Consider the following 72089-nt stretch of genomic DNA (forward strand, 5'->3'; position numbering starts at 1 on the left):
CAGAAATCCCAGCCAGCTTACGAACTGTTAAGAACCATGGGCACTGAAGTCCAAAACACCTGGAGGACCAAAGGTGGGAACCATTGCATTAGTTAATGTGATGTCCAAGTCCATTCATTATACCAGTGGTTCCCAACCATTGGGCCTCCAGTTGTTTTGGACTTCAACTCCCAGAAATCCCAGCCAGCTTACGAACTGTTAAGAACTATGGGAGCTGAAGTCCAAAATAGATGCATCGAAAGTCTCATCTGGTCTCTGTGTATCCTAGGACTTGGGCTTCTCATCTTCCACCCAAGTCACACCCAACACCTAATCATAATCAAAATAACAGTAGCAGTAATGATGATGATGATAAGAAGAATCCCTTTAGATGGATTTGGGAAGACAACAACCACTGCTTGTGCTAGAACCATTTTAATATAATTATACATCTGCCAGATCCAGAAAAAAAGGGAAAAAAAGGTTTAGGCATATATATCTCTTTTGTTTTGTTTCGTTTTGTTTCCATTTCACATCCGCAAGCATTAAAAACAACATTGAATTATTTTGTTTTTGTTTCCTTCTGTTTGGAGAGAAATTCACGGTCAGAGCAATTGACCAATGTCTTTAAATATATAACTTTACTGTTAAGTTTCCCCAATAGTAAATGTCTGTGTTACAGCTGAATTTAAAAAATCCTTTTTTTAAAATTTATGAATGGATTTGTATGTTACGTTTAAATCTCATTCATTCAGAGACAATTTTTTTTTGTCCTTTGTTGTAAAAAGTATTTTTTTTCAGTGCAGTTGACCTCTGGTGAAAGGCAATGTTGAAAAGAGAGAGGATATGAGAAAGAGAGAGACGCACGTGGTCATATGTAACTCAGTTGCTCAAATTTCAATGTTAATTATAACCTATTTAAAATCACAGCAGAACCCCCTGCTGGTTTAGGGTTCCTAGTTGCATACAATACAGGAGATCACAGTTTTAAAGTCTAGCACAGATTAAAAAATCACAGATGTACCATTTATATAAGACACACACTGATTGTCTCTTAAAAACTACATATTGACTCCTTATGGACATTATTTTTTCTTTTATTATTTTTTCCCTCTTAAATAAAGTAGTGCAGCTAAGACAATCAGTCCCACAAAGTCACATAAGCTCTGAGTTCTTTCTCTTCCAATTTATTTCAATTTTTCTTTCCTTTCCTGCTTTGTTTCACTTGTCCCGTTTTGTTTTCTCCTGCAGCCAGCTTTGCCGAAGGTTGTCCCCTGAAGCAACTGAAGGAGTTGGAGAGAAAGAGATATAGACATTGTCCGTGGAAGGGTTGGGGAGAGAAATCACTATGAAAATTAAAAAAGGGCCCAAAGCAAAACAAACTCAGGATGATATCAAACAGGAAACTGGAAACGTGGATGAGGGGGTTCCATAAACACACAAAAGAAAAACAAACAAACCCAAATCTAGACAATTTCTTTTGAAAAATAAAAAATAACGAAGGAAAGACCCTCCCATTCCTTCCCCCAAAACAAGGAGTCCCTGGCCTTTTGTGAGACTGGTCTTCCATTTCAAACCCATCAATTGCTACAACTAGGAAGAACAGAGCGGTCTGTATGGATCTGCTCTCTGGTCCATGTAAGGCGTCCTTTTCTTCTCGTCTTTCCTTCCAGAGCTTCTGAGCGAGAGATGAAATTTGGGGGTCAAAGGGTTGTGGCCATGGTCTTTCGTTTGTTTTTGTTCTTCTCGAGTTTATGTCTTTTGTGTCCTGTTGGCATTTCTCTTTGAGTTTAGGAACCAAAGACCTGACCACAACTGCCTGGCCTGTCTCAGTATCCTTGTCATCATTTATCATCATCAACGTGATCACTTAACACTATCATCAACAGCATCATCATCATCATCATCATCATTTATCACAAAGGGTTCCTCCTAAGCAGGGCCTTCACAAAACCTGGAACTTCCAGGAGGAGGTCTGGTCTTTATAATCCAAGCAGTCAGCGTTGAAGTTTAGCTTCCAGGAGGCGGTTTGGTCTTTATAATCCAAGCAATCGGTAGTTGAGTTAAAGCCCAAACTGGAAGCTCCGTAGCCCTGGGTGGAGAGGGAGGCTGGAGACTGGTTGAGATGGCTGGCCACGGCGGCGTTGGTGCCCATGGGGCTCAGGGCGGCCCCCGGCCCGGGCAGCTGGTGGTGCATAGGGGTGAGATAAGATCCACAGTCCATGCCTCCAAAGTAGGAGGTCGAGCCAGCATAGCCTTGGCTGTAGCCGGAAGCCTGAGTGTAGGTCATGGGGTAGGACCTCTGCATGCATGAGGAGGAGGTGGACAGGGGGTCGGAGAGCGGCGAGATGGATGCTGGGCTCCAGATGGAGACAGGAGCACTGCTGCTGCTGCTAGAAATGGTTGGGATGGAGGTGCTGGCCGGCGGCGTGAATTGCCCACTGGTCCCACTCTCTGAGCTCACCTCTCGGGTCGGAGAACTTTTCTTCTTGGCCGGCCTCACCTTGTTCTGGCCACCGTTCTGCTGCTGTTGCTGCTGCTGGCGGCACTTGGCTCGGCGGTTTTTGAACCACACCTGGGAAACCAAGAGAAGGAGAAGAAGGTGGAAGAGGAGAAGACGGAAGTTGGTTAGTCATATCACTTGATTGTGTCAAAGACTAGTAGCTAACAGCCATTGTCGCATGTTTTCCTCAACTTGGATCTTACCACATACGTTAAGCTACAACCCTCATGATCAACATCCACCCCAGATGTCCATGGAGACAAACCAAGATGAATGAAAGAACTACTAGACAAGTGAATCTCTACTGAGAAATGTTGTTATTGCTGCTGGAGGCCTTCAAGTCCACTCTGAGTTATGATGATTCTATGTTAAGGTTTTCTTTTTTTCAGAGAAGGTTTGATGTTGCCTTCCTTTGAGCTGAAAGACCATGATTTGCTCAAGCTCACTAAGGGACTTTCATGGCTGAGCATGGATCTTGGCCTTCAAGAGTCTCAATCCAACACTCCAACAATTAGACCTCTCTTCTCCAAATTTATAGGTTGATTGTTAATTATTTGAAAGCATGGTTGCTTGCAACAAAGTTCTTAGTTCTTTCGGAAAGCTGCTTTGAATGGCAACTCTAATACCAAATCTGATCCACATTGCTCACTCTATGTATGGAAATATATCCCAGGTATTTGTGGACTCTTAAAAAGATCTCCACTCATTGCAGCTATCTTAGATTCATTGAATCAGTTGACATAAACATAAAGGTAGATCCCATGAATACAGTTGATCCAACTCTAGTTGAGACTAGCAACAGAATTTAGGCCTTTAACCTATTTTCACAAACCAATGAATTCCAATTACAAAATAAGAGATTCCTTCTAACATTAGGAAGAATGTATTTGCTGAAGATCTGTTTGTCAACTGAATAGAATGTCTTGAAGGGGATGAACTCTCCATCCTTGAAGGTCTTTGAACAGACATCATTCAGGTGTCCTTGAGTTGTCCAGTCTTGCATGAAAAGAGGTTGTGCTAGATGGCTCTTACATTCTTATCCAACTTTCGGATTCTATGATATCTTTTTGGTTAGTCTATGTTTTTGGTTAGTCTATGTTTTTGGATGCTCCTAATCTGATTTGAAATGTTTGCTCCAGGCCAAATAGAGGGGTAGTTCTAACTATATAGAAGCCCATGTGGTATTGTAGAATCATGGGGGTCCATGCGACCTTAACAGGCTAACACAGATCTAGTTGAGGGAACTCTGAATCTGTAAGAGGAGATATTTTGTTGACTGGTGACTAGGACTGGAATGACTGATCTCTGGAAGCGAAGTGAAGGGGCTGAACTCATGGTAACCAGCAAATACATAAAAGACTTTGAGTTTCAAGATGTTCAACTCCAATATTTCCATTCCTTCCTCAGGTCAATAAAGTAGAAGACAGTAGAAAAAGGAGGAAGAACCACACTACAGGTGGACAGATAGGTTTGCCTTAGGGTCACTATAAGTTGGAAATGACTTGAACACACACAACAACAAGACTCAATCAAGAAGCCACAGCCCTGACCTTACAGGATCTTAGCCGAGATGTTGTGTTTTGGAGGTCTCTTATTAATTAGATCATCATATGTCAAAGCTGAGTTGATGGCAACTAATGACAACAATTCACCATCATCTCATCCTGGGTAGCCTTCTACCCTGGTCTTCTTTGCAATAGGATCTCCATTCAAGGCAATTGTGCCTCAACTTGGTGGCATCAGAGACCATTGCGGTCATGGCATCTATTCAACCTGGGGGATTACTCCCAATGATTTCACAGAAGAACTTAGCAAACCCAACTGCTTAATAAGGCTGCTTTGGGGAAAGAGAGTGGGGGAGAGAAAGCTTCTCCCAAGTCAGGGATCTTGCCAGCTTAGGTACCCCAAGGACCTCCACTTAAGTCCTATTGAAGTCAAGCCCTTAATTAAAAAGAACAGAAAAGGGAAGTTAACAATTAAGGGAGCCACTGGGTGGGAAGAAAGCAGGCATGTTCTTTCCCATGGTTTCCTCTTCTTTCCCCGTTCTAGTCCCATGTTACAGGATCAGATCTTTCAAAGAAGCTCAGTGATGCAGGAAGGCAAGTCTATCTTTCAGACTAGAAAACTTGGTTGTGTCCACACTGTGTGTTTACAACAGTTTCCTACCAGTGGGGTTTGTAGTTTGACACGGTACACTGAATTTTCTAGTGATGTCATTAGAGCTTTCTGGCAGATAAATCTGAGGACCTTAAAAGCTATAAATCTAGGATTCTAGGGGATGGCTCTTTGGCAGGAGTAGTAGTATCAAAGTGCTATAACTCTATAACATCTACATAAAGTCACCAGGTTCAAACCCGGGAGCGGCGTGAGCAGCCGCTGTTAGCTCCAGCTCCTGCCAACCTAGCAGTTTGAAAACATGCCAATGTGAGTAGATCAATAGGTACCGCTCCGGCGGGAAGGTATTATTTATTTATTTATTTACAGTATTTATATTCCGCCCTTCTCACCCCGAAGGGGACTCAGGGCGGATCACATTATAACACACATAGGGCAAACATTCAATGCCCATAAACACATCAAACAGAGACTGAGAGACACACGCAGAGGCAAGTTAACCTTCTTCTGAGGGGATGTTCGATTCTGGCCACAGGGGGGAGCAGCTGCTTCATCATCCACACTGACGGCACTTCCTCATTCCAGGTCGTAAATTAGTTAATCTTGCCTCCCCACTTTATAAGTGGTACCTTATCTCCTACTTGATAGATGCAACTATCTTTCGGGTTGCTAGGTCAGCAACGAGCAGGGGCTATTTTTTATTTTTTATTGACGGGTGCTCACCCCGCCACGGGCTGGCCTCGAACTCATGACCTCATGGTCAGAGTGATTTAAGGCAGCTGCTCAACAGCTGCGCCACAGCCCGGCCCCAAGGTAATGGCGCTCCATGCAGTCATGCTGGCCACATGACCTTGGAGGTGTCTACGGACAACGCCGGCTCTTCGGCTTAGAAATGGAGATGAGCACCAACCCCCAGAGCCAGACATGACTGGACTTAACGTCAGGGGGAACCTTTACCCTTTTAAAGTCACCAGATCCCATCTGATCCTGGAAGCTAAGCAGGATCAGCTCTGATTACTACTTGGATTGAAGACCACCAATAAATTGCATATGCTGTAAACTATATTTCAGAGAAAGGAACTTGCCAAGCCACCTCTGAGTATTTCTCGCCAAAGAAGGCCTTATACATTCCATGGGGTCGCCATAAATAGAAGACTTGAAGATACAGACATAGCAAAAACAAAACCAACCAACCAACCAAAAACCAAAATGCCATTTATTGTGTCAGAAGCGACTTGACAACATACTGCAAGTTGCTTCTGGTGTGAAAGAATTGGCTGTCTACAGAAATGTTGCTCAGGGAAAGTCCGGATGTGTTACCATCCTTCTGGGAGGGTTCTTTTATGTCCCCGCAAGCTAGAGCTGACAGACGGGAGCTCACCCCATCTCACGGATTCAAACCAGCAACCCAACCTTTAGGTCAGCAGTCCAGCCGGCGTAAGGGTTTAACCCATTTTAAAGATAAAAATTAAAAGAGAACCTGAGTATTTTTTTACTTGGAATGTTAGACATTGAACATGATAAAAATAAAGAGATCCTGTTCAACTACTTGGTCACTGCCACAAGAATAACATATGCCAGGCTTTAGAGACGAAAAGAGATCCCAAATAAGGAGGAATGGTTAAATAAAGTCATGGAGGTGATGAACATGGATAAACTTACGTATTGGTTATCTCCAAGCCAAGGTTTACCAAAGAAAAAAACCAACTGGGACGTGGTAAAGAACTACTTAAAACAAATGAAATTTGACCCTATCTGCTGAACAGATACAATCTTAGAGACCAATGAGGACAAAGGGGATGTGGTGATTTACCAATTTCTACAAACTCCTAATTAAAAAAAAATCTATGATGAGCCAGTTAAAGTTAGATGGAAGTCAACAATTTTTTTCCATTTCATATTTTTTTTCTTTTTACCATATATTTTTTATATTTTTTTCTCTCTTTCATTTTTTTCTCGTCTTCTCTTATTTCCTATTTTCTATAAAAAATTAGTGTTCTCCCACTTTCGATGTGAAAATTTTATTACAGTAGAGTCTCACTTATCCAAGCTAAACGAGCCAGCAGAAGCTTGGATAAGCGAATATCTTGGATAATAAGGAGGGATTAAGAAAAAGCCTATTAAACATCAAATTAGGTTATGATTTTACAAATTAAGTACCAAAACATCATGTTATACAACAATTTTGACAGAAAAAGTAATTCAATACACAGTCATGATATGTTGTAATTACTGTATTTACGAATTTAGCACCAAAATAACACAATATATTGCAAACATTGACTACAAAAATGGCTTGGAAAATCCAGAAGCTTGGATAAGCAAGGCTTGGATAAGTGAGACTCTACTGTATTATTATTATTATTATTATTACATGTATTATTTTACGCTATTATTATTAAAAGGATACATAAGCACATTTACATTGAAGAAGATGAGAATAATGATTTGATCAGAGTTGGACAGTCTTATCTTAAATTTGAGCTTTATGTAAACATTCAAAAACATTTAACCTACTGATGCTTCAATTAATGTAATTTTATTGGTAACTATTTTTATTTCTGAAATTTACCACTCTCGGCTTATACTTGAGTCAATGTTTTCCCAGTTTTTTTGTGGTAAAATTAGGTGCCTCGGCTTATATTCGGGTCAGCTTATACTCGAGTATATACGGTAAGTGAGATGTCCTCAAGAACAATGTGCTTTCAGAGTAGGATCGCAGTCTCAGTTTGCCTTCAAGTGACATAGCGTTCCCGAGTCTCTAGTTTTCTCTTCTCACACAGCCTTTATGTTTTCTCCAGGCCAAAAATGGGGGGAATGTGGCCTTCCAGATGTTGATGGACTGCACCTCCCAGCATCCCTTACCCTTGGCCAGGGCTGAGGGGAGCTGCAATCCAACCAACATCTGGCGAGGGACGGGTCCCCAGCCTCCGCCTGAGCTTTCATGCCATCTGTGATGAAAGAGTCGAAACTAGGTCAACACATGCGGCTGAATGAGATGGTTGAATTTGGGAGAGAGATAAGAGCATATTGTGCCTCTTTGGATTATGCGGGGTCTGCGTGTTTGTGTTTTACTTTTTTTTTATTCAGTTCAAATCAAACAAAACTCTCTGCAAATTTATTTCAAGCAAATAGACTTGAACGAAGTAGAACGGTGCTAAAATAGGACTCTACGGAGAGCAAAAAAGCAAATCTATATGAAATGACTAATGCTCAGGACAGTTTTTTCTCCCTCCCCTTTCTTCTCTGGTGTCCTTCCTTCCCCATTCTCTCCATCCCAACTTTTCTTTGCCAGTGCCATGAAATCCCTACTAAACTAGCATCAGATAGCATCTGAAAACATCACTTGGAGAAGGTTTCCGCTTGGGTACCAACCCAATGTATCCAGACTAGGAAGGCTAGGATTTCATGATGGAGGACAAGAGTGTTTTTTTGATGCAAGATGAAGAAGCATCATTTGCACATTTTTCAAAGCAAGCTGCTGCTTTTGCAGCATCTCTTATCCAGGCCCTAAAATGGTGCCCACATATTGCTTCAGAGCAACATCTCTCTCTTTTTTTTTTTTTTTGTAGCATTTGGCAAAATTTTATTTTGCTATAGCCCAGGCTTTAAAAAAAATCAATAAATCAAACAAACATGAATTTTTCCTTTATTCCCCCAAATTCCAGCATTGCATAGAGTGAGAAACTAAAAATCATTTACAACCAGAACTCTTCGATTTTGCCTGTCCACACTCCCCTGTGGTGCATCTACACTGTAGAATTAACGCAATTTGACACCACTTTGATTATTATTTGATATACAACAAGAGCCCCTGGTAGTGCGGCAGATCAAACCACTGAGCTGTTGAACTTAGTAAAGGTAAAGGTTTCCCCTGACGTTAAGTCCAGTCGTGTCTGACTCTGGGGGTTGGTGCTCATCTCCATTTCTAAGCCGAGGAGCCGGCATTGTCTGTAGACACCTCCAAGGTCCTGTGGCCGGCATGACTGCATGGACCGCTGTTACTTGCTGACCCAAAAGTTGAACTTGCTGACCCAAAAGTTGGTGGTTCGAATCCAGGGAGCGGGGTAAGTGCCTGCTGTTAGCCCCAGCTTCTGTCAACCTAGCAGTTCGAAAGCATGCAAATGTGAGTAGATCAATAGGTCTGGCGGGAAGGCAACGGTGCTCCATGCAATCATGCCAGCCACATTACCTTGGAGGTGTCTATGGACAATGCCGACTCTTCGGCTTAGAAATTGAGATGAGCACCAATCCCCAGAGTTGGACACAACTAGATTTAATGTCAGGGAAAAGTTTTTACTATACAACAAGATGCTGGCTGTTGTATTGGATCACACGTTGGATACTTCCCAAATGTCTAGGACTATGTGATGTATATAATGTGATGATGATAATAATAACAACAACAAAAACAACAACAACAACAACAACTTCTGCCAACTGTAAAAGGCCACCCTACTGGGATCTGCACGCATCATCCGAAAATACATCACACAGTCCTAGACACTTGGGAAGTGTTCGACTTGTGATTTTGTGATATGAAATCCAGCATATCTATCTTGTTTGCTGTGTCATACAATAATAATAATAATAATAATAATAATAATAATAATAATAATAATAATAAGTGGAGGGGAAAAGGAAAGGGCCTGAGGCTGTTAGGAATGGTGGGAGTTGAAGTCCAAAACACCTGGAAGGCCAAAGTTTGCCCATGCTAGTCTAGATACTTCCTAAGATGAACATTTTCTCTACTTCCCTTCAACAACATTGCTTCTTCATATGGCTCTGGGTTTTAATTCTTTTAGAAAAGATTGCAGGTATTGTTTTTGTTGCTTCTTTTGAAGCCCCTTTGCCACTTGTGATCACATTTAGTTTCTTGAATCATTCACCATTGTTTACCATTATTTTTAACATAAAGGTGGGATGCAAAAGCATGACATACAAATGCACAAACGTATTCGTGAGGGACCTTTAGTAAGCTTCATCCATTTATATCCCTTGTGCATATTGAAAATTTTATGGCAACTGAGTACATTTAAATAAAATATCCCTAAGCTTTGCATTGTATTTAGAAAAAAGAAGTACAGTAGAGTCTCAACATAAATGGGCCAGCAGAATGTTGGATAAGCGAATATGTTGGATAATGAGGAAGAATTAAGGAAAAGGCTATTAACCATCAAATTAGATTATGATTTTACAAATTAAGCACCAAAACATCATGTTTTACAACAAATTTGACAAAAACGTAGTTCAATACGCAGTAATGCTACGTAGTAATTACTGTATTTACCAATTTAGCACCAAAACATCACAATGTATTGAAAATATTGACTACAAAAACATTGACTACTAAACGGCAGACTGTGTTGGATAATTCAGAACGTTGGATAAGCGAATTTTGGATAAGTGAGACTCTACTGTATTTCAAAATGTAGAGCATAGAATATAAAGTATTTAGCATGTTACTTATTATAAGTGCATGCAAAGAAAAACCAAGACCTAAATCCAATTGCTGCATTTGAATATACAGTAGAGTCTCACTTATCCAACACTCGCTTATCCAACGTTCTGGATTATCCAACACATTTTTGTAGTCAATGTTTTCAATACATTGTGATATTTTGGTGCTAAAATACAGTAATTACTACATAGCATTACTGTGTATTGAACTACTTTTTCTGTCAAATTGTTGTATAACGTAATGTTTTAGTGCTTAATTTGTAAAATCATAACCTAATTTGATGTTTAATAGGCTTTTCCTTAATCTCTCCTTATTATCCAACATATTTGCTTATCCAACATTCTGCCGGCCCGTTTATGTTGGATAAGCGAGACTCTACTGTACCTACTGAATCCATGTAAGATATGTACATGTAACCTTAGCAATCTTACTGGATTGCTGTGAGTTTTCCGGTCTGTATGGCCATGTTCCAGAAGCATCCTCCCCTGATGTTTTGCAGCGATCCATAGTTGTGGGCAAAATGTCAGGAGAGAATGCTTCTGGAACATGGCCATACAGCCTGAAAAACTCACAGCAACCCAGTGATTCCAGCCATGAAATCCTTTGACAACATAATTTCTCACTGATTCAAGGACTGGCTTCAGGCTTGAGTCCTATTAATTATAACACTGAAAATGGTTGGAATTGTTCATCATTCTCTCCTCCATATTTTCACAAAGGTGCAGAATACAAATAAAGCAGACATATCTCATACAGGGAGACTTGTTAATAAGATGTGACTAGTACTCTATTACACCATCACTAGGTTTTTCCTTTGCACGGTGCATCAAATAGCTGCCGAAACTCATTCCACAGAAATGAAGGTCATTGCCCATAACTAGAAGCTGGAAATATGTGACATTAATGTGCCAGTGAACTGGGGCATTTTTTCAACTGATGGGCAAACAAATAAGAAATGCACATTTGCAATGCCTGAGCAATGGAACCATATGAACAACCTCTGACAATGCCTGCCATAGATGTGGGCAAAATGTCAGGAGATAATATTTCTGGAACATGGCCATACAGCCCGGAAAACATACCACAACCATATGAACAACAAAACTGTGTGCTCAACTCTGTGTCCACAACATTCATGTTAACATGTGGCCAAAAAAAGCACAAACACATATGCAAGGTCCTAACATATATAAGTTGATAATGCTAAATGCATTTGTAATTAGACCAGGAAGCAATGGATGATGGCAAAGAAAGGGAATACCGTATATACTCGAAGATAAGCCAAAATTTTCAGCCCTTTTTTTTGAGCTGAAAAAGCCTCCCTTGGCTTATAATGGGGTCAAGGCTAGGCAACAGAACCTGGGAGCCATTGCTTTCAATATATGATATATTCCTCTCTTACCCTCCCTTATCAGTGTGTTTTCCAAAGCCTCCCTTGCTCTTAACCAAGGGAATGTTTTGAAAAGGGAAAGACACCCTTGCAAGTCAGGAAGAAGAAAAATATATACCCATTAATCTTATAAAAGCATTTTCCCCTGAAATATTTGTTAATCGCTCCTACAGATATATAGGCATTAACCCCCTGCATGCATTTGCAATCCCTATGTACTTATCTATCTATCTATCTATCTATCTATCTATCTATCTATCTATCTATCTATCTATCTATCTATCTTAATTTTATATATGAATTTTCCCCTCATATGTTTGGAGGTCCTTGCAAATCTTATATACATATAGATCCATGTACCTGTATATCTGTATCCATATACAGTAGAGTCTCACTTATCCAAGCTTCGCTTATCCAAGCATCTGGATTATCCAAGCCATTTTTGTAGTCAATGTTTTCAAAATATCGTGATATTTTGGTGCTAAATTCATAAATACAGTAATTACAACATAACATTACTGTGTATTGAACTACTTTTTCTGTCAAATTTGTTGTATAACATGATGTTTTGGTGCTTAATTTGTAAAATCATAACCTAATTTGATGTTTAATAGGCTTTTCCTTAATCCCTCCTTATTATCCAAGATATTCGCTTATCCAAGCTTCTGCTGGCCCGTTTAGCTTGGATAAGTGAGACTGTACTGTATGTACATTATTTAACCCATTGATGCCTCAATCAATGTAATTTTATTGGTATTGTTTTTATTTTGAAATTTACCAGTAGCTGCTTCATTTCCCAACCTCGGCTTATAGTCGGGTCAATAAGTTATCCCATTTTTTTGTGGTAAAATTAGGTGCCTCGGCTTATATTCGGGTCAGCTTATACTCAAGTATATACGGTAGTTGCTTTAAACAGAATCAATGGACTTCCCCATTTGTAATTGAAGCATTTTCAGATCTGATTATTCACAGATTACTGTATTTATGCTCCTCCACTCCTATCCTATATGTGACTGAAAAGATTATTCTTTCTAGGCCTTTCTAGGTCTTCCAGTACAGATTTATGGACTTTCTGGTGGAAGGCAACCATATAATTTTTCTGGAAGATCTAGAAATCCCTAGAAAAGTGTTCTTTCTCCCAGGTTAAAAAAAAATATCCTGTCTATATTTGAGTTTCCTCCACTTTTTGCACTCCGAACCCCTGCCAAGGTTGAGGGCCAACTGTATTACCAATCTGAGTGTTTCTCTATTTCAAACAATAATAATAGCACTTGTTTATGTAGATGAGATATCTGGACAAAAATTAAAGTTTCATAGTAGTTTGTAGATGAGATATCTGGACGACCCGGGATCGGCTGAAGACAGAGAAGAATTGTTGCTCTCGCTTGAAATCCAGAGTTGGACTCTGGAGCCAGATATCTCATTTACAAACTACTGTGAAACTTTATTATTATTTGTAATTGAGACGGAAGGCTGCAAGTGTCTCAATATATTTGATAGTTTAGACCAAGGGTCCCCAAACTAAGGCCTGGGGGCCACATGCGGCCCATTGAAGCCATTTATCCGGCCCCCGCCCCCTCCCTCGCCCGGTGCGTGCCTTCCAGAGTTTTTCTTGTTTATAATAGTATTTGAATTATTATTTAATTAATAATTAATTATCAAGGGGGGTGCTTTGCTAGTGCTTTTGGTGCAAAAAGGCAGAAGGGGGCTGGACTAAATGGTGCAAGGGGTCTCTTCCAATCCTCTTTTATTATTATTATTATTATTATTATTATTATTATTATTATTATTATTGACACAAAGACACAGTATAACACAGCAAACGAGATATGTATGCTGGATTTCATATCACAAAATCACAAGTTCCCAAGCGTTTAGAGCTGTGTGGTGTATTATTATTATTATTATTATTATTATTATTATTATTATTATCATCATTATTATTAACAACATTGAGGCTGAGTGGCCAACTGTCAGGGGTGCTTTGCTTGTGCTTTTGGTGCACAAAGGTAGAAGGGGGTTGGACTAAATGACCCAAGGAGTTTCTTCCAACCTTCTTTATTATTTTTATTATGATTATGATCGTTATTAACATTGAGGCTGTATTTGTTCCCATTTGGGTTTTTTTTTTACTTCAAAATAAGAGATGTGCAGTGTGCATAGGAATTTGTTTATAGTTTTTTTCAACTATAGCCCAGCCCTCCAATGATCTGAGGGACTGTAAACTGGCCCCCTCTTTAAAAAGTTTGGGGACCCCTGGTTTAGACTGTCACAACTTACACAAAGAAACATGCCCCTTGTAATTTAATAAAGATGCAGGGGTTCTCTATTATTGCTCTTTAGCCTATTTAATTTTTCTGCATTTTTTAGGCTTTCCTCAGGGAAAGTAAAAGGCTGATAAACTAGTTTGTGGTGTCAAAACATTTGCCTTGCAATCTCCTGGAGCAGCAAATGTCAGCAAATGCCACCTGGGGACCATCTCTCGAGGCACTTCTTTTTGATCCTTTTTGTCTCTAAATGATACCCAAGCATCCTTTTTTCAAGCTTACTGGGAACGAAGGCAGCACTGGGTCAATGGACTTCGCTTTCATTTTAAGAGATTTTTTTTAAAAAAACAATATTAACATTGTGAAATGACAACCATATAAGAATGCATCAGAATGAAATGTTCCTACAGTCCCCATATTTCTAGTATAGACCTCTTACATTCATATACATAGGCTTCTTATACAGTAGAGTCTCACTTGTCCAACATTCTGGATTATCCAACATTCTGGATTATCCAACGCAGTCTGCCTTTTAGTAGTCAATGTTTTTGTAGTCAATGTTTTCAAAATATTGTGATGTTTTGGTGCTGAATTCTTAAATACAGTAATTACTACCGTGTATTGAACTGCTTTTTCTGTCAATTTGTTGTAAAACATGATGTTTTGGTGCTGGATTTGTAAAATCATAATGTAATTTGACGTTTAATAGGCTTTTCCTTAATCTTTCCTTATTATCCAACATATTCGCTTATCCAATGTTCTGTTGGCCCGTTTATACAGTAGAGTCTCACTTATCCAACACTCACTTATCCAATGTTCTGGATTATCCAACACATTTTTTTAGTCAATGTTTTCAATATATTGTGATATTTTGGTGCTAAATTCTTAAATACAGTAATTACTACATAGCATTACTGCGTATTGAACTACTTTTTCTGTCAAACTTGTTGTTAAACATGATGTTTTGGTGCTTAATTTGTAAAATCATAACCTAATTTGATGTGTAATAGGCTTTTCCTTAATCCCTCCTTATTATCCAACATATTCGCTTATCCAATGTTCTGCTGGCCCGTTTATGTTGGATAAGTGAGACTACTGTATTGGATAAGTGAGACTCTACTGTATTTATTATGCTTGCATTTTCCTCTGTCCCTTTTAAAAAAAAAAACCTGAACTCCTATCTCTAATTATTCAACTGATTTCATTTAGATACTGCAATGCTAGAAATGTATGAATGGAAGGAAAATTTCACTGGGGAGGCAGAATTCGCACTGTGGGGCAGAAATCCTCAATAGCCACATCCTTGAATTATTTTAATGTCACATAGTGATCTATGCAGGGAATTCACATAGGCTTATATTTGCAAAAAGAGGAAAAAAAGACCTTCTTCAAGGAAATGCTGTCATGCCCTAAGTGATCTGTTAATTATTTTCTGGAGCGGAGAACATTTGGGATTTGCATTTGCCCCAGAATAATACCTATCCTACAGGTTCGGCTTTTGCATCAGACTTGGGTCTGTTCCAATCTGACTGGAAGGTAACACTCTGTGCGTCTTAAAAACAGGACGAAAATAGACAAGTCTCTTTTCTTGCCATTGGAATCCATTGCTCCTTTGTGTCCTAGTCTCCGGAGCAGCAGAAAACAAGCTTGCCCTTTCCTCAATGTGACATCCTCTCAAATATTTAAATATGTCTATCATGTTCAATGTGTTGTCGAAGGCTTTCATGGCCTGGATCACAGGGTTGTCGTATGTTTTCCGGGCTGTATGGCCATGTTCCAGAAGTATTCTCTCCTGACGTTTCACCCACATCTATGCCTGCCACATCTATGGCTATTTCTGCCATAGATGTGGGTGAAACGTCAGGAGAGAATACTTCTGGAACATGGCCATACAGCCTGGAAAACATACAACAACTCTATCATGTTCCTTTTTAACCTCCTTTCCAGGTCCATAAGCCAATGGTTCTCAACCTATGGATCCCCAGATGTTTTGGCCTACAACTTCCAGAAATCCCAGATGGTTTCCCAGCTGTTAGGATTTCTGGGAGTTGAAAGCCAAAACATCTGGGGACGCACAGGTTGAGAACTACTACTCTAAGCCATTCCTCATAGGGCTTGACTTCCAAATATTTGACTCTTTTGGTGACCCTTCTCTGGACACCTTCCAACTTGTCAATCTCCTTCTTGAATTGTGGACACAATATTATTCTAAGATCTGACCAAGGCATGTGCACAACCTCACAACCTAGTTTAGGGTTGAAACTGTCTTCTTCACCAGTTCTGGGCATCACAATTCCTGAAGGAAGCTGGAATGTGTCCAAAGAAAGACTATCAACGTGGTCAAAGGTCTAGAAACCAAGCCTTATGAGGAATGGCTGAGGGAGCTTGGAAGAAAATACTAAGATGACATGACAGCTATCTTTAAATATCCAAAGGGATGACATGAATAGCCTTCCAACCTAAGTGTAAAGAGCTCAATTAACTTTCCTCCTTTGGAAGTCTTTATACATAGGTTGGAAGGCTATTTTTCTGGAGTGGATTGGACTAAGTGGTCCTTGTAGCAACTTCAAAAACTCTACATGGAAAATGAGAGTCACTTCTGACTTTTCTCTGATATATTTATTTATAGAAGACAGATTTGCAAGCAACTGATGGACACATCCATGTGTTTTTTCCTCCCTTCCCAGTCACATCTATCCAGTCAGTAGTGTGAGGTGGTCCTCAAATGGAAACAACACGGAAGCTGATGCAATCTGAAGAATCTGTTAGGATCTGCATCCAGATTCAGGGAGAACATCACAATTTACCCAAGCCTCCCATTCTGCAATTCATATCAACCCTAAAGCACATAGATTTGGGTTAACCTGATTAATAACACAGCCCAACAACAGCAGCAGCAAAAATGTCTTTTTTTTAAAGACCTATTTGGTGCTCTGATCCAGAAACTTGCATTGGATACACCTCATCAGTTCTAGTAGATATGATTATCATGGTTGTCTATGGGTTGATAGATGAAGGGTGGTATATGTCATATGTTCTGTCTCTCAAAACCTAGACCTGATAGGAATTAAACTGGTGCCATGTTTTTGACTCAGAAGGTCAAATATGCCCAGAAACAAGCCTAACCTTCAAGTCACCGAAATGCCTGTTGGCCAGCATAATGTGAAATATGAAATGGCTCTGTCTGTGCATGTGAACTCTATACAGTCATTTTCTTTTTGTCAGAATATAAAAGCCAAACCAAATTTGGGCTGGAGAATTTAATACTGAGGAAGACAACCCTATAAAATCCCTGTGGTCACCATAAGTCAACAGGGAGCTTGAAGGAATGGTAGGTTGAAAACACTGGGTCTAGTATTGAAAGCTGTGGGATGGAAATATATATTGTATTCCATTCCATATTATATTACAGTAGAGTCTTGCTTATCCAACGTAAACGGGCCGGCAGAATGTTGGATAAATGAATATGTTGGATAATAAGGAGAGATTAAGGAAAAGCCTATTAAACATTAAATTAGGTTATGGTTTTACAAATTAAGCACCAAAGCATCATGTTATACAACAAATTTGACAGAAAAAGTAGTTCAATACACAGTAATGCTATGTAGTAATTACTGTATTTACGAATTTAGCACCAAAATATCACGATATATTGAAAACATTGACTAAAAAAATGCATTGGATAATCCAGAACGTTGGATAAGCAAGTGTTGGATAAGTGAGACTCTACTGTATATGGAAATATTATGGGGTGATATATGGGTTGGGAGCCTCAAGGAGGGTCAGGCAATAAATATATGATGATGATGATGATGATGATGATGATGATGATGATGATGATGATGATAATAATAATAATAATAATAATAATAATAATAATAATAATAATAATAATAATAGAAAAGGCACAGTACAAAAGACCAAAAGAATCCTGTTGCCTCAGACAGAAGGCCTAAGTAATTCAATATCTAGGAGCTGACAGAATGTGAAAGCCATATCTTTCTTCCACCATTGCTGCCCAACAACAGCTATTTTGCAGGAAACTGGAGCTTCCAACTGCAGAATCTAATGTCAATGAGATAGTGAATCTGCTCTGGGATTTAGTCCAAACTTTAAAGGAGCTTTCCAAGAAGATGGACCTACTTGGGAGGATATGCAGTAGCACTTTGCCTAGCATCTTTAAAATTCAGATTGAAACCCAGAGTGGATTCATTGCCCTCCTTGAAATCAGATCAAATACAATAACCTTCCCTGGGCGTACCAAAGGCATGCAACAACAAACCTCTGCACACTACACAGTTAAAGCACTTTGATACCACTTTCACAAACATAGGGATTTGGTGAGGCATATTATTACTTTCTTTTTGGAGAGCTCTAGTGCCTCCCCCAAAGGATGCGGTCAGGAATACAAAACCCCTAATTTATCAAGAGGGAATTAAAATTTAAGTTTTCCTTTCAATCCATTTTGGGTCAAGGGAGTTCTCTCCTCTCCCAATTTTGTTGAAGACCCCATTTATCTTTCAAATTGGCCATAGGATCAGAAGGTAATGGAGCTTTTGTCTTTGGAGCTGTGCCATGAAATTGGTTTTCTTCCTTCCCATCTCGCCCTGTTCAAATTCCTAGCTGCTTTCACAATTTGCTTCAGCTTCCTTTTCTTCTTCAGATGACTTGACCTCCAGCTGACTGGGGATGATGGGAATTGAAATCTAATCCAGATGGGAGAGTCTGAACTGGACTAAAGGGAGAAAGCTCATCTTGAACCTGTCTTCCAACTTTTTGGCCAATATTGCTGCCTCAAAAATGATGGACAGGGAAATGTTATCTGTAATTTTTGAAATGATGACAATCTGGAAATTAATGAGAAAGGGAGAAAACTAGTGACACTCCCCCATATTTTTGGGTGCCTGGCTGACTGGGGATGATGGGCATCATGGTTCAGCAGATTGAAAAAGTCTAATATGATGCTGTCCCTGCCTCTTGGATGGTCTGACTGCCTACCGTGTTTCCCCGAAAATATGACAGTGTCTTATCTTAATTTTTGCTCCCAAAGATGTTCTAGGTCTTATTTTCAGGGAATGTCTTATTTTTCCATGAAGAAGAATTCACATCTATTGTTGAACAAAAAATTGAACATTTTTATATACTGTACAGTAGTTGCCATCATAAACCAGCATAACCAGACAAACTGTGAATCCTATCAAGAATTTCTTGTTATTTATTTTATTTATTTACAACATTTATACCCCGCCCTTCTCACCCGAGGGGACTCAGGGCGGCTTACAAAAATTGGCAAAATTTAATGCCCAAAATGCAATCATAAAAACAAAACAATATAAACAAATCCATTAAAACAAATCCATTACTACCAATATTTCCATGTACAACACTTTATGGTATATAAATTTACCGATCCTGCATGCTTCCAAACAAAAACTTTGCTAAGTCTTACTTTCAGGGGAGGCCTTATATTTAGTAATTCAGCAAAACCTCTACTAGGTCTTATTTTCCGAGGATGTCTTATTTTCGGGGAAACAGGGTACCTAGGAATGATGGGTTTCAAAGTGTAATGCATTGGGGAAAGACTCTTTGGATGTGGCTTTTATCACTATCAAGAACGATGGAGTTTAAAGTCACACAGGTTGGAGCAAGCCCAAAGTTCTGGGGATGATGGACAAGAGAGTCCAGCAAGCTAGAGAAAGCTAGCTATATTGACACTAGCTCCCTCTAGAATATCCTGGAAGTCTGGGGATGATGGGCTATAAAGTGCCTGGTTTGACCTGGGGAGAATTATGGGAGAGCTCTTCCCTTTCAAATGGAGATAACACCTGCAGACACCCAGAAGTGAAGTGCTGGCCTTACCTGCACCCTGGACTCGGGCAGGTTAATTTTGAGGGCCACCTCTTCCCGCATGAAGATGTCCGGGTAGCGGGTCTTGGCGAAGAGGGCCTCGAGGACATCCAGCTGGGCCCGGGTGAAGGTGGTGCGCTCCCTCCTCTGCTTCCGAGGAGTGGCTGAGGAAGGAAATGTCATGAGGAAATCAATATCCATGGAGACCAAAAGGATGATGGAGACCAAAAGTCCCTCTAGAGAAGCAATCCTCCTCCACCGCACAACAAGGAGACTCACCTCCCTGAAGCCTAGTGACAGTTCCCATTAGAGTAGACCCATCAAGTCCATATGCTTTAGGCAAGAGTTTGGGAAGAGTCTGCTCTGGTTGGACTAAGGACAGAGGCCCTTTTGGTATGGGGAGAAGGCAGAATATATTGTATTGTTTCCAATGTTGTTAGCTGCTTTGGGTCTCTTTTTTGAGAGATACAGTGGGAGAAGGAAAAGAGGAGAAGAAAAGGAGACGGCGGCGGAGGAGGAGGAGGAGGAGGAGAAGAAGAAGAAGAAGAAGAAGAAGAAGAAGAAGAAGAAGAAGAGAGAAGAAGGAGGAGGAAGAGGAGGAAGAAAGAGAAGAAGGAGAAGGAAAAGAAGAAAAAGGAGGCAAAGGAGAAGAGGAAGAGGAGGAGGAAGAAGAAGAAGAGGAGAGGGAGGGGGGAAGGGAGAGGAAGGAGAAGAAGAAAAAGGGGGAGGAGAAGGGAAGGAGAAAGAGGAGGAGGAAGAAGAAGAAGAAAAGGAAGAAGGGGAGGAAGAGGAGGAGGACGAAGAAGAGAAGAAGGAGAAGAAAAGGAAGGAGAAGGAGAAGAAGAAAAAGGAGGAGGAGAAAGGGAAGGAGGAAAAGGAGGAGGAAGGAGAAAAGGAAGAAGGGGAGGAGGAGGAAGAGGAAGGAGAAGGGAAGAAGAAGAGGAGGAAGGAAAAGGAGAAGAAAAAGGAGGAGGAGGAGAAAGGGAAGGAGGAAAAGGAGAAGAAAAAGAGGAGAAGGAGTAGAGGAGGGAGAAGGAGAAGGGAAGGAGGAGGAGGAGAAGAGGAGGAAGAAAAGAAGAAGAGTAAGGGGAGTAAGGAGAACAACAACAGGTCTAGTGATATGGTGATCTCTGGGGTGCATCTACATTGTGGAATGAATGTAGTTTGAGATCATTTTGATTGCTGTGGAATCCTGGGAGTTGTATTTTTAAAAAGCCTTGGACTTCCTCTGGAAAAGAGAGCAAACTACAACTCCCAGGATTCCATAGCATGGAGCCATGGCAGTTAAAGTGGGGTCGGTGAACGTGCATTCATTCCACGGTCTACAATGCACCCTAAGCCTCGACTCTAGTATTACTACATTGTACTTTGGAGTCCTATTTTGGCGGTACAAAAGCGAAGTACAAATAACAGCAACGAAGCAAACGAGGATGAGATCTGTAAACACGGGGCAGATCCTCAGTCCCAGTCAAAGCCACTGACTGCCGAGGAGATCTGCTAAACAGGCGGTCCCAAACAAGCTTTCTAGTGCAGAAGGGAAGACTCAACGACCTCCTCTGGCTAAACCTGGATTTAACAAGAGCCCTTCACTCATTGGACAACCTTTCCCTCAAAGATCCCTCCATCCTCAACATGCCCCCAAGCTCTATCTTCCAGGGATACAGAATTGGGAAGGTCTGTATCCCATACAGATCTTATTGGCTTGGGTTCCACACCCCATTGGGAGCTAAAATGCTTCTGATCCGTGTCTAGAACATCTCATTGAGGAGAACCTCAAACTCGCAAAGAAATGCATGGGGGGTGGACAGATTTTGGGGATGGTCCCCTTCCCTCTGCACCTTCCTCTCCCATCTCAATCCCCTGAAAGCCTTCTAAGGTCTGGTGGGACCCCGAAATGAAGTGTTTTGGTTTGACACCAAAGAGTTTAGATGGGACACCGGGAATACTGTATTCCGACCCCTGGGGCAGATTTTGAAGATGGTCTCCTTCCCTCTGCACCTTCTTCCAAAAGCCCTTCCTCCCCTATCTCAATCCCTTGGAAGTCTTCCAATGTCTGGTGGGACCCTAAAAAGAAGTGTTCTGGTTTGACATCAAAGAGTTTAGATGGGACATCGGGAATACTGTATTCTGACACCTGAGACAGATTTTGGAGATGGTCTCCTTCCATTTGCACCTTCCTCCAAAAGTCCTTCCTCCCCTATCTCAACCCCTTGGAAGCCTTCCAACGTCTGGTGGGACCTCAAAATGAAGCATTCTGGTTTAACACCAAAGAGTTTAGATGGGACATGGGACATGTTGTATTCCGGCACCTGAAATAGGTCATTCTGGTGGGACACTAAGAAGAGTTACCCAAAAGTAGTGTTCTGGTGGGACACCAAAGAGAGGCTTTCTGATGGGACACCTGAAATACATCTTCTGACACCTGAAAAACGTTCTCCGTTGGGAGACGAAAAAGACATCTGCTCACTCTTTCCCCACATGTCCCATCCCTGGAGGACCCTCTTCTCACCCCAAGACCCCCCAAAAAAGGAGTCCATCCCCCCTTTGTGGGCTCACCTGGATACCCAACCGAGGGGTGGAGGAGGTCCATGCCAGAGGTGGTGAGGCTCAGCCCGTTGACCGCGTAAGGTGGTTGCTTGAGATAAGACATCATGCTAAAGTTGGGGTGGGGGCGAGGAAAGAGGGCCAAAATTCCCGGAGGGGGGAGGGCTGGGCGGGCGGGAAGGAGGGGAGGCCCTGGGTCGCCTTCTTCTCCCTTCCCTCCTCTTCTTCTTCTTCCTCCTCCTGCTTCTTCTTCAGGAGCTGGAGAGGTTGTGTGCCGGGAAGCCAGGAGACCTGGAGGCTGAGGCGAAAAGAGGGAGGGAGGGAAAAAGAGAGAGAGAGTTGGTGGTGGAAAGAAAAGGCAGAGGAGGGATGTGTTTCTTGGTCTCTCCCACCCCTCAAAACTCAAATACAAGGGAGAAGGGAGAAGGAGGAGGGGGGAGGAGGAAGAAGAAGAGAAGGAAGAGGAAGAAAGAGGAAGAAGAGGAAGAAGAGAAGGAAGAAAAAGAAGGGAAGGAAGGAAGAAAAGAGGAGGAGGAAGAGGAATAAAATGATGAAGGAGAAGAGGGAGAAGAGGAAGAAAGAAAAGAGAAGAAGAGGAGAAAGAGGAGAAGGAATAGGAAGAAAGAAAAGAGAAGGAGGAAGAGGAGGAAGAAGAGAAGGAAGAGGAAGAAGAAGAAAAGGAAGAAAAGAAAGAAAAAGAAGGGAAGGAAGAGGAAGAAGAGGAGAAAAAATAAGAGGAGGAGGAAGAAGAGGAGGAAAAATAAAAAGAGAAGGAAGACGAAGAAGAGGAGGTGGAGGAGAAAAGGAGAAGATGAATAAGGAAGAGAAGGAAGAGGAAGAAAGAAAAGAGGAAGAGGATGAAGAAGAAGAATAGGAAGAGGAGGAGGAATAGGAAGAAAGAAAAGAGGAAGACGAAGAAGAGGATGAAGAAGAAGAGGAAGAGGAGAAGGAAGCAGAAGAAAGAAAAGAGGAGGAGGAGGAAGAAAGAAAAGAGGAGGAAGAGGATGAAGGAGAAGAAGAAGAGGAGGAGGAATAGGGAGAAAGAAAAGAGGAAGACGAAGAAGAGGATGAAGAAGAAGAGGAAGAGGAGAAGGAAGCAGAAGAAAGAAAAGAGGAGGAGGAAGAAAAGGATGAAGGAGAAGAGGAGGAGGAATAGGGAGAAAGAAAAGAGGAAGACGAAGAAGAGGATGAAGAAGAAGAGGAAGAGGAGAAGGAAGCAGAAGAAAGAAAAGAGGAGGAGGAAGAAGAGGATGAAGGAGAAGAGGAGGAGGAATAGGGAGAAAGAAAAGAGGAAGACGAAGAAGAGGATGAAGAAGAAGAGGAAGAGGAGAAGGAAGCAGAAGAAAGAAAAGAGGAGGAGGAAGAAGAGGATGAAGGAGAAGAGGAGGAGGAAGAGGAATAAGAGGATGAAGTAGAAGAGGGAGATGAGAAGGAAGAGGAGAAGGAATAGGAAGAAAGAAAAGAGGAAGAGGAAGAAGGAGAAGAAGAGAAGGAGGAGGAGGAGGAGGAAGAGAAGATATCCAGGAGAAGGATGCTAATAATAACAATCATCATCTTTAGAACCTCAATCGAAGAACTTCTTGCGGAATTAGTCAGGTCCAAAACAGAAGCTCGGAGGCAACCCGAAACTAACTTCATGGTGTGTCCCCTCCTCACGAAAAAGTTGCAATGCCAAACAATGTCTCCTCCTTTCCTTGCATCCACACACACACACACACACACAAGCTGGGGTTCTTGGGGTGCCCGCTCCCCGGCTTATCCAGCAGTTAATTGTCTCCAACAAAACCCAATGGGGGCCCATTTCACAGACACAAAGACCTCCTCGGCCAAATAAAGAAAGCTGCCCGCAAAGTCTCTTTCCCAACTCCCTTCCTCGGCCACAAAGGGATATTTCTGAGCCTCCCCCTCCTCTCCTTTTCAGCATTTTAATTACTTTGGATTTTTGCAACTGTAAAACAAGGTCCTCCTCAAAACAATCAGTCAAGTAAATAAATACCGGTGAATCAATCCAACTTTCCAACAAAGAAGAAAAAGTTGAGAACGACAAAAAGTGATTTTAATGTTTATATTAGATGGTTTTATTTAATTTAATGTTTTATCTTATGTTGCCTTCTTGATTTTAATGCATAGCTATATGTTTCTTGTTTAGACTTTATGACTTGGTTTTGTATGTATGTTAGGCATTGAATTTTACTACTATTATGTTGTAAACCACTTTGAGTCTCCCCTGGGGTGAGAAAAGCGGTATATAAATACAGTAAATAATAACAAGGCGCGCTTTCAATGATTACTCTTCCTCCCGCATAAAAAAGGAATCAGCCAAATAAAAGTCAATTAAAGTATCCTCTTTGGAAAAATATTTAAATCCGGGCGAAGGGGTATTTTGGGTGTTTAATTTCCCTTCCTCCCAATCCACCATCCCTTCGGTAATGATATGTCTGGAGTTGTGACTATTCCGCAAAAAAAAAAAATTATTGTTGTTATTATTATTATTATTATTATTATTATTCAACCTTTGAAGTTAAGATAAAGTTTACAAAGAAAAGACCCACTTTGGGGGAGATCTAAATTGAGGAGGTGGGGGATTTGAAGGTTGTCTGAGAATAATAATACATATTTAATAATTATAATTGATTAATATTATTTAATTATTATTATTATTATATATTATTATTCAACCTTTGAAGTTAATGCAAAGTTTAGAAATCCAGAAATTCTGAATTGGGGGGGATTTGGGGGTTGTTTGATAATAATAATAATAATAATAATAATAATAACTATTTAATTAACAATTAATATTATTAAATTATTATTATCATTATTATTATTATTCAACTTCTGAAGTTAAGGCAAAGTTTAGAAATCAAAGATCCACTTTGGAGAAGATCTAAATTTGGGCAGTGGGGAATTTGGGGGTTGTCTGATTATTATTATTATTATTATTATTATTATTAACATTATTATTCATCAACCTTTGAAGTTAAGGCGAAGTTTAGAAATCAAAGATCCACTTTGGAGAAGATCTAAATTAGGGCGGTGGGGATTTGGGGTTTGTCTGATGTATTATTATTATTATTATTATTATTATTATTATTATTATTATTAACATTATCATTAATCAACCTTTGAAGTTAAGGCAAAGTTTAGAAATCAAAGATCCTCTTTGGAGAAGATCTAAATTGGGGCGGTGGGGGATTTGGGGGTTGTCTGATGTATTATTATTATTATTATTATTATTATTATTATTATTAACATTATCATTAATCAACCTTTGAAGTTAAGGCAAAGTTTAGAAATCAAAGATCCTCTTTGGAGAAGATCTAAATTGGGGCGGTGGGGGATTTGGGGGTTGTCTGATTATTATTATTATTATTATTATTATTCACACTATTATTAACCAACCTTTGAAGATAAGGCAAAGTTTAGAAACCAAAGATCCACTTTGGAGAAGATCTAAATTGGGGATTTGGGGGTTGTCTGGTCTCTGTGTTGTCGTATGGCCGGAGTCACTGGGTGGTTGTGAGTTTTCCGGGCTGTATGTCCATGTTCCAGTAGCATTCTCTCCTGACGTTTCGCCTGATCTCTGTCCTGCCAGTCCATCGTCCCCTCGATAAGGACATGATTGATTACTATCCATAATGGTGATAATAACAACAACAATAATAGTAGACCGGTCAACTTTTCCAAGAGTAAAAAAAAAAGTTGAGAATTAAAATACGCACTTTGTTTGGGGGTGAGATGCGGTGGCTCTACTATCCTCCTCCTCCTAAATCCACCGTCCCTTTACCATGGCCTGCCTGAAGCGCTTACTCTCGCTCCCCCCCCCCCCCTTCCCCCAATTAGCACTTGGGCTAATTAGATTTCGAAGCCTCCTAGATCTCAAGACTTTCCGAAAGAGCGGCGGCGGGAGGGGGAAAGAAGGAGAGGGGCTGGGCCTTGAAGCGACTGCTTCACAAGCTAAACAAACAAGTCATTAACTTTGGCTCGAAGTGGGGCCTCCTTCGCGCCCTCCCACCCAATCCATTTGGGGAGGAGGAGGAGGAGGAGGAAGAAGAAGAAGGGAAAGGGAAATTCTTGGAGGAATTCTTTGGCTTGCCACCCGTTCTTACTTCTCAGCCGGAGACCCTGCGAGGAGGGTCTTTGGGAGGGGGCTTCTGCCCTTTCATCTCCCCGAAAAGGTCCCGGGATCGGCCCCTCCCGCCCCAAAGAGTGAGGCTAACAACTCCTGACAGGTGAAACCCCGGAGCCCTGGGGGGGCCAAAGAGGAGGAGGAGGAGGGGTCTTTAGGGGTCTCCAAGGATCTAATGAGGTTTGGGTGGGGGGAAGGAGGAGGAGGAGGTTGGGACTGGGGTCTTCTCACCAAAAAAGTTCCTAATTTTCCACTTTCGCCAAGGCTGGGAGGAAGGAAGGAAAGAAAGAAAGAAGGAAAAGGGGCGAAAAAGAGATGGATGGAAAGAAGGAAGGAAGGAAGGAAGGAAGGAAGGAAGGAAGGAAGGAAGGAAGGAAGGAAGGAAGGAAGGAAGGAAGGAAGGAAGGAAGGAAGTTGAGAGACAGAGAAAGAGAGCGAGAGAAAGATTGGGAGAAAGAGAAAGAAGGAAATAAAGAGAAAGGGAGAAGGAAGGAAGGAAGGAAGGAAGGGAGGGAGGGAGGGAGGGAGGGAGGGAGGGAGGGAGGGAGGGAGGAAGGGGAAAAACTGAGAGACAGAGAGAAAGAAAGAAAGAAAGAAAGAAAGAAAGAAAGAAAGAGAAACAGAAGGAAGGGGGAGAAAGATGGAAAGAGTGAGTGAGAGAAGGAAGGAAGGAAGGAAGGAAGGGAGAAAAAGGCAGAAGAAAAGAATAAAAGGAAAAATTGAGAGATAGAGAAAGAAAGAAAGAAAGAAAGAAAGAAAGAAAGAAAGAAAGAAAGAAAGAAAGAAAGAAAGAAAGAAAGAGGAAAATTGAGAGACAGAGAAAGAGAGCGAGAGAAAGATTGGGAGAAAGAAGGAAATAAAGAGAAAGGGAGAAGGAAGGAAGGAAGGAAAGGGAAAAACTGAGACAGAGAGAAAGAAAGAAAGAAAGAAAGAAAGAAAGAAAGAAAGAAAGAAAGAAAGAAAGAGGAAAATTGAGAGACAGAGAAAGAAAGAAAGGAAGGAAGAAAGAGAAACAGAAGGAAGGGCAAAAAAGGGGGGAAAGAGTGAGTGAGAGAGAGAGAAGGAAGGAAGAGAGAAAAGGGCAGAAGGAAGGAACAAAAGGGAAAATTGAGAGATAGAGAAAGAAAGAAAGAAAGAAAGAAAGAAAGAAAGAAAGAAAGAAAGAAAGAAAGAAAGAAAGAAAGAAAAAGGGAAAAGGAAGGAACCAAAGGGAAAAATTGAGAGAGAGAGAAAGAAAGAAAGAAAGAAAGAAAGAAAGAAAGAAAGAAAGAAAGAAAGAAAGAAAGAGGAAGGAAGGAACCAAAGGGAAAAATTGAGAAATAGAGGAAGGAAGGAAGGAAGGAAGGAAGGAAGGAAGGAAGGAAGGAAGGAAGGAAGGAAGGAAGGAAGGAAGGAAGGAAGGAAGGAGGAAAATTGAGAGATCGAGAAAGAAGGAAAGGAAGGAAGGAAGGGAAAAGAAGGAAGGAACGAAAGGGGAAAAATGAGAAGTAGAGAAAGAGAGAGAAGGAAACAAGGAAGAGAAGGGAAGAAGGAAGGAACAGAAGAGAAAATTGAGAGACAGAAAGATAGAAAGAGAAGGAAGCAACGAAGGAGAAAGAGAAACAGAAGGAAGGAAGGAAGGGAGAAAATTGAGAGAGAGGAAGAAAAAGAAGGAAGAGAAAGGGAGAAGGAAGGAACAGAAGGGAAAATTGAGCGGTAGAGAAAGAGAGAGAAGGAAGAAGCGAAAGGAGAAAAGAGAAAGATTGAGAAAGAGAAATGGCAGGAAGGAAGGGAAGAAGGGAGGAAAAGAGAAAGAGGGAAAGAACGAAAGGGAAAAAGGAAGCAAAGGGAGAAGGAAAGAATAAAAGATTGAGAGAAAAAGGAAGGGTGAACGGAAAGGATTAAAAAAAACCACCCAAGACTTGAAAATATTCATCAAACAAAAATCCCAAAGAGCAAAGTTTGCATTTGCCATTTTATCTAAAGGTCACAATTTCACCACTCCATTGCATATAATGTGATTTCAGGCTCTAGGAGTAAGAGTTCACATAAAAACGCCTACAAGATCTATATCTCTCGTTCATCTAACACTTCACACCAAGTTTTGGTGTAAAGTCTTACTCCTAGAATTCCTGGACAATACATCTTGACTGGGGGATTCTGAGAGATGTAGTCCCACAATGTGGTTTGGTGCTGGTTCCATTCTTTCCTTAATTTTTAGATCTTGGCATCTATCTTTTTATATATAGTAAAGTCTATAGGAGTAATAGATCACATCAGTATATATGTATGTGTGTATATATATATATAATATATATATATCACACACACAAGTCTATAGGAATAAGATGTCACATCAGTATATATGTATGTATATAAAATTATATATATATATATATATATATATATATATATATATATATAACACTATGTATATAAAATTATATATATATATCTCACACACACAAGTCTATAGGAGTAAGATGTCACATCAGTATATATGTATGTATATAAAATTTTATATATATATATATATATATATATATATATATATATCATCACACAAAAGTCTATAAGAGTAAGATGTCACATCAAAATATATGTATGTTGTGTGTGTGTAATTGTATCCCTTCCTCCCATACACATGTACACACAGCGACATGTGCATATTATGCATACATATGTAGAATACACACGCACATATACATATACAACTTATATAACATTTTCCCAATAAAAATACACACTAACATACATTTAGATATGAAGTCTTGCTCTCAGACTCTCCAGACAGGGAATTCTGGGAGTTTCAGTACAAAAAGTTTGCTGCAAAAATTACCTGTGGCCAAGATCATATATATTTTAAATGGTTTGGTCCTTTAAACTAATTTTTATAGGATTTTTAAATGTTTAGGAAAAGTCACTTTGAGGGGGACTTGGCTCCTCTGGTCTTCGGTGGGCAGTAAAATAAAACAAGACAGTAATCCAAAGGGAAGAAAAATAAATACTTGTGTTTGCGTTAAATGGTTCTTTCCTCGTTTTCAGGTTTCGGGAAAGTCACTTTTCTTGGAGAGTTTTTTTTTTAAGTGACTTCCTTCATTTCTACACATGATTAAAAAAAATATATGTCTTTTTCGGGGTGAGTTATAATGAGTGGCCAAAGGAGACGCTCCCAACCAACCTCAAAAGGTTGTTGTGGAGGTTGTTTTCTCCCCAGAAGGTTTTCTTTTGGGGTTGGTTGGGATTCGGGAGGTTGGGATGGAGATCCTTTCAGAATTAAGCCCCAAAGATCAAACGCTTTCCCTTCTTCAGCCGCCCTTCTTGACGGAATCTTCCCCCGACTCTCCCCTCTCCCTCCTTCAAGGAAAATCCAGACTTCAAAGGGACATTATTTCCAACTCAAGGAGTCTTTAGAGTGTTTACACGGCGCCCAACTCGGTCCCACGATGACTTCTAGGTCGGGGCTTCCTAGAGGTCTACTCACAAGAGAACTCCCGTTGAAATTGGAGGGTTTACTCCTAGGAAAAGGGGTCGAGCCAAGGGTTGGCAATGCAATGTGCCTTGTAACTTTCTCCTTAAGAACATTAATATTCCAAAGCCTTGAATAAAGTGGTGTCAAACCGCATTAAATCTACAGTGTGGGTGCGTTTTAGGAGGAGGGGAATTCCTTGTAACTTTTACCGTTAGGAACATTAATATAATATAATAAAAGGTAAAGGTAAAAGTTTCCCCTGACGTTAAGTCCACTCCTGTCCGACTCATCTCCATTTCTAAGCAGAAGAGCCGGCGTTGTCCGTAGACACTTCCAAGGTCATGTGGCCAGCATGACTGCATGGAGCGCCATTACCTTCCCGCCGGAGCAGCAGTACCTATTGATCTACTCACATTGGCATGTTTTCTAACTGCTAGGTTGGCAGAAGCTGGAGCTAACAGCGGGCTCTCACTCCACTCCCCGGGTTTGAAACTGGGACTTTTCGGTCTGCAAGTTCAGCAGCTCAGCGCTTTAACACACTGAGCCACCGGAGGCTCCCATAATATAATTAACATAATATAATGGTCTTAACGGTAAAAGTTACAAGGAATTCTCCTCCTCCTAAGATGCGCCCACACTGTAGATTTAATGCGGTTTGACGCCACTTGAACTGCCAGGACTCAATGCTATGTTGTAGTTTTACAAGGCCTTTATCCTCCTCTTCCAAATAATGCCTGGGTCTCTCCAAACTACAGCTCCCAGAGCCTCATTGAGCCATGGCAGTGAAAGTGGGGTCCAATCCGCATTAATTCCACAATGTAGATGCAACCAGGGTCTGGCATCCCGAACTAAATGTGTCCCTACTTGCAGGATTTTTTTTTTTCTTAACTCGCCCAAGTCGGTTTGAAGATTTTGATCGCTCTGGATCAATGAGGACACCCTTTTCCCCAAAAAAACACGAGATCTGTATCGATCTGGATCCATGAGGACACCCTTATTCCCCCCAAAAAAACCGGGATAAATCGATGACGTCATCCTGGCTTTCCAAAAGCGATCCTAAAGTCCCTCCAACTCTCACATAATTTAAAGTCTTCCCACAACCAAATTCCCTGGGTGTTTATTCGGGGTGCGTCCACACTGTAGAATTAACACAGATTTACACCGCTTCAACTGCCCTGGTTCGAGGCTTTGGAATAATAGGAGGGCCCTTCCACACAGCCCAATATCCCAGGGTGTCAAGGCAGAAAATCCCACAATATCTGCTTCGAACTGGGTTATCTGAGTCCACATTGCTATATATTCCAATTCGAAGCAGATAATGTGGGATTTTATTCAGCTGTGGGGAAGGGGCCGGAATTGCCGTTTTAAAGGGTCTTTACAAGGAGGGCCGTTGTCTCAACAAACTGCATTTTTTACAGGATTCCATGGCAGTTAAAGCGGTGTCAAAGTAAATTAATTCTACAGTGCAGATGCACCCTGGAAGAGGCAAAACACCTGAGGAGACTTTACCTTTTCCTTGTGTATGCAACGCCATGGGAGTCAAGGCAGAAAATCTTACAATATCTGCTTTGAACTGGGTTATCTGAGTCCACACTCAGATATTTTGGGATTTTCTCCCTTAAAATTCTAGCATCTAGGTCTGTGTGGAAGGGCCCTGAGAAAGTTTGGGTTTAACTCATTCTGGGACCCCAAGAAGCCCTATAACCCCACTGGACTTTTGAGTTTTGACTCCAAACGTTCAGACTTCAAAACTCCCAGAAAAAGTGGCCACTTTCATTAACCGAAAACGGATTCTCCTTTAACGGTCAACCCCCAATTTCTCCATTCATTAAATGGAGAAAAAGTCAGAAACACGATTCAGTTGGAAGCCAAATTTCGGATGGTTTTTTCAGCCTCCAAATGGAGGCGAAAGATATTCTGCAAGGAATCGCACAGAACAAGATTTGGAAACGATTCAACCAAAGGAAACTCTGATAAATATTTATATTATCTTTCAAAGGATCTAATTTTTGGCCTGGTCTTCAATTCTCTCTAGAATTATCCACCCTTGGATCCCAAACTGACTCCAAAGGGAACCCTTTCACTGGCACCACATTTACAAGACTTGGAGCCATTTGGGTGATACTGTGACTCTTTCACTTCATCTCGTTGCCTTGCTTTGTAGAAGTGAGTATTTTGATGGCAACGAAATCCTTAATTTCGAGTTCTGAAACATTCTTTTTTGACTGCTCCATGTACATACAATCACTAAATATTGTACTATACAACTGGAGAAAAAAAACTTGAGAAAGTTTGAGAAAGTGTCTTTCTTTCCCCCTTCCTTTCTTTGCACTTGTTTCCTTTTCTGTTTTTCTTTTCCGTTTCCTCCCAATTAGAGGGATAAAACCAACCCAAAATTAGCGAATCGGAGAAAGTTTCTGGGATTGGGTCCCCAATCTTGGACTCAGCCCCCAAAGAAGGGCAATCCCACAAAACGCAGAACAACTCTTGAGGATTAGGCCCTATTTTACAAGACCCGACTCACCTAATAAATAGGAATAGGATGTGTTGCCGAAGCGGAAAAATTAGATTGCTGTGAGTTTTCCAGGCTGTATAGCCATGTTCCAGAAGCATCCTCTCCTGACGTTTCGCCTGCATCCGTGGCAAGCATTCTCAGAGGTGGTGAGGTGTGTTGGAAACTAGGCAAGTGGGGTTTATATATCTGTGGAAGAACTCTTGCCTGTTTGAGGAAAGTGTGAATGTTGCAATTGCCCACCTTGATTAATAATAATAATAATAATAATAATAATAATAATAATAATAATAATAATAATAATGTTTATTTGTACCCGCCACTATCTCCCAGAGGGACTCGGGGAGGCTCACAGAGCAGCATGCAAAATAAAAAAGTGCAGAAACAAACATATCAACAAACAGCCTAAATAACATCACAATTTCACAATACCCCCTGATTAAAAACGGTAAAACACAGGGATTGCTGGAGGTAAAAACAGTAGTACAGTAGAGTCTCACTTATCCAAGCCTCTGGATTATCCAAGCTATTTTTGTAGTCAATGTTTTCAATATATCGTGATATTTTGGTGCTAAATTCGTAAATACAGTATTTACAACATAACATTACTGCGTATTGAACTCCTTTTTCTGTCAAATTTGTTGTATAACATGATGTTTTGGTGTTCAATTTGTAAAATCATAACCTAATTTGATGTTTAATAGGCTTTTCCTTAATCCCTCCTTATTATCCAAGATATTCGCTTATCCAAGGTTCTGCCAGCCCGTTTAGCTTGGATAAGTGAGACGCTACTGTATTCGATCTCAGACCTGTAAAGCGTCTGATAGAAAATCTGAAGGTCCTCCTAAAGAAACTACTACATATGGTGGAAGGCTTGTTGGAAAAGCCATGTCTTCAGTTGTATACGGAAGGCTTGGAGGGTGGGGGTAGCCTGATCTCCCCCGGGAAGGCAATCCAAAGGGGGGGGGCACCATCGAGAACGCCCTCTCTATCGTCCCCACAAACCTAACATGAATCAATCAGGGCCAGCTAACACCTCCCAACAAAGGATTCCCCCGGCAGTAGACAGCCAAACCTTGAAACTGAAAGGCTATTCAATACTAATCAAGGTGGCCAATTGAAACATTCACACCTGCCTCAAACAGACAAGAGGTCTTTCTCCCACCTTGGACATTCCAGGGATATATAAACCTCACTTGCATAGTTTCCAACATATCTCACAACCTCTGAGGATGCCTGCCATAGATGCAGGCGAAACGTCAGGGGAAAATGCTTCTGGAACATTGGCCATACAGCCCGGAAAACTCACAGCAACTCAGCAATAGGATGGCCTGGCGTCCTTCTACCCTCATTCCACGAGGAGGAAACTCGACCCTGTCTCCAAAACACTATTTTTGAAAATGTAATCCTCCCTCCTCCTCTCACGCTTCTCCTTCCCTCCTTCTTTCTTCTCTGCCTTCCTCTCGCCTCTCTTCCTTCTGGCTTCAGTTTGGCAAACCCGCTTTCAAAAGAAGAACAGGAGGACGTTGCGTCCATCTGTCATCTATCCAAGAAGAGGAAACCCGCCTTTGTTCCGAATCCCAAACTTTTGGGATTCGACCTTCCTTCCTTCCTTCCCTTCCTTTCCTTCCTTTCCTTCCTTCCTTTCCTTCCTTTTCCTTCCTTTCTTTCCTTTCCTTCCTTCCTTCCCTTTTCACTTTCTTCTCTTCCGCCTTTCTTCCTTCCCTTCTGGAAAAATACTTTCTAAATAGGGCGATGAAGTTACCTCCTTTCGCCATTCTTTCAAGAAGAAGAGATTCAACTTTTCTTCAAAGTTTGAACACGTTGTTCCCGCTCCTTCGCTCACTCTTCTTCCCCTTCTTTCCTTCCCGCCTCCTTCTCTTCCTTCCTTCTCTCCTCCTTACCTCCATTTTGGAAAATACTTTCACTGTCGGGATAGCCTGGCGTCTCACCCATTCGCCATTCTTTCAAGAAAAACTCTCTACAAACTTTCAAAAGCACATTCATTCCACCTTTTTTCGCCTGATCCCTTCCTCCTTTTCCTCCAATTTGCCCTAAATATACCTTAAGGTACCCTCGTCCTACGGGCCCTTCTACACAGCAGAAAATCCTCTAATATCTTCTTTGAACTGGGTTATCTGAGTCCACACTGCCATATATTCATTCCAGTTCAAAGCAGAAAATGTGGGATTTTAGTCAGCCTAAGTCTTCCTAAAACAAGAGTTTGATCAGCCTCCGGGAATCCAGGCAACCCTTTCTTTCCTCCAACTCGGGCCTCGATCCAGTCCTTTTCGTGGCGATGGAGAGCGAGGGAGGGAGACACGCATCCATCCACACGTGCGTCAGATCCGTGTCTGAATATGACTCGTATCAAAGGCCACTTTCTTTCCTCTGACCCGTTGTCCCTTCTCTCCTGTCCTTTCCCAAAAAAGCTTCCTCACTTTTCTCTCCCCGGCAGAAATCTCTTTGGAGAGGAGGCTGAAAAGCAGGACTTTTACGCACACATTTTACGCACAAGGCTGTTCCCTTGAAAATCCTAGAATAGAGGCAAACTTTGCCAAGACCTTCAGGGAAAAGGCAAGGGGAAGTTACTTCCTCCTCCTCCTCCTCCTTTACTTAACCATTTAGGATCTTTTTCTTTTCCCCCAAATCCTTGGAAAAGAGGCTGAAACGAGCACGACTTTGACGCACGCATTTTAGGCAGATATGTTCCCTTGAAACACCCACGGAAAGTCCCAAAAATGGAAAGAAACTTTTTCAAACCCTTCAGGGAAAAAGCGAGGGAAAGTTAGTTCCTCCTCCTCCCTTACTCCACCCGGAATCAAACCCATTTAGGATCTTTTCCTTTTCCCCCAAACCTTTGGAAAAGAGGCTGAAACGACTTTGACGCACGCATTTTAGACAGATACGTTCCCTTGAAACACCCACTAAAATATCCAAAAAAGAAACTTTTCCAAAACCTTCAGGGGAAAAGCGAGGGAAAGTTAGTTCCTCCTCCTCCCTTACTCCACCCGGAATCAAATCCATTTAGGATCTTTTCCTTTCCCCCCAAACCCTTGGAAAAGAGGTTGAAACGAGGACGACTTTGACGCATGCATTTTAGGCAGATATGATAAAACACCCGCGAAAGTTCCCCCCAAAAAAGGAAAGAAACTTTGCCAAGACCTTCAGGAATAAAGGGGAAAGTTACTTCTCTAATCTCTGCTTCTCCTTCTCGACCTGATCCGAAGTCAAAACCGGTTTCGGGCCCACCAATCCCGAGCAGGAGGGGGAAACTTGGACGCACACATTTTACGCACGGATCTGTTGCCTTTAAATCAAACGGGTCCCTTTCCAACGCCTCCCCATGCCGCCCTTTTGACAAAATTGGAGAGCAAGGTTGCCAAACCGTTTGAGGGAAAAGCCAGCGAAGGCGACCTCTCCCCTGCCCTACCTGATCCGGAGTCAAACCGCTTTCGGGCGCGCTCCTTTCGGGGGAAGGCCGGGCTTTAACGGCTCTCCCAGGCAATCTGTCGCCGTCCCTGCCTCGCCAGGAGCAGCCCCCCTCCTCGTCCCTCCAAGACCCCCGTCTACCAGTTGCTCTGTCCCCGCTCAATTATAATTACCCCGTCCAAGAATTAATTATAATAAATGTTTTCTTGATAAACTAACGAGATAATCCGGGCGGCACACGCTCGTTAATTATGGGGACGCCGGGAACAGCCCTGAGAAGCTTTTGGGTTGATTAATTTTCTGCATGAAGGCGATGAAAGAAAACATTATATAGACTGGCAGAGAGAGAGAAGGGGGGGCAGAAAGCAAACGGGAATTGGGGAAAGGGTTTCCGCCGAGTTAACGACCGGTTGGAAACGTTGAGTAACGCGACTCGTTATTTTGGAGGTTTTTCCCCCCCGCCTCCAAAAGTCTTTCCAAGGAAAACAACAACAGCTTTTCCAAAACAACCCCTCCCTTTTGTTTCCATCCACATCTTTTCCCTCTCGGACCCGAATCGAATTTTTGTAAAAGCGAGTTTTGGTTTATACTTCTATATAATGCATTAAAATGTACATTATTCAACCTGGTCTCCAGAATTAGTATCTAACTCAATCAAGTGCACTATCTCACATATTAGCAGATTTGGAACTTGTCTTCTTGGATCCGTCCACGGGGAAGCAGAGCACATAAAAGTAAATCAAGTTTCTGGAAAAGTTATTTGTATCTTTTTCATCATTCAGTTCCGAAACTCTGTTAACTTTTCTAAAACAGCTAAGGCCACGCCACACTGCCATATAATATAGTTTGGAACTACATTAAGGTAGACCCATACAATGCAGTTCAATCTGCATTATAGGAATCTATACTAACCATAAAATGAGGTTTCAAACTACAGTAGAGTCTCACTTATCCAACATAAACGGGCCGACAGAACGTTGGATAAGCGAATATGTTGGATTATAAAGAGAGATTAAGAAAAAGCCTATTAAACATCAAAATAGGTTATGATTTTACAAATTAAGCACCAAAACATCATGTTATACAACAAATTTGACAGAAAAAGTAGTTCATTACACATTACTGCTATGTAGTAATTACTGTATTTACGAATTTAGCACCAAAATATCACAATGCATTGAAAGCACTGACTACAAAAATGGCTTGGATAATCCAGAACATTGGATAAGTGAGACTCTACTGTACATTATATGGCAGTGTAGTTGTGCCCTGAACTTCCTAACACATCCACTTCTTGTCTGGCTGTATTTTCCTATATTCTTTTTTTCCATGTCAGGAGCGACTTGAGAAACTGCAAGTCGCTTCTGGTGTGAGAGAATTGGCCGTCTTCAAGTACCTTGCCCAGGGGACACCCTGATGTTTGATGTTTTACCATCCTGTGGGAGTCTGCTGTCATGTCACCACACGGGAAGCTGGAGCTGACAGAGGGGAGCTCACCCAGCTCCTCGGATTCGAACCACCAATCTTTCGGTCACAAAAAAATCCACTACTGTTTTGAGACTTAAAATAATGTTGGTCTTCTTTTTCTCTCTCTTTGGGGACGAAGTGTTTTGGAGGAGATTGCTGTCAATCCCCACTCATTTTTCGGGGGCCCTCGAGACATCTCCCCAAATCCTCCTCTGCCCATTCTAACTGCAACCTTAAGTTTTCTCTATTTGTTTTTAACTCATTTTTGGCTGAAGTTTGCTTAAGATTTCATCATTACCAAAACACATTTTGGTGCCTCGAATGTCAGACCTATTTCTGAGCACAGTTCACCTGCTGATACCAAAAATGGCACCTGTTTTTCCCATCAGCTCTAGCTTTTGAGATACAGCACATATGATATTTAATTATCTACCAGCCACAAATCCGCCTGTAGAAAACCATGATCACCATATCTAAGAAACTAGAGCTGATATGGTATATCCTTATCCAATAGAGTTTTCTGAATCAGTGCCACAAATAACCCCAGGAACAGACCCAAATAGGACACCAATATCCATATATATTTTGTTGGGATTGCTCAAGGAATGGTCTGAGTACTCCAGTTGAGAAGCTGTTTATCTGGACTTTGCCCACCTATATATTTTCTTAACAAATTTATGGCAAGAATAGAGGAGGTCCCTGGCTCAAGGGAGCTGTAGTTTGGTGAGGCACTTTGGCAGAAAAGGGAGGAGACTTTGTAAAACTACAACTCCTATAATTCCATCCAGCCATTGGAGTTAAAGTGCTGTCAAGATGCATTCATTCTACAGTGTAGATGCGCCCTCTCCAAAATATATCGATGCAATGGCTGCGTTTCCGGAAAAAAAAAATAGGCTCACTGGTGAAAATGGTTGGGAACAAGAGAAATCTGACATTTTCGGGAAAACCTTGAAACGAAGATCAAGCAAAGAGGAGCAGTGGTGTCTCTCTCTCTCTTGGGAAGCCTGTCTGAAAAAGTTACATTCTACCCATCTGCTGCCCTGAAAAGTGTCACGAAAATTCGCGCAACCGACCTGGATTGAAAAAGAAACACCCAAAATCTCCCCTAATCCGTGCCTTCGATTTTGGCATCCCCGAATATAGGACAATTATTCATATACAAATATCTAGAGAACCATATCGATGACGATATAATTTATAGGCATGTAGAGACATGATTAAAATAAACATACATAAACACACTCAAGGGGCGTCAATGCCCGAAGCTAAGCAGGGTCAGCCCTGGTTAAGACTTGAAGGGGAGACTCAGGAGCTGGAAACTGTATTGCAAAGGAAGGAACAACCTTTGAGGGGTTCCTGCTTAAGACAAGCCTACGAAATCAGCGTAAATTGTCAGGAAGGCACTTGGATAGATTGATAGAGGGACCCATGTATAAATCTAGATAAAGGATAGCATTGGCCATTTCCATTAGAGAACATCTATTGGAAACTTCTGCAAATCCCTTTAATTCAATAGGTCCACTCTACTGAAAGGGACTACCAACAGGATTCAGTCCTCTGTGGGTAGATGTATTATATATTTCTTCAAATTTCCTGTAGCAACCCCACCCATTTCATAGGGTGTCCTTAGGCAAAGAATACTCAGAGGTGGTTTTGCCAATTCCTTTTTTTGAAATAGCTATTATTATTATTATTATTCTTATTATTCTATTGCCTTACTTTTTTCTCTTGATGGTGACCCAAAGAGTCTAAAGCTGTATTTATGTATATGTATGAACATACACAAACTGGATATACCTACCAAATATACTCTAATATATGTGTTGTGCATATACACAGAGATATATATAATGCATTTAAGGATATTTATTATAATTTTATTGACTTTATTTTTATCCTGCCTTTCGCCCCATCTGTCATGCTCACACCATTTACTTTTATGCGCCCATACTACATACTATCACCAATACACACCATATATTATCATGCACATACATCATGAGCCTCCGATGGCCTAGGGGATAAAAGCCTTGTGACTAGAAGGTTGGGTTGCTGACCTGAAGGCTGCCAGGTTCGAATCCCACCGGGGAGAGCGTGGATGAGCTCCCTCTATCAGCTCCAGCTCCATGCGGGGACATGAGAGAAGCCTCCCATAAGGATGGTAAAACATCAAAAAACATTGGGGCGTCCCTTGGGCAACGTCCTTGCAGACGGCCAATTCTCACACTCCAGAAGCAACTCAGGTTGCTCCTGACACGAAAAAAAAATTATCAAGTACATACACATTGCTCGCTGTGAAATGCGTTCGCCCGTCCACCCAAAAATACACAGGAAAGGCAGCTAACAGAGAGACAAGTCGTGTATCACAACTAAGTTAAAACACAGTAGACAAAAACAGATAGAAGGCAACAATAACATCAATTCCCTTTCCCACTAATACCCCAAAATCGACAAAAAATAGTGCTCTTTGTAACAGGAATGAGTGCCTAGCCCCAAGGTATGCACTCACTTTTAAAAAATTCTACTCTGTTGGCTTCTTTGATGAACTTGGAAAGGATATATTTATATGAATAAATGTACATGTGTGCCCTTCTGGAAACCTAAAAGTCTTCCTCGTTGGGCGTTTGCGTCTAGAGAGGCAATCAGGAGCCACGAAAGGCCACCAGATCAGGATGGTGGCGAATTAAGAGTTCCCAATCTCCTTCCCGAAAGAAAATAAGGCCAAGGGAGCAAGTGCTGCTCGGCTGAGGATTGCCAAAGGATCTCAGGGGAGCCACGGAGGAGCAAAAAGGCCCCCAAAAGCAAGCAAGCAGGGGGGTGCTCAGCCCAGCCCAAACTCAACATCACTCCTTGAGTAGACTCCCAATGGTAAGCCAAAACCGTGGCAAATCCACTGGATCCCATGGGTAGAGTCTCCTTGGGACTACCAAGGGGATAGAGACAGTTCTTGTTTCAATCTGATTATCGCTTTCTCTTTTATATCCCGAGTCTCTCGATGGAGTTCAGAGATGTGTGTTACTCGGAAACTGGCTTTCAGCGAGTCTTGGACCAAAAGAAAGAAAGAAAGAAAGAAAGAAAGAAAGAAAGAAAGGAAGGAAGGAAGGAAGGAAGGAAGGAAGGAAGGAAGGAAGGAAGGAAGGAAGGAAGGAAGGAAGGAAGGAAGGAAGGAAGGAAGGAAGGAAAGAAAGAAAAGAAAAGACTCCTCTCCTTTTGGGATTGCTTTGCTCACCTTTCCGAATTCTTTCTTTTCTCTCCACAACTACTCTTTTTCCTACCGAGATTCCTTCAAATTAACAATCCATCTTGAGGTATGTGTTTTACAGTGGCTCTTGGTCCAAGAAAAGGAAAAATGGAAGCTCTTCGTTTCCTTTGGAGTTGATTTGCCCACCTTATTTTCTTTCCAAATCCTCTCTCTTCTCCCCACTACTTTTTTCCTACCAAAATCCCTTCAAATATTTGCCAACCCATTTTTTTTTAAAAAAATCTGTGCTACTCGGAAAATGGTTATTTTCAGCCAGTCATGGCCCAAGGGAAAGAAAGAAAGAAAGAAAGAAAGAAAGAAAGAAAGAAAGAAAGAAAGAAAGAAAGAAAGAAAGAAAGAAAGACAGAAGAAAAAAGAAGAAAAAGAAGAAGGAAAGAACGATTTTTGAGTTTCCTTTAGAACTGTCTTGCTCTTTTGGTTCCCTTTCCCAATTTCTCCATGGGTCCTGACTGCCTCTCCAAAAACTCCCGATATTTCCACCCCAATGTTGCCTGACCCCCTTTTTTTCCAAAAGTATTTTAAAGTCGGGAATATAGGAGAGAAAAATAATCGATCTGGGGCTGAGTTCTCTTTTCTGGCAGAAAGAAAGGCAAAGGGAGGAGGGGAGAAAGGAAAGATGGGTGGGATTCCTTCCGAGCCCAGTTAAGCCCCAAACTTAACACTTAAATCACTTTCATCCTCTTTTAAACTCCGCTGGGACCTGGGGGTAAATGCGCTTTAAGGCACCCTTGCCCAACCAATTTTTTTTTCTTGGTGTCTTTGTTTTTAGGCCTGTTCCTGGGGTTATTTGGAACAGCTCTTGGTCAACTTTAGTTTCGGTTTGTTCATTTGGGTTGCTGATGCCAAAAATTGCATGGATAGAGCACATCAGCTCTAGATTATGAAATATGGTTTTCTGTGGGAGTAGATGGCCACTACTGGATGACATATGATATGTTCTGTATCAGAAATTAGAGCTGATGTGGTCTATCAAATGCAATTTTCGGAATCAGCAACCTAAATAATCAAACCGAAACCAAAGTTGACAAAAAACTTAATTCCTAACCCTTTGGGTACTAATGTTGGAGAGTGGTCCCTGGTCAAAAAATGTTGGGAACCAGTGATTTATATCCTTTCCTTAAATGGTTTAGGGATCGAGTGTTTAGCATCCAAATTGGCAGCTCATTAAACCCCTCCTTTCCACGCTTTATCTCTTGCATTTCAATTAGAAGAAGGAGGAAATTTGTTATTGTAAAAAAAAAAAATCCCGGGGAAAAAGAAAACCAATTAACCCAAAGGGCCTGGATGGAGCCGAAGAGGCATTTTACAAAAATATTAGAAAATATTAGCAACGAATCCGTTCATGTGGGGAGGGGAGGAAAGGATGCAAGTTAGGAAACGGTAATGAGAACCCGTTTCTAATTGTACAGACTAAGAACTCTTCCAAAGGATTTTTAAAAAGACAAAAAGGGATATCAAAGAGGAAAGAAAGAAGCCCTACACAAAATTAACTTTCAAGGAATTGTCGAAGGTTTTGACCGGAATCACTAGGTTGCTGTGAGTTTTCCGGGCTGTGTGGCGATGCTCCAGAAGCATTCTTTCCTGAGGTTTCGCCTGCATCTATGGCAGGCGTCCTCAGAGGTTGCGAGGTGTGTTGGAAACTAGGCAAGTGGGGTTTATATATCTGTGGAATAATATCCAGGGTGGGAGAAAGAACTCAGGGTTTCAACAAAAAGGAGGAAACCATGAAATGAACAAAATCTGGCTACTAGTATTAAAAAACTAGGCAAGTGGGGTTCATGTATCCGTGGCAGAGAAGCCATTGAAACCCACAAGCATGTGGGCAATTTCATCAGAAACGAGGAAACCATGAAAACGAACAAAATATGGCTATTAAAAAAACTCTAAAATCAGGACAGTAAATAAAGAACTACTCTCAGAAAACAGAGGAATTCCAGACATGAATCAATCAGGGCTAACACCTCCCAACAAAGGATTACCCCAGGCAATAAGCAGGCAGACTTTGAAGCTGAAAGACTATTCCATGCTTTCAGCAAATGAAACATTCACACCTGCCTCAAACAGGCAAGAGTTCTTTCTCCCACCCTGGACATTATTCCACATAGATAGGTAGATAGATAGATAAAAACCCAGTTTGACTAGTTTCCAACAGACCTCACAACCTCTGAGGATGCTTGCCATAGATGTGGGAGAAACGTCAGGAGAGAATGCTTCTGGAACATGGCCGGGAAAACTCACAGCAAACCAACTTTCAAGGAGTTTGGTTTGGACTCCAAGGAAGGAAGGAAGAGAAAAACCCCAAGTTTTAAAGACATTAATTATTGGGTCCTAACCTCTCTCTCTCTCTTTGTGTGTGTGTGTATTATCTATCTATCTATCTATCTATCTATCTATCTATCTATCTATCTATCTATCTATCTATCTATCTATATAAATTTAAAAGCAGAAGGGAAAACATACTCGTTGTGCGCATATATAAATAATACCGGAGCTCCAACGCGACTCCTGCCTGGAGATGGAAGAAGTTTCTCCTTACCTTGAAAGAAGCGTCTTCTTGGGAAACCTTCCCGTTGGGAACGCAAGGAAAGGAACGCGTTGGCGTTATCCGGGCGGCGTTACCCCAAGGCCGGAGGGGTGTCGTCTTCCTCTCCTAGGAAAAGGAGAAACCACAAGGGAGAAGAAGGTTAGAAGAAGCCGGCCTCGGTCCTCCTCCTCCTCCCAAAGCTCTCCTTCTTCTTCAGAGAGAGAGAGAGAGAGAGCAAAGGCGCGCTCCTTCCCTCCTTTCCAAACCGAGAGCGAATTCATTAAAGAGGAGGGGAGAAAACTGGGAATTAAAGGGTTCGGGGAGAAAGCAAAGACCCACCCCCGCAGAAAGGGACCCCCAGCAGTCCCAGTGTCGCCCCCTTTTCCTTTCTTTCTCTGCTCGAAAGTGAAGGGGTGACTTTTGGGGAGACTCTGGGAGGAGGGCGCGCGTTGGCAGCAGCAGCAGGCTCTCTCTTTCTTTCTCTCCTTCTTTCTCTTTCTCTCTCTCTTTCTCTCTCTCGGCTTGGTTTGCTGCACCAGCCGCCTCTCCGGCAACTTTTTTGACGCCGACTCGCCAACCAATGGCAAGGAGGGAATGATTGACACCTCTAAGCCAAAAAGGGGGGGGGGGGAGTAAAAAAAAAAACAGACAACAGGGGAGGGGGAAAGGGAAAGGGAGCGAGGAAAACAGGGCGCAGCGTCTCCAGGGGAGTTTGTTTTTAAAAGGAGAATGTATGTGTGTGTATATTATATATATATGTGTGTGCATATACGGGTGCATATACACACACACACATATATATTATATACGCACGCAATATACACACACATACACTCATATATATTATACACACACACATATATACACACATATATATATACACAAGACAAATACACACAAACACACAAATTATACATATACACAAAATTTTATATATACATATACATACACACATAATATACACACATATACATTATATGCACACATATATATACACAAGACAAATACACACACAAACACACAAATTATATATACAGTAGAGTCTCACTTATCCAACATAAACAGGCCGGCAGAACGTTGGATAAGCGAATATGTTGAATAATGAGAGATTAAGGAGATGCCTATTAAACATCAAATAAGGTTATGATTTTACAAATTAAGAACCAAAACATCATGTTATACAACAAATTTGGCAGAAAAAGTAGTTCAATATGCAGTAATGCTATGTAGTAATTACTGTATTTACGAATTTCACACCAAAATATCATGATATATTGAAAACATTGACTACAAAAATGCGTTGGATAATCCAGAACGTTGGATAAGTGAGACTCTACTGTATACTGTATATACTGTATACACAAAATTATATACACACACACACACACACACATATATATATATACATACACACATAATATACGCATATACACGCATATATATTATATACACACATATACTCACATACACACATATATATTATGTACACCTATAATATACACACAGACAAATACACACACAAACACGAATTCATGCACACACGTATAAAATATGCATGTAGGCTACTGTTGTGTACACTAGTGTCCACTCACTCAGGCACACAGCTGAAAAAAACAACTCCAGCTAACACCTCCCAACAAAGGATTCCCCCAGGCAGGAATCAGCCAGGCTTTGAAGCTGCAAAGCTATTCAACACTAATCAAGGTGGTCAGTGGCAATATTTCACTTGTCTCCAACTGACAAGAGTTCTTTATCCCCACTTGCCTAGTTTCCAACAAACCTTACAACCCCTGAGGATGCCTGCCATGGATGAGGGCGAAAGGTCAGGAGAGAATGCTTCTGGAACATGGCCATACAGCCTGGAAAACCCACAGCAATCCAACTCCACTTACACTTTGTTTTCAACCATCTGAGGGCCCTTTCAAACAGGTCCTGTATCCCAGGATCTGAACCCAGGTTTTCTGCTTTAAACTAGATTATATGAGTACACACTGCCAGATAATCTGCCATAAACAGAAAACCTGGGATCAGATCCTAGGATATAGGGCCTGTCTGGAAGGGTCCCCAGGCTGAGAGAGTGTGACTCACCCAATTGGTTTCCCACCACCCAAAAGGGATTAGAACCTTGGTTTTTAGAATATTCCCAAACATCACATACACCACTTACAGTAGAGTCTCACTTATCCAACATTCTGGATTATCCAACGCATTTTTGGAGTCAATGTTTTCAATATATCATGATATTTTGGTGCTAAATTCATAAATACAGTAAATACTACATAGCATTACTGCGTATTGAACTACTTTTTCTGCCAAATTTGTTGTCTAACATGATGTTTTGGTGCTTAATTTGTAAAATCATAACCTAATTTGATGTTTAATAGGCTTTTCCTTAATGCCTCCTTATTATCCAACATATTCGCTTATCCAACATTCTGCTGGCCCGTTTATGTTGGATAAGTGAGACTCTACTGTATTTATATTCTTTGTTTATGAAGATTGTGTCCTGGTGTTTTGTTGGCATGGTTGGGTCAGAAGGGGTTTACTTTTCTTCTGAGGCTGAGAGAGTGAGACTCTCCCAAGGTCACTGAATGTGTTTCCATAACTGGTGTCTCCACATATCCACTAATGTGAGGATAGACATACATGTGTGTCTGAAGAGGTGTGTGTGCGCATATCTATGTCTCATATGCAGGAGTGGATACAAGCACATACACATACATATGAGTGTGATTGTCTCTTTCTCTGTGTCATATTCATACACATGTGGGTGTGGGCATATCCTTCTGAGTGTATGTTTTGGTGTGTGTGAATCTGCAAACAGAGAAACACACTAAAGGAAATATGAATATATGCACAAATGTGAGTGTAAATGTACCTATGTGCCTCATGAGCTGAGGTGTTTGTTTATACAGCATATACACAATTGGATATAAACATATATACATATATGTGAGTGTCAATGTATCTCTCTTTGTGCATGCCTATATATATATATATATATATATATATATATATATATATATCACACACATATTACAGGAATGTGTGCAGATATACCATAGCAATATGAATATATATGTCTATAATACACGTGTATATTTCCCATTACCACTAATGTCTATAGATAAGCCCAAATGTGAGTATGGATATATATATATATATCAATATGCATTACATATCCATGAATGTACAAACACATATACATCAACGTTGGTGTGAATTATGTGTGTATGTGTGTACAGCATATGCACAACTATGTAAACAAAGGCATATTTATTATATATTAATATATTATAAATATATTTATCATATTAAATACATCCATACAAATATGTATATGAATATGGATACCTCTTATGTATATAAGTGTATAGGAACACACAGAAGTGTGGTGATAGGTGTGTACAAATATGTGAATTTGCATATTTGTGTAGGCTTGTGTATATATGCACACATGCATATATGCACAAAAATGTTTGTGTGTGTAGTGTACACACACATATATATCTGGCTGTGTATTTGTTGCATTTGGTAGTTGAAACTCATTACTCTTTTCAGACTAGAGTTAACTCATGGAATCAATGGATGAGCAGTGTGTCTACACATAGATAAACATTCTTGTCCTGATAGTCCTGCCAACTGAATCCAGGCCATAAGTGTCTGTATAGCTTTCTAACTCTCTGCTACATATACCCAGGAAGTTCTGACTACACAGAAGGAATGGGGGACAAATGTTCCTCCACTTATTTCCCCACATTTCCAAAACCCACACTTCCCAGATAATTGGGGAGGGAGGTGACCCTGTGTGTTGTGGGACTGAGAAAGAAGAGATGGGGAAAGTAGAGAGAAAGAAGAGGCATGAGGGCTGGCAAGCAGCAGAATGCCAGGGAAGAGAGGAAGGAGTAAAACTGGGAAATGAAAGGGGGAAAAGTGGGCCTAGAGGGAGAAGTGGGACCTCCTTTGTAACTGCAGCCTCCAGGCAACTTGCAAGGAGGAGGTTGGAGAGGAGGAAGAAAGAAAGATAGGGAGTAGAAAGAGAGAATATTATTTTCCTCCTTTTCTTTTTCTTCCCTTCCTCCTGTTCTCTACTTCTTATTTCTCCTGCTCCTCTTGTTCTTCCTCCTCTTCCTCTTCCACCTCCTTTTCTTCTTTTTCACCATCCTTTTCTTCTTCCTCCCATCTTCTTCCGGATCCTCCTTCTCTTCTACTTTTTCATCATCATCAGATTACAAATTTTAAAAAACCCCAATTTAAGTTATCAAATGCTTTGTCTGCATCTATGACCACTAGTGCTGCTTTTCTTTCTTATGTTTATCCAGGGATTCAATTGTATCCAAGACTACTCTCAGATTGTGTTGTAGAAGGCTTTCATGGACGGGATCACAGGGTTGTTGTATGTTTTCTGGGTTGTATGGCCATGTTCCAGAAGTATTCTCGCCTGACGTTTGGCCTCATAACCTCTGAGGATGCCTACCATAGATGTGAGCAAAACGTCAGGAGAGAATACTTCTGGAACATGCCATACAGCCCAGAAAACATACAACAACCCTACTCTCAGATTGTCCTGAATATATCTTTTAGGAAGAATCTCTGATTCCTCTTCTTTCTGTCCAAGCTTTTCTTCCTCTTCCTATTCTTCCCTTCCAACTCTTGTTCTCCTTCTCCTCTTTCACCTTATCTTTTCCATCTGCATCCCATCCCGCTCTGTCTCCTTCCCCTCCTTTTCTTCCTTCTCTTCTTGCTCATCTCTACTTCCCTCCTACCCCCATTCATCATCATCACCATCATCATCCTCTTTCTCTCCTTCCTTCTCACTTGCATTTTTATTATTCTCCCCAAACCCTAAGTAAAGGCACAAACCCACCAGAAGAATGAAAGGAGTGGGATGTTGTGTGGAGCTGGGCTGAAATATTATTTATTTACTTATTTATGGCATTTATATACAGCTTTTCTCACTCCTGGGGGAGGGAGGACTCAAAGCGGTTCACATCAAATAAATGGCAAAATTAAATGCCTCAAATACAATAAAAACAATATATCAGGTATCTAAAAAACAATGACTTATGACTCTAAATAAGATCATGACAACTATAAACCATCAAAACATAGTCATCCTCTGCTCCATTATTGTTGTCATTCACCTAATGCTTGTTTGCATAGCCAAGTTTTGAGCTGCCTCCCAAGGCAAAGGCTACACTGGGGAACTGGGAGGCAAAGCGTCTTACAAAACCTAACATTTCAAACAAGAGAAAGGGAGGAAAGGCAGAGGAAGAATGGACAGTCCCCTCTTCAATCCTGCCTCCCATCCAAATTTTTCCAAATATATATATTTTTTACAATTTTGCTAGCTTTAGGCAAGTAGCTAGTTTCCACTGACTCCTTTAAACATTGTTTAAGGGAGTCCATTGTGTTTGTTCTATTCCAAGGGAACCTTGTAAACAAACAAACATTGCAAAGGAAGGACAATCTCTCTGGGTTGCTGTGAGTTTTCCGGGCTGTATGGCCATATTCCAGAAGCATTCTCTCCTGATGTTTCGCCCACATCAAAGCCTGGCTGATTCCTTCCTGAGGGAATCTTTTTGTTGGGAGGTGTTAATAAAATAATAATAACAACACTTTATTTATATTCTGCCCTATCTCTCCAGGGGGGGGGCTGTTAGCTGGCCCTGATTGTTTCATGTCTGGATTTCCCCTGTTTTCAGAGTGTTGTTCTTTATTTACTGTCCTGATTTTAGAGGGTTTTTTTTAATACTGGGAGCCAGATTTTGTTCATTTTCATGGTTTCCTCCTTTCTGTTGAAATTGTCCACATGCTTGTGGATTTCAATGGTTCCTCTGTGTAGTTTGGCTTGGTGGTTGTTAGAGTGGTCTAGCATTTCTGTGTTCTCGAATAATATTCTGTGTCCAGGTTGGTTCAAGTACTCTGCTATAACTGACTTCTCTGGTTGAATCAGTCTGCAGTGCCTTTCATGTTGTTTGGTTCGTGTTTGGGCAAAGCTGCATTTGGTAGACTTGTCCACAGCTGCATGGTGTATTGTAAACAACCTCTTTCTCCATCCATATATCCATTTATTTGTCCCTCCATCCAGCTATTTACCTTTTGCAGAACCCGGATCAAAATGAGAGGCATTTTCCCCCAAATAAGACCTCTGATCCCACCCTCTATGAAATTTTCCTTTATTATCTCATTTTTTTAGCCTTGCGGTAACTGCAAACTTCAGTGGAGTATTTAAAAAACAAAACAGCGTCAATTAGGACTCAAAGCAAAGGGATCGAAGGAAGGCAAAGACAGAAAGTGGGGCGATTTTGATTGTCTGCAGTCCTGAAAATCTGGGAACTCGAGGAACGTTTATTTCATGAACAGAGGGAACGAATCCTCATTTTGGGGGGCAATGTCTCCCATTTGGATGCTTAACCCATTGACCAAAACGCAAACCGAAGGGAGCTCAAGATCGTATTGAGCTGTGAAATAATTATTTCTACCAAAATTAGCTCATAAACGAGTTGGTTCCTCTTATAGAATAACACAACTGAACCCGCTTCTCCTTATCGTTTGCTTTTGAAAGTGGTAAAACTGGAGGGCCCTTGGGAGTAAGGTGTGGGCGGGTGTGCCTGAAATAACCAACAACGTAATGGTAAAATTACACCTAGTAGTAAAGTCGTAGTAAAGTAGTAGTAACCAACATAATTGCAAATCCATCTTTTTGTGTTGAAATTGAGTAATTTTAACCAAACAATCAAATCACTTCTTTTTCCCCCGACAAAGGCGTCGCCCACCCCACCCACAGTTGCAATTAACGAATTATAGCAAAGCCTTTTCGTTTAAGGGCGATTTCCAAAGCTATGACTTTCTCTTGTTTTCTTCCCTTTCTTTGCCTTTCTCCTCCCCTTTCCAAGGGAAGAATTCATTTAAGGAATACATCCACCTTTCTCCGTGACTGGAGAGGCTTGGGACTCGCATTCTTTCTTTGTCCAGTTTTTATTTTGAGAGGAAAAGTTAGAATTTTTATTCCTTAGGCATCACACCATCCATATTTAATTTTCTTTCCTCCTACAGTTCTGGCACTTTTCGGGGCTGGCGAAAAAGGGAAAATAACTGGAAAGGAGAGTGTGTTTTCCTGGGACTTTTGGCGACTATCTCGCTTTCTTGAGTCTTCGAGTCTTAAAGGAACCCAACTCTTCTATAAAAACCCAATCGCAATTACACCAAAGCTCTCCCAAACCAGACGACCCCATTCCGACGTTTAAAAAACGCGTTGAGAAATACATCTCTTCTCCCAAGAGAACAGCAACAGCACAACCCAGAAACAACTCTGGCTGGGATCTACAGCTACACATAATGCAGATTGAAACTGCATTGTATGGTCAGTGGAGAACGAGACCCATAGAATGCAATTTGACGGCACGGAAGTGCATTCTGTGGGTCTACACACTAACTATATAGTTTCAAACTGTATTTTGGGCAGTGCAGATCCAGCCTCTTGCCTCCCGCATTTCTCATCCCAAAGAAACTCAAGGCTTCCCTCGAAAACCCAACTCGAGTTGCCCCAAATATCCCCAAAACAGGGTTGCTGTGAGTTTTTCCGGGCTGTATGGCCATGTTCCAGAAGCATTCTCCACTGACGTTTCGCCCACATCTATGTGAGGTCTGTTGGAAACGAGACAAGTAGGGTTTATATATCTGTGGAAGGTTCATGCTATGAGAAAGAACTCTTGTCTGTTGGAGACCAGTGTAAATGTTGCAATAAATCACCTTGATTAACAATGAATGGCCTTTCAGCTTCAAAGCCTGGCTGCTTTGTGCCTGGGGGAATCCTTTGTTGGGAGGTGTTAGTTGATCCTGATTGTTTCCTGTCTGGACTTTCCCATTTTTCAGAACGTTGTTCTTTATCTACTGTTCTAATTTCAGAGTTTTTTTAAAATACTGGTAGCCAGGCTTAGAAGCTTTCCCCCAGTTAGGAAGCAGCCAGGCTTTGAAGCTGCAAGGCTACTCAATGCGAATCAAGGTGGCAATTGCAACATTCATACTTGCTTCAAACAGACAAGAGTTCTTTCTCTCCCCCCCCCCCCCCCTTCAGTTACTTAGTTTCCAACAGACCTCTCAACCTCTGGGGATGCCTGCCATAGATGAGGGCGAAACGTCAGGAGAGAATGCTTCTGGAACATGGCCATACAGCCTGGAAACACTCACAGCAATTCAATGATTCTGGCCATGAAAGGCTTCGATAACACATCGAACTGCATTACTTTGGACTATATCAGACATGGGCAAACTTTGGCCCTCCAGGTGTTTTGGACCGGCAGGCTGCTAGGAATTGTGGGAGTTGGAGTCCAAAACACCTGGAGGGCCAAAGTTTGCCCATGCCTGGACTATAAATACAGTTTAGATCCAGCCTCTTGCTTCTCGCGTTGCTCGCCCCAAAGGAACCCAAGTTTTCCCTCTAAAACCCAACTCGAATTGCTCCAAATAAAACCGCTTGACAAAGAAGCAGGTCTGGGTTAGGTCTCCTAAAACCCATAGAAATCAGCAGCAAAGCCCAGGAAAAACAAACCGAAAAAAGGGGGGAAACATTAAATAGGGGGTTGGGATGCAGGGAGAAGAAAGACAAAGGTCTAAGAAGTGAGGGGAAGGTCTGGAAGGAGAGTTCAGAGCCTAAAATAAAACCCACCCACCCACCCCTTCAAACCTGGGAGTAAATCAGGATCACCTTTGCAAGGAGGCTGGTTTGGGTCTCTCTGGTGAGGAGTGGGCTTCGGTGGGGATGGGAGCAGTCAGTCTTTCCTCGGAGGAGACTGGAGAGGCTTCTGGCCACACCAAAGCCCCAACTCCTCCTCCCTCTTTCCTTCTCCAATCTCCCCCTTCTTCTTCACTTCCCTCCCTTCCTCCGTTTTCTCCTTCGCCACCCCTCCCAAAACTTCGGCATCGTCTCCAATAATCCGTCCAGTGTCCAGGAAAATAAATAAAATTAAATCATGTTGTGGGAATCCTTGGGGTTCACCCAACCCCCCCCCCCCCTATTATAAGATTATTAAAATACCCGTTAATTCAGATGGTGTCTTTTTCTTTTAAAGGGAGGGGTCTTCTCTGGGCAAAGCAAGCCCGGGAGTGATTTGTGTGTGTGTTTGAGTGTGTCACGGTTTGGTAAATGTACCCCTTTAAGAGGCTTTGCCTAAATCCCCACGCACACCTTCAGCCAGATTTGAATACAGATTTCGGTGTGAAAAAAGCCCCGTCGCCGGCAAAATAAAAAAGAGACACAGAGAGGGAGAAATCCCCTTCTTTTCGTGGGGTTTCCAGGCACCAGGAGGCCCCAATCTCTCCATTGGGGGGAAAGGAGAGCCAAATAGTGGATTTCTACAAGGGAGAGGGTTGTGTAGACTCGAGGAAGGAATTAAACCCCGAACTAACAGATCAACGATTTGGTTCATCCTCCAATGGAAAAAAGTTGGGAAGTAGGAGAGTCAAATAGTGGATTTCTAAAAGGGAGAGGGTTGTGTAGACTCGAGGAAGGAATTAAACCCCGAACTAACAGATCAACGATTTGGTTCATCCTCCAATGGAAAAAAGTTGGGAAGTAGGAGAATCAAATAGTGGATTTCTAAAAGGGAAATGGTTGTGAAGACTCGAGGAAGAAATAAACACCCGAACTAACAGAACAACGATTTGGTTCATCTTCCAAAGGAAAAAAAAAAGTTGGGAAGTTTGTAAACAATTCTTTTTGTAAACCTGGGATGTGCTTGTTTGTTTCCCCATTCCCGACAGTTTTTATTTTTTGGCTACTTTATTCCTTGGAGGACCCCAACTGGGGAGAAGTAAGAAGAAGCCATTTCCACTCTCAAATATTCTGCGACCAGAAGTAACTTTGCTGCTGCTGGGGAACGACCACCTATTTTCCTCTCCTTCCTCCATCTGGATGTCAGTCTACAAGCCTGCTGTAAGTTACTTTTGCTTTGGAGAAATCTGTCCCTGGAGCTCCATCTCTCCAACACCCTTTCTCTTTCTCCCTCCCTCCCTTCTCTTTCTGTTTTTGTAGAAAAAGATGCGACTCCCCCTCCCCAAATATCCCGGACCAGCCCTGCAAGGTGTTTGGGTGGATTGAGAAAAGGCTCCAGGGATTTGGGGGGAGGAGAAGCTCGCCACCTGCCCACCCCTCCCTTCCCCACCTCCCCCTTTTCTACCTCCTTTTGCAACCCTTGCCATTCTCCTTTCCACTATCCCTACCCTCTCTTGTTGTTTTGCGTCTGATCTGAAACAGAAAAGAGAAGAAAAAGTGGGACTCCTGCGCCCCAGATTTTTTCCTCTGTGGCTCTTCTATGGCTCAGCCCAACACACAACCTTTTTAAGGGTCTGCACTTTCATCCCATGCCCTTGTTCCTTAGCTATCCCATTCCCTTGTTCTTGTTTACACTTTGGCCATGTTTGATGGCAGTTGTCACCATAGGTTATGGGGCGCTGTTCTGAGTGTAAATTGGGGTTTAATGTGCTGTTGGTTTTACTTTTTTGTATTGCACAGGGTGTTTGAAAAAGAACTCTCTAGTTTTGATGTGTTTTACATTAAAACTAGGGAGTTCTTTTTCAAACACCCTGTACTGTGTGTTTATTTTATGCGTTGCTTTTGCCACTTTGTGTCACATCTAAGCCACCCCATTCCCTTGGGGAGATGGGGGAGATGGAGTCGGGTACAAAAATAGTTACCGTATATACTCGAGTATAAGCCGAGGCACCTAATTTTACCACAAAAAAACTGGGAAAACATTGACTCCAGTATAAGCCGAGGGTGGTAAATTTCAGAAATAAAAATAGATACCAATAAAATTACATTAATCAAGGCATCAGTAGGTTAAATGTTTTTGAATACAGTAGAGTCTCACTTATCCAAGCTAAACGGGCCCGGCAGAAGCTTGGATAAGTGAATATCTTGGATAATAAGGAGGGATTAAGGAAAAGCCTATAAAACATCAAATTAGGTTATGATTTTACAAGTTAAGCACCAAAACTTGATGTTATACAACAAATTTGACAGAAAAAGTAGTTCAATACGCATTAATGTTATGTTGTAATTACTGTATTTATGAATTTAGCACCAAAATATCATCATATATTGAAAACATTGACTACAAAAATGGCTTGGATTATCCAGAGGCTTGGATAAGCGAGTGTTGGATAAGTTAGACTCTACTGTAGTTACCGTATATACTCAGTATAAGCCGACCCGAATATAAGCCGAGGCACCTAATTTTACCACAAAAAACTGGGAAAACATTGACTCCAGTATAAGCCGAGGGTGGTAAATTTCAGAAATAAAAATAGATACCAATAAAATTACATTAATTGAGGCATCAGTAGGTTAAATGTTTTTGAATATTTACATAAAGCTCAAATTTAAGATAAAACTGTCCAACTCTGATCAAATCATTATTCTCATCTTCTTCAATGTAAATGTGCTTATGTATCCTTTTAATAATAATAATAGAGTAAAATAATACATGTAATAATAAAAAGAGTAAAATAATAAATGCAATAATAATAATAATAAGGTCAGGGTGAAATAATAAATGTATTTATAATAATAAAAATAGAGTAAAATAAATGTAATAGTAGCAACAATAATAGAGAAAAATAATAAATGTACCATATATTCTATAAGCTGACCCAAATACAAGCCAACCAGGACCCTCACCCGAGTATAAGCCGAGGGGGGCTTTTTCAGTCTTAAAAAGAGGGCTGAAAATCTAGGCTTATACTGGCGTATATACAGTAATTTTTCATACACAACAAGATTAATCCACAGCAACCAAGATCACTATGCTGGTTGTAGTATTGGATCACATGTCAGGACACTTCCCAAGTGTCTAGGACAATAAGTATTATTATTATTATTATTATTATTATTATTATTATTATTATTATTATTATTATTGTATGACACAGCAAACAAGATAGATATGCTGGATTTCATATCACAAAATCACAAGTAGAACACTTCCCAAGTGTCTAGGACTGTGTGATGTATTTTCAGATGATGCCCGCAGATCCCAGTAGGGTGGCCTTTTGCAGTTATTTATTTATTTATCTATTTATTAGGGTCCAAAACCTTGCCACCTTTTCTTTGAATCCCAGCAACCCATTCTACTCTTAAGGCCCCCCTAAAGGACTCACAACCCCATTCCCTTGGGGAGATGGGGTACAAAATAAAGTTATTTTTGTTATTTTTTTAATACACAACAAGATTAGTACACAACAAATAAGATCACTATGCTGGCTGTTGTGTTGGATCACATGTCAGGACACTTCCCAAGTGTCTAGGACAATAATAATAACTCAGCCGCTGTCAGGACCTCAAGATTGAACTTCAAAGACTCTGGCAGAAACCAGTGCAGGTGGTCCCGGTGGTGATCGGCACATTGGGTGCCATGGCATTGACAAAATTACGATCTGCCAACTGCAAAAGGCCACCTTACTGAGATGTGCGGGCATCATCTGAAAATACATCACACAGTCCTAGACACTTGGGAAGTGTTCGACTTGTGATTTTGTGATACAAAATTCAGCATATCTATCTTGTTTGCTGTGTCATAATAAAACAACAACAACAACAACAATAATAATAATAATGGTCCAAAACCTTGCCACCTTTTCTCTGAATCCCAGCAACCCTTCTACTCTTAAGGTCACTCTAAAGGACTCACAACCTATTATCTTCCTTTCAGGGCTGCTTAAAGGCATATGGAGGGAGGGGAAAATAATACAGGCAAGGAAAAGTGAGGAGACAAGTTTGGGAAGAAGTGTTTCCCCATCTTTATTTATATTTATCTGTTATTTATACTTTGCTTTAGCTTGTATCCCTTTGGGCTGCACCTGTCACTTCTTTGGAAAACTTTGTCGGTTGTTTTTGTCCCCTCTTTCTGGGGAGGGAGGGATTTAAAGGAAACACAAAAGACTTCTCTTTCAGGCAAGGAAGGAAACCTTTTTCCGAAAAGGAAGAAGATAGCTTGGCTCTCTTTCTTTCTGTTGGCCCGTTTGCGTGGTTCAGACGTAGCTGTGTACACGCGGTCCAGAACTGAGTGTATTTTCTGTCCATTTCAAGAAGGGAGACTTATAGCCGAGAGTCTGTGTGTGTCTGTGTGGGAGAGTTTCCCCTGTGGAGATTTTATAGGAACTCTTTCCCCAAAATAAAGACTTTGTAAATAATGCTTTGCCTTGGTGTTCAAATGTTGTTTGTGCCTTATGTTGAATTGTTTTCGTGATTTTTATTTATAGTCACGTTTAGTTATATTTTTCCTATTATATGTATGTTGGCACTGAATTTTTGCTAATAGGTGGTAAACCGCCTTGAGTCCCCCCCCAGGGGTGAGAAAGGCGGTATATAAATATAATAAATTAATAAATAAACAATTAAGGCCGGTTTCCTATCAGGTGACCTCCTTCCTCCAGGTGTGTATCTGGTTGTGATGATATGGAAACTTCCACTCAGCTTCATATTGCAATGTTTTACAGCATCCTTTTGTCCCCCACCCATGCCAAACTCCACTTTCTCCCCTTCCTTTTCTTCTTTCTCCTCTCCCTGCCTCTTCTTCCCTCCCTCCCTCTCTTTCTTCTTTCTCCCCTTCTTCCTCTTTCTTGTCCTCCACCTTTAATCTCTTTATTCCTCTCCTCCGCTTCTCCTTTCTCCCTTCTTTATCTTCTCCTCTTCTTCATCATCACTTCCCCTTCACCCTCTCCTTTTCACTTTGCTTTCTTTCCTCTCCTCTTTTTCCTCTTCATCTTTTTCATCTTCATTTCTTCAGTCTTTCCTTTTCCCTGGCCTCTTTTTCTTCCTCTTTTCGCTCCTTCATTTCCCCATCTTCTTCTTTTCGCTTTGTTCTTTCTTCTTCACAAACTCCTCTTCCTTTTTTCTTCCTTTTTCTCCCCCACTTCTTCTCCCCCATCATTTCCCCTCCCTCCACTTTTTTCTTTTCTTTCCAATCCCTTTCTCTCTTCCTCCTTCATCTCCTTCTTCCTCTTTTTTTATCAGTCTTTAGTCTTCTTTTTCACCCTGTTCCTCCTTCTCTTCATTTCCTTCTTTCCTCTCTTCTTCTTCCTCATATTTTCCCCATCTTCCCTTTTTTCACTTTGCTTTTCTTTCTTCACCTTCCCCTATCCCTTTCCTCTTCCTTCTCATCCTCACTTTCATCTCCTCCTCCTTTTTTATTGTTTTTCTCCTTCCTTCCTTCCTTCCTTCCTTCCTTCCTTCCTTCCTTCCTTCCTTCCTTCCTTCTTTCCTTTCTTCCTTCTTTCTTTCCTTCCTTCCTTCCTTCCTTCCTTCCTTCCTTCCTTCCTTCCTTCCTTCTTTTAGTTCCTCCTTTTCCTCCCTCCCTTCATCCTCCTCCTCCTTTTAGACTTCACTGTTCCTTCCTTCTCTTCAATAGACCCACTGAGTTCTTTAGCCTTCTCTGCCAAAGCAAATATACAAATCCCAAGAATGAGCCATGGCAGTTAAAGTGATGTCAGACTGCACTAATGATAAAGTGTAGGTGCACCCACATTGCCAAGTTCCAGAAACACATCTATCTCTTTTATTATTCATAACCATATCTGGACTAGATCTTTCCCTCCCACCACTCCTACATTTGGCAGGGATATGAGAATGAATTAGGGTTGAGAATGTGAAAAATGTTGTCTTAGGAAATGGGAAAAAAACCTCACAACCTCTGAAGATGCCTGCCATAGATGTGGGCGAAAGGTCAGGAGAGAATACTTCTGGAACATGGCCATACAGCCAGGAAAACATACAACAACCTAATGGGGAAAAAACTTAGTTCTTCCTCCTACCTTCTCCTTCTGTCAGGATACTGATTTAGGCCCTAAATCCAATGTTTATAATGCCATTGAATCCTTTGAAACTAATATGTAAATTCCACTGTTTTAACAGTCTTATTTTAGTTAGGACTACTCAAAAAATTATTTCAGACTAAGCTCTGAAGATCAGGAATAGAATTATCCAAAGGCCTCCTCACTTGCTAGTTTCCTTTGTGGAAACACCTTTAAACTACCCAGATCCTACCCTGCCTTTTTGTCCCATCCATCCCAACCCTTAAGGTACTAGATCCCATTTGATCCTTGTAGCTAAGCAGGTTCAGCCCTGATTAGCACTTGGGTAGGAGGCAGGTAATGATTCTCAGAATAGTTAGGGCACAGACTGAGCTTTGTTCAGTAGTTTTATACCCTAAAGGCACCAGGTACTATCTTAATGGTTCTCAACCTGTGGGTCCCCAGATGTTTTGGCCTACAACTCCTAGAAATCCCAGCCAGGATTTAGGATTTCTGGGAGTTGTAGGCCAAAACATTTGGGACCCACAGGTTGAGAACTACTGTCCCATCTGATCTTGGAAACTAAGCATGGCCACAGCCCTGGTTAGTACTTGGAATTGTGGAATTGTTGAAGTCCAAAACACCCAAGGACTTGTCCAAAACTTGGAGGACCCAAGTTTTCCCATGCTTGTCTTAGAGTCCTTTGACACAGCCATAAAACCCAGAATATCAAGGCAGAAAATCCCACAATATCTGCTTTGAACTGGGTTATCTGAGTCCACACTGTTAATGTAGGATTTGTGTATTGATAGTGCTCGGGCTGTGGCGCAGGCTGGAGAGCAGCTGCAATGAATCACTCTGATCAGGAGGTCATGAGTTCGAGGCCCGCTCAGAGCCATGTTTGACTTGTCTTTGTTCTATGTTAAAAGACATTGAATGTTTGCCTATGTGTGTAATGTGAGTCCCCTTCGGGTGAGAAGGGCGGAATATAAATGCTGTAAATAAATAAATAAATAAATAAATAGTGTTTAAATGCAATTTGTGCCATGCTTGTATTGCAACTGATTGCATCATCCAGATTGTACCATAATGTGGAAAGAGTTAATTGCCAAGAAGCTATGGTGACCTTGATGTGTGGCTGGAACTAGGGAGTATCCAGACACAAGTGTTTGTGCATAACGATTGTGTCAGTTCAGTTGAGTTCTGTCTGCCTAGAGTTGGAGTCAAGTTCTGTTGGAGAACAGAGCAGTCCTGTGTTCGTCTGTCGTCTGCAAGTCTGTTTGTGTTGATTATTGCTGCATACAGTAAAACTTTATAAATAGTTTTACCAACGTCTCTGAGTGTCTCTTCGTTCTGCGTTCCACTGCTTCCATCCAACTACTGCTGCGCTGCAAATACTCTGACACACACCACCATATATTCCAGTTCAAAGCAGAAAATGTGGGATTTAATTCAGCTGTGTGGAAGGGCCTTAGAAGCTAAGCAAGTCAGTAGACTATATTTCAGAGGATGCCACTCTGAGTATCCTTTGACTAAGGAAATCCATAGGCGACTTGAAGACCCAACCAAGCCTTGGGAACTCTCTGGTGTCTCTCAAGGGTGGAGAGAAAGCATTGTTTGCCTGTGGATTATGGGAGTCTTTCTCTTTTCAGTGTAAGCCTTGCCCTTCCTCTCCCCACCCAAACCCAGTCCTCCCATAAAATAACCATTAGGAGACAATGTCTTTGCGCGTGTTGGCCAAACTTGGGAGGAGGGAGAGGGGAAAAAAGGGGGAGGAGGGGAAGAAAGAGAAGGAGAAGAAGGAAAAGCCTTTAACAAACCCCCAGATCGGGGCCGGAGGTTGTGAGAATAGAAGAAAAGGGCTCTCCCGGTGTGTCTTTCAATCCCTCTAAGCTTTTTCGTTGGTAACTTTCCTCCCGACTTTTTCTTTTCTCTGTTTTGGATCAGGAAGAAAACTTTCTCTCTCCTCCCTCCTTCCTAAAATAACAATAATAACAACCACCACCACGACATAATAATAATAATGACAATAATAATAACAACCACCACTACATAATAATAATAATAATAATAATAATAATAATAATAATAATAAAATCCGAATCCCCCTCTCCTTGGATGTTTGTTTGCTTGGTTTTGGTTGCATTCGCTGGAGACTGCATAGTGTCTAAATCCGGCTTGAAGTTAGAATAAGGCTTTGCTCACTCTCCAAAAAGATAAATTAAATTAAAAAATAAAGGCTCACATCTCCTGGAAACAGAAAACCAGGCTTTGGAGAAAGAAAGGGAATCTCTTTGCTCACACGTTCACACCTACACGTGTTTCTCCCTCTTCCAACTCTCCAAGGAACTGATCTTTCCAATTATCATTATTTCCCCAATTCTTCGTTATCTCTCCTTCCACTATTTGGATAGTTCCTTTTTATTCTGTCGAAAATACTATCTTTTGTTCACAATTGGAATGAATATTTCGAAGGACCCCAAAAAGAGTCTTAACGTCTAAATATCTAATATGTTTAGGTCTTTGAAGGCTTATAGTTTTAATGGTTTAGGTTTTGTTACATGCCATTGTTTTTAAACTTGAGACGAACTGTTATTATATGTGAAGCATTGAATTTTTGCCATTTACAGCCCTTGATGTACACCGCTTTGAGTCCCCCCAGGGGTGAGAAAAGCGGTATAAAAGTGCAATAAACAAACAAATAAATAATTTTCTCAGAGACAAGGTGGAAAGAAAGGGAGGGAAGAAAAGAAGAGAAAATGGAGGAGTGTTGTGGGACATTTTGCAGACTTCTTTGGATTTCTTGCTCAGATACAGGATAGAAAGAAAAAAAGAAAGGAAGGAGGAAAAGGGAGGGCTGTTTTAGAAAGTTCCATCTAGATTTGTTTCAGTTTCCTGAAATAATTTCTTGACATTTAAAGAAACTGGGTTGCTGTGAGTTTTCCGGGCTATCTGGCCATGTTCGTTTTAGTTTATTATCACATTTCGAACCACCTTCCTGTCTGTGGAAAGTCCAGGGTGGGAGAAAGAACACTTGCCTGTTTGAGGCAAGTGTGAATGCTTTTAATTGGCCACCTTGATTAGCATTGAATGGCCTTGCAGCTTCAAAGCCTGGCTGATTCCTGCCTGGGGGAATCCTTTGTTGGGAGGTGTTAGCTGGCCCCGATTGATTCATGTCTAGAATTCCTCTGGTGTTTTTTTTTAGTGTTGTTCTTTATTTACTGTCCTGATTTTATATATATATATATATATATATATATATATATATATATATATAAATACTGGTAGCTGGATTTTGTTCATTTTCATGGTTTCCTCCTTTCTGTTGAAATCGTCCACATGCTTGTGGATATCAGTGGCTTCTCTGTGTCCTCTGACATGGTGGTTGTGAGAGTGGTCCAGAATTTCTGTGTTCTCAAATAATATGCTATATCCAGGTGATCTGCTATAGCTGACTTCTATGGTTGAATTAGTCTGGAGGACTCTTTTTGGGAAAGTCTGTAAACTTTCCATTTCCTTCACTAATTTTTTGACATTTAGAGGTTCATTTTCTTCTTAGATGGGGATAGGAAGGAAGGAAGGAAGGAAGGAAGGAAGGAAGGAAGGAAGGAAGGAAGGAAGGAAGGAAGGAAGGAAGGAAGGAAGGAAAGAAAAAGAGGAGGGTTGTTTTGGGAAGTTCTGTAGACTTCTCTGTTTCCTGCAGGAATTTCTTGACATTTCTTGGCTGGTTTAATCCCTGTCTTCCAAACTGGAGGGAAAGGCTTTTCACAGCCGAGGAGAGGAAAGTGTAGTCTAGAGTCTGTTTACTCAGAAGTAAATCCTTCCAAATGCAAGAAGACATTATTTGCTCTTGAGTGTTTGAAAGACTTCAGCCTAAATTGGTGAAAACGAACCTTTCCGACATATAGGACGGGTTAAGACAACAACAACAACAACAACAATAGTAACAACAACAACAACAATAGTAACAATAATAATAATAATAATAATAATAATAATAATAATAATAATAATTTTATTGGGTTGCTCTGAGTTTTCCTGGACTGTATGGCTATGTTCCAGAAGCATTCTCTCCTGGCTTCACCCACATGTATGGCAGGCATCCTCAGAGGTTGTGAGGTCTGCTGGAAACTAGGCCAGTGGGGTTTATTTTTTTGTGGAATGATATCCAGGGTGAGAGAAACAACTCTTGTGTGTTTGAGGTAAGTTTGAATGTTGCAATTGATTAGCATTGAATAGCCTTGCAGTTTCAAGGTCCGGGTGTTTACTGTCTGGGGGAATCCTTTGTTGGGAGGTGTCAGCTGGCCCTAATTGATTCGTGTCTGGAATTCCTGTTTTCTGAGTATTGTTCTTTATTTACTGTTCTGATTTTAGAGGTTTTTTAAAAAAAAATACTGGTAGAAAAAAAAGGATTTCCCCAGGCAGTAAGCAGCCGGACCTTGAAATTGAAAGTCTATTCAATGCTAATCAAGGGGGCCCATTGAAACATTCACACCTGCCTCAAGCAGACAAGAGTTCTTTCTCCCACCCTGAACATTTCACAAATAAATAAACCCCACTTGCTTAATTTCCAAGAGACCTCACAACCTCTGAGGATGCCTGCTATAGATACGGGCGAAACGTCAGAAGAGAATGCTTCTGTAACAGGGCCGGACAGCCCAGAAAACTCACAGCAACCCGGCCATGAAAGCTTTCGACAATTATTTGGTTGGTTTAATCCCTATCTTTCAAACTGGAGAGGAAAGTGTAGTCCGAAGTCTGTGTTTACTCAGAAGTAAATTCTTCCAAATGCAAGAAGACATTATTTGCTCCTGAGTGGTTGAAAGACTTCAGCCTAAATTGGTCAAAACGAACCTTTCCGACACATAGGACAGGTTTAGACAACAATTACTTATATGTTTTTAAATTTTATAATGTGTTTTAATAGTGTTATTAACTGAGCTGTATGTATTGTTTCGATTTTAATGTTTGCGTTTTTGGGCATTAAATTTTTTGACGACCTTTGTAAGCTGCCTTGAGTCCCCTCGGTTGAGAAAGGCGGGGTAAAAATGCTGTAAATAAATAAATAACAACAACTATTATTATTATTATTATTTTATTATGACACAGCAAACAAGATAGATATGCTGGATTTTGTATCACAAAATCACAAGTCGAACACTTCCCAAGCGTTTAGGACTGTGTGATGTATTTTCGGATGATGCGTGCAGATCCCAGTAGGGTGGCCTTTTGCAGTTGGCAGATCGTAATTTTGTCAATGTCTATTGTTTCCAAATGCTGGCTGAGATCTTTTGGCACGCACCCAATGTGCCGATCACCACCGGGACCACCTGTACTGGTTTCTGCCAGAGTCTTTGAAGTTCAATCTTGAGGTCCTGATAGCGGCTGAGTTTTTCCTGTTGTTTTTCGTCAATGCGACTGTCACCTGGGATGGCAACATCAATGATCCAAACCTTTTTCTTTTCCACAACTGTGATGTCTGGTGTGTTGGGTTCCAGAACTTTGTCAGTCTGGATTCGGAAGTCCCACAGTATCTTTGTGTGTTCATTTTCCAATACTTTTGCAAGTTTGTGATCCCACCAGTTCTTTACTGCTGGGAGGTGGTACTTGAGGCATAAGTTCCAATGAATCATTTGGGCCACATAGTTGTGCCTCTGTTTGTAGTCTGTCTGTGCGATTTTCTTACAGCAACTGAGGATATGATCAATGGTTTCGTCAGCTTCCTTGCAGAGTTTGCATATTGGGTCATCAGCTGATTTTTCGATCTTGGCCTCAATTGCCTTTGTTCTGATGTCTTGCTCCTGGGCTGCAAGGATCAGGCCTTCTGTCTCCTTCTTCAGGGTCCCATTTGTGAGCCATAGCCAGGTCTTCTCCTTATCAGCTTTTCCTTCAATTTTGTCAAGGAACTTTCCATGCAATGTTTTGTTGTGCCAGCTGTCAGCTCTAGTTTGTAGTGCGGGTTTCTTGTACTGATTTTTTTGTCTGCTGTGCTTTGAGGAGTTTCTGATTTTGACTTCAATCAAAGCAGGTTCTTCACTTTGCTTTACATATTCTGCCAGGGCATGTTGTTCTTCTTTGACTGCTTGTTTTACTTGTAAGAGTCCTATTATTATTATTATTATTATTATTATTATTATTATTATTATTATTATTATTATTATTATTTATGACACAGCAAACAAGATAGATATGCTGGATTTCATATCACAAAATCACAAGTCGAACACTTCCCAAGTGTCTAGGACTGTGTGATGTATTTTCAGATGATACGTGCAGATCCCAGTAGGGTGGCCTTTTGCAGTTGGCAGATTGTGATTTTGTCAATGTCTATTGTTTCCTATTATTATTATTATTATTATTATTATTATTATTATTATTATTATTATTATTATTATTATTATTATTTGAAGACACACTTGTATATACCTTTCTTTATTTCCCCTGAAGTATCTTTTTGGCCTGACTACCCCTAGTTCCTTTTGCCTCCAAAAGCTGAGCCTTCTCCCAAAGTGAGAGACCCATTTGAAATGGTTTAATATATTCAAACCAAAAATAAAAGGGAGAGGGAAAAAAGCAAAGAAGGGATGGGGTGGAAGGTTTGGGAAAGGGAGGGAAAGGGGAAGGGAAAAGCCGACCAAAGTTATTTTCCAAAAATGTAATAGAATAATTTTAATGATACCCCGCATCTCAACTCATCCTTTATTTAAGGTCTGATCCGAAGGACAGGAAGGTGGTTAGAAAAGTGATAATAAATTAAAACTAAAAGCAAACCCTTCTGTATATATAGAGAGAGGATATCTAGAGCATTCAAAGATATCTGCAACTTGGATAAATAGATCTCTCCCCAAGCCCGACCCCTCCCCAACCCCCAGGCCCTTTTGGGGCTTATTGTCGGCAATTTCAATTTATTTAAAAGCGTGGTGGTTTAATAATAACACACAACAAGGGCCTGGTATTTAGTTCAGAGCAACCCTCCGACGTCGGGTTCTCCCCCTTTTCCAGATCCCTCTCCCTCCCTCCCTCTTTTCGCCTTAATCGGGTCTAATGAAAACGTAGGATTTCCTATTATTTTGGAGGAGAGGGGCAATGGGAAAAGGGGGGAGTCGAGAGGAGAGGAAGACGAGTGGAGAACGGGGGGGAAAATATAATTTATATTGTCATTAGGAGAATTGAAAAGGCCGGGTTGAGGGGCTGCCCTTAATTGAAAAAGGCACCCAGTTTTAATGGGGCGGTTGAGGAGCAGATTAGAGAGTTTATCCAAACAAGGAGTCAATTAATGGGGGGAGAGACTGGGGCTATTAACCCTAATGCATTTGCATCCCTGTTTCGCTGGGGACGGGGAGGGGGGGGCAGAGAAACTCAGATTGTCTTCATCAATCACGGAGTAGAAGGCATGCCTGTCAAATGTGTGGATGAGCCCCAATTGGAAGGGACCTTGTGAAACTACAGCTCCCAGTATCCTTTAGCACTGAAGCTTGGCAGTTCAAGTGGTGACAAAATTGTATTTATCTGTATGCTTTTCTTTCTCTGTCCAGGGAGTTGCAGTTTTACAAGGTCTTTGAGTCCCCCTCTGGGTAGAGAAAAGCTGGGTATAAATAAGGTAAATAAATAATAAATAAATTATTCCTTCCATAGCATTCAGCCATGGTAGTGAAAGTGGGGCCGGGCTATGTCGCAGGCTGGTTAGCAGCCAGCTGCAATAAATCACTCTGACCAAGCTGTGCTGGTCTTGATAGGCCCAGTGGCCAAAACTACTGTTTGTTTTCTCGATGCATACCTGCTCATTTTCAGGGTTCACCCTGGCTTTGTGTCTCACGTGGAGGACACAAAAGAGCGGATGTTTCAGTTCTATCCAGGCTGTGGCACAGGCTGGTTAGCGGCCAGCTGCAATAAATCACTCTGACCAAGAGGTCATGAGTTTGAGGCCAGCCCGTGTTGGGGTGAGCACCCGACAATTAAAAATAAAATATAGCCCCTGCTCATTGCGGACCTAAGCAACCCGAAAGATAGTTGCATCTATCAAGTAGGAAATTTAGATACCACTTGCAGACCGAAAGGTCCCAGGTTCAAACCTGTTACCTCCAACTTCTGCCAACCTAGCAGTTCGAAAACATGCCAATGTGAGTAGATCAATAGGTACCGCTCCGGTGGGAAGGTAACGGTGCTCCATGCAGTCATGCCGGCCACATGATCTTGGAGGTGTCTGCAGACAATGCCGGCTCTTCAGCTTAGAAACCCCCAGAGTCAGACATGACTGGACTTAAAGTCAGGGGAAAACCTTACCTAACCTATATGTGGGGAGGCTAATTTAAAGGTAAAGGTAAAGGTTTCCCCTGACATTAATTTCTAAGCCGAAGAGCCAGAGCTGGCGTTGTCCATAGACATCTCCAGGTCATGTGGCCGGCATGACTGCATGGAGAGCTGTTACCGTCCCACCGGAGCGGTACCTATTGATCTACTCACATTGGCATGTTTTCGAACTGCTAGGTTGGCAGGAGCTGGGGCTCACACCGCTCCCAGGGTTTGAACCTGGGACCTTTCAGTCTGCAAGTTCAGCAGCTCAGTGCTTTAACCCACTTCGGCACCGGGACTCCCTTTACGACACCATAAACAATCTAATTTAGGCTAATTTACGACACCATAAAAATCACCCAGCCACGTTGGAATGAGGAAGTTGCCGTCACAGTGGATGATGAAGCATCTGCTCCCCCTGTGGCCGGAATCAAGCATACCCTCAGGAATCTGGAAGCTGGAGAAGGTTTAAATTGCCTCTGCGTCTGTCTCTGTCTCTGTTCTATGTTATATGGCATTGAATGTTTGCCTTATATGTGTACAATGTGATCTGCCCTGAGTCCCCTTCAAGGTGAGAAGGGCGGAATATAAATACTGTAAATAAATAAATAAACAAACTGCATTCAAGCAACCAAGGGCCCCTTCTACACTGCTATATAATCTAGATTATCAAAGCAGAAAATCAATACTACCTGCTTTGTTCCTTCCACAGTGTTTATCTACACACTCTTCCTTCTCTGTCCAGAGAGTTGTAGTTTTACAAGGTCTTTAGCCTTCTCTGCTTCACTAAATCCCATCATTCCATAGCATTGAGCCATGGCAAGGAAAGTGGGGTCAAAAGCCCCTTCTATACTGCCATATAATCCAGATTATCAAAGCATAAAATCCATATTACCTGCTTTGAACTGGATTATATGAGCGAGTCTACACTGTCATATAATCTGGTTCGAAGCAGGTAATCTGGATTTTGTATTTCAGTGTAGAAGAGGCCTAAGGCGCAGGAACCCATGGTTTGAATTCCTCACCCAAGGCAAGTCACACTCTCTCAGCCTCAAAGGAAGGTAATGGCAAACCTCCTCTGAAGGAATCTCAACAAGAAAACTCCTGCCCCTTCTACATTGCCATATAATCCAGATGATCAAAGCAGACAATCCTTAATAGCTACTTTGAACTGGATTATATGAGTCTACGCTGCCATATAATCCAATTCAAAGCAGATAATCTGGATATTATGTGACAATGTAGAAGGGCCCTTAGTCATCCTATCATCAACAATCCTGCTCAGGTCTTGCAGACTTTCTCACTGCCATATAAAATCCAGATTATCTGATTTGAACTGGATTATATGACAGTCTAGACTCATATAATCCAGTTCAAAGCAGATAATCTGGATTTTTTTATTGCAGTGTAGAAGGAGCCTCCATGATCAAGGGCTCCGTGAGTCAGAAATGACTCCAAGGCAAACAACAACAACAACAACAACAACAACAAATTAATATCTAATCATCTTTTCAATCTTGGCCGCTGCAATTGCAATAGTTGAAAGCTGTCTTATAACAGATTGATATCATAAATCAGTTCCTTATTTGAGAGATTCTTTTGTTAATCCTTCTCTTTCTGCTTTATCTGTCTGCAAGTTTTCTTGTCTTTTTCTTCCAGTATTTTGTTCTATTAATAAAACCCTCATCAAAGCTTTACTGGCACCCCAAACCTTCTTAGTACCAGTCCTTTTATTCATGCTCTCCTAAAAAAAAAGTTCTTAAATCAAAATCTTGCTTGGCTTCCAAGATCAGACTGATCTGGTGCCTTTAGGACAAGCGTGGGCAAACTTGGGCCCTCCAGGTGTTTTGGACTCCAACTCCCACAATTCCTAACAGCCGGTAGGCTGTTAGGAATTGTGGGAGTTGGAGTCCAAAACACCTGGAGGGCCCAAGTTTGCCCATGTCTGGTTTAACCTTTGGTTTGCTATTAAAATGGAATCACTGTGTTGCAAAATGATGTATGTTTACAAAGTGTGTCACCAAAATGAAATGGTTGGAGAGCTCTGCTTTAAGGCCTGGGGAGGGGAATAAAACTCCTATTCTTTCCCTTTTAAACATATACTAGTAGTAGGGAATCGATTATCCATTTTAATCCAGTTTTGAAGGAGCTGTCCAAACCACTGAACCTTGCTCCTATTTCCATTCAGCACCAAGAAGAGCTTCCTTAAATTTAGCTAAAAACCTGGAATGGATTCATTGCCCCATTGAGATGGGCACTATCGGTCTCCTCTCTCTCCTTTTCTGGCTGGATCTAAACTGCAATATAATACGGTGTAGAACCATATAATGCAGCCAAGTGCAGCCAAACACCAGGCATGGGCAAACTTAGCACCTCTAGGTGTTTTGGACTTCAATTTATTATTTAATTATTTACAGTATTTATATTCTGCCCTTCTCACCCCGAAGGGGACTCAGGGCGGATCACATTACACATATAAGGCAAACATTCAATGCCTAAACATAGAACAGAGACAAAGACAACACAGGCTCTGAGCTGGCCTCGGACTCATGACCTCTTGGTCAGAGTGATTTGTTGCAGCTGGCTGCTCACCAGCCTGTGCCACAGCCCGGCCTCCCACAATTCCAACAGCTGGTAGGAACTGAATTGTGGGATTGTGGGAGTTGAAGTTCAAAACACCTGGAGGAGCCAAGTTTCCCCATGCCTGGTCTACACACTGATCATATAGTGCAGTTTGAAACTACAGTGTAGATTCGGCCTTTCTCTTTCACACACACTCCTTTCTCACTGAGATTGTCTTATATTTTGCAAGAAAAGAAGGGTTCCTTCTCAACTAGTACTCAAATAATACTTTCTGGGCTTGTTCTTTTGTGGCACCACATTTATTTTTATGTATTTACTTACAGTATTTATATTCCGCCCTTCTCACCCTGAAGGGGACTCAGGGCGGATCACATTGTACACATATAAGGCAAACATTCAATGCCATATAACATAGAACAGAGACAGAGACAGACACAGAGGCAATTTAAACCTTCTCCAGCTTCCAGCTTCCTGAGGGTATGCTTGATTCCGGCCACAGGGGGAGCAACTGCTTCATCATCCACTGCGACAGCAACTTCCTCATTCCAACGGTGGCTGGGTGATTTTTATGGTGTCGTAAATTAGCTTCCCCACATATAAGTGGTACCTAAATTTCCTACTTGATAGATGCAACTATCTTTCCGGTTGCTTAGGTCAACAACAAGCAGAGGCTATCTTTTATTTTAATTGTCAGGTGCTCACCCTGACAGGGGCTGGCCTTGAACTCATGACCTCTTGATCAGAGTGATTTATTGCAGCTGGCTCATAACCAGCCTGCGCCACAGCCCAGCCCACATTGATGGCACACACATCGTGGTGATATCGTCATAACCAGCTACACATTTCCTCTTGCAGAATTCACCTTGATTTTAAGAACAGGTTATTTTTGCATGAGTTTGGGATACACTCTTCTTCTTTTTGTCCCCCATGGTATATACAAATAAATGTGTTTTCTATTAAACAAGGGTGCACTAATAGTGAAACACTAATATGGAAGTAGCTGCACACATGTACCTTCTTTTAAAAATAAATTAAAAAATCACCCTGGGAAATAGTCACTTGCCCTCAACCAGTACTGTCCATGCACTAATTCTTTTTCCATCATATTTAGATTGAATCTCTTTCCCTGCAGATTGAATCCATTGCTCTGTTTCCTAGTCTCTGGAGCATCACAAAACAAGCTTGCCCTCCTCGACATGACATCCTTTCAAGTATTCAAACATTGCTATCATGTCTTCTCTTAACCTTTTCTTCTCCAGGTTGAACATATCCCCCTCCCCAAAAGTCCAGGATTTCTTTAAAGCCTGAGATGTAAAAGGCAACAACAACAACAACAACAACAACAACAACAATAATAATAATAAATAAATCAAAACAATTCAAAGCTCAAAGGAACACTCTGCAAACAAACAAATCATTCTTGACAATCAGAGTCCCTACAAGGCAAGAAACACACTGCAAACAAACAAATCATTCCTGACAATCAGAGCCCCTACAAGGCAAGTATGATTTTTTTTTTTGGTCTATGTAGACAGACCCTCTGAGTAGTAAATTATTTAACATGCAACAAACTGGCTTAATTTGCCCCATTAAGAGGGAAGAGATGGGGATAACACACAGTGGGAGAGACAGCCAGCTGCAGGTGGCAGAAAATGTAGGCGAGCAGCTATGCTTCTCCTTCCCTCTTTTTTCTGCTCTGGTCAGGAAAGTCTTCATAGAATCATAAGGGTTGGAAGAAACCACAAGGGCCATCCAGACGGACCCCATTATGCCATGAAGAAAACCCTCCTTACAGATGGCCATCCAACCTCTGCTTAAAACCCTCCAAAGAAAGAGTTGGCACCACACTTCCAAAAAAGAAAATGGGTTCCCTGGAACTACAAAGACAAGTATCCACTATTACAGTAAGATAGAAATCAACCCCGAAGTTGAACAATACCAACTCTTATGATTGTTTCTTGTAAAGATTGATAGTCTTCCTTTAAATGTGACTCTGGAGTAACAGCAATTACATTACTTTACAACCACCTGACCATTGTGCTTGCCATTTAAGAGTGAAATTAATTACTCAGCTTCATACTTGCATTGGAATCAAACTGTTTAAAACTTAGATCTTTCTTTTTTTTTTTTAGGGTTTAAATGGTATATTTCATAAGGACTGGATCAAGACGAGTAAACTTCTTTTCATGCCAAGTGATGGTTTTTCCCATTCTTAACTGAAGTGCACAAGTTTTCAAGTATTGTAACATATCGTCCAATACAATACAAAAGCCTTTTGTTATAACTGACAAAGAAGCCTCATTTTGCAATGGATTGGTCCTATTGGGAAAATATATGCATCACATTTAACATTTCTTAAATGCGGGAAACTACTAGTAAGCTAGCTGCAAAAAAGTTTACTGAATATTCTAATATAAAGTTTTTTAAAATTCGATGACAAGGTGCATATGAAGCTGTACTGCCTCCGGCATCAAATTAAAGGCATTTAGGTGCACTTTAGAATTAAGGGATTATAACTGATACTGATATGTTTATGGGATATCCATATCATGTTGGTAACATTAGACTATAAAACTTAGATCTTTCTGTGAGTATGACTTTTACTTTATCTTTGTTGTGTATCATGTATGTCTCATGTAACTATATGTATTGTAGCCACTATATATGTTCCCTATAGGATCCACATTTAAAAAAACTCAAAAAAACTGAAAAAAGGACTACAATCCACCTGATGAAGACTCTTTTGAGTTGAAACTGGTTGTGGTTTTGCAGTCTACTATCCATAATAAAGAAACAAGAACAATCATGATAATATAAGAAGAAGACTCAATTTGTGTATGTGGAACCATCAAAGAACTGAAGAACATTTATTGTTTATGAGAAGAGGAGTAAATTCATCCTTCAAGAGAAAAACATTGTTTCTACTGTGAATGTAACAGTCCTTTGTTTGTTTAACGACACTTCAAAGCAGCAGAGATCCACTGTTGATCACCTCTTACCATCAGGAAGTTCTTCCTAATGTTTAAGTAGAATATCTTTTCCTGTAGTTTGAATCCATTGCTCTGTTTCTTAGTCCTTAGTTTTCTCTTCCAAGATGTCTCTTCAAATGACAAACTACAGTTGTCCATCTACATTTGCAGATTTGATTAAAACGATCTCTTAAGAAATCTCTAGGTCTTCTGATATGAACATTCAGTTCCCAGTGGTTGAACCTTTGAGCTGTCCTAGAAAACAAGTCCTAGAAAGAAACATTTAAATACATATTTGTGGAAAGAAGGAAGGCAGGGAGTTGTCTTAGAAGTCCTAGAAATTAATATACAGTAGAGTCTCATTTTTCCAACATTCGCTTATCCAACATTCTGCCTTTTAGTAGTCAATGTTTTTGTAGTCAATGTTTTCAATGCATTGTGATATTTTGGTGCTAAATTCGTAAATACAGTAATTACTACATAGAATTACTGAGTTTTGAACTACTTTTTCTGTCAAATGATGTTTTGGTGATTAATTTGTAAAATCATAACCTACCGTATATACTTGA

The 72089-nt window shown here is 41.1% G+C and overlaps 1 protein-coding gene across 6 annotated transcripts; it reads right to left on the minus strand.

Moving 5' to 3' along the window:
- Positions 1 to 398: 398 nt before the first annotated feature.
- otx2 (orthodenticle homeobox 2) lies at positions 399 to 51822 on the minus strand. 6 transcript variants are annotated; one of them, XM_062968643.1, is made up of 6 exons: positions 43223 to 43451; positions 42896 to 43009; positions 22119 to 22404; positions 19575 to 19726; positions 2444 to 2554; positions 399 to 1262 (listed from the first exon to the last, which is right to left on the minus strand). In XM_062968643.1, the coding sequence occupies exons 3-6, from the start codon at positions 22213 to 22215 to the stop codon at positions 1167 to 1169; spliced, it is 456 nt and encodes a 151-aa protein (XP_062824713.1). In that variant the 5' UTR covers positions 22216 to 22404; positions 42896 to 43009; positions 43223 to 43451; the 3' UTR covers positions 399 to 1166. The 6 variants fall into 6 exon arrangements, with proteins under 6 accessions (XP_062824713.1, XP_062824714.1, XP_062824712.1 ...); XM_062968644.1 differs by lacking the exon at positions 43223 to 43451 and adding an exon at positions 51594 to 51822 and having other exon boundaries at positions 399 to 2554; XM_062968642.1 differs by having other exon boundaries at positions 399 to 2554; positions 43223 to 43441.
- Between the last annotated feature and the right edge of the window lie 20267 nt (positions 51823 to 72089).

Source organism: Anolis carolinensis, chromosome 1, assembly GCF_035594765.1.
Source record: "Anolis carolinensis isolate JA03-04 chromosome 1, rAnoCar3.1.pri, whole genome shotgun sequence".
In the NCBI taxonomy this organism is placed as follows: Eukaryota; Metazoa; Chordata; class Lepidosauria; order Squamata; family Dactyloidae; genus Anolis; species Anolis carolinensis.

Bases quoted from the DNA above. Each gene is read 5' to 3' on its own strand.
- otx2 (XM_062968644.1), bottom strand. From the start codon at position 22,215: ATGATGTCTTATCTCAAGCAACCACCTTACGCGGTCAACGGGCTGAGC. The intron at 19,727-22,118 runs GTGAGCCCACAA...TTCCTTCCTCAG, and splicing joins CCCCTCGGTTGGGTATCCAG to CCACTCCTCGGAAGCAGAGG. The intron at 2,555-19,574 runs GTAAGGCCAGCA...TTGGTTTCCCAG, and splicing joins TGCCCGAGTCCAGGGTGCAG to GTGTGGTTCAAAAACCGCCG.